The sequence below is a fragment of the Sturnira hondurensis genome, unplaced genomic scaffold (genome assembly GCF_014824575.4).
Source record: "Sturnira hondurensis isolate 20B ecotype Veracruz unplaced genomic scaffold, ASM1482457v3 Scaffold0011256, whole genome shotgun sequence".
In the NCBI taxonomy this organism is placed as follows: domain Eukaryota; kingdom Metazoa; phylum Chordata; class Mammalia; order Chiroptera; family Phyllostomidae; genus Sturnira; species Sturnira hondurensis.
The window spans coordinates 6,208-78,296 of record NW_028083887.1 but is presented as its reverse complement, the minus strand read 5'-3'; the positions used below and the strand labels follow the sequence as shown (position 1 = coordinate 78,296).

General features: G+C 38.7%; 3 protein-coding genes across 3 annotated transcripts in view; 1 reads left to right on the top strand and 2 right to left on the bottom strand.

Moving 5' to 3' along the window:
- The window catches only part of LOC118996338 (40-kDa huntingtin-associated protein-like), a 1,351-nt gene extending 342 nt beyond the window's left edge, over window positions 1-1,009 (bottom strand). Inside the window, exon 1 of the mRNA XM_037059692.1 lies at window positions 1-1,009. This exon is cut by the window's left edge and continues 342 nt beyond it. Coding sequence (XP_036915587.1) covers window positions 1-862 — 862 coding nt within the window. The 5' untranslated portion in view covers window positions 863-1,009.
- A 727-nt stretch (window positions 1,010-1,736) lies between these two features.
- LOC118996332 (histone H2A-Bbd type 2/3-like) lies at window positions 1,737-2,172 on the bottom strand. Its single transcript, XM_037059686.1, has one exon. The coding sequence runs from the start codon at window positions 2,088-2,090 to the stop codon at window positions 1,737-1,739; it is 354 nt and encodes a 117-aa protein (XP_036915581.1). The 5' UTR covers window positions 2,091-2,172.
- Window positions 2,173-35,182: 33,010 nt separating this feature from the next.
- CLIC2 (chloride intracellular channel 2) lies at window positions 35,183-67,834 on the top strand. Its single transcript, XM_037059691.1, has 6 exons — window positions 35,183-35,478; window positions 49,178-49,287; window positions 49,413-49,538; window positions 65,285-65,391; window positions 66,368-66,549; window positions 67,291-67,834. Exons 1-6 carry the CDS (start codon window positions 35,422-35,424, stop codon window positions 67,444-67,446), a joined length of 738 nt encoding a protein of 245 aa, XP_036915586.1. The 5' UTR covers window positions 35,183-35,421; the 3' UTR covers window positions 67,447-67,834.
- Window positions 67,835-72,089: the final 4,255 nt, after the last annotated feature.

Genomic DNA, 72,089 nt, shown 5'->3' with positions numbered 1-72,089 from the left:
GCAGCAGCAGCAGCACGCGGGATACCTCACAGGGTACCAGGATGTCCGAGAAGGCACCCAGTACTGCGGGAGAGGGAGCGGCCGCAGAGCTAGCATTTGGAGGGAGCAGAGCGGCCTGCAGGGCTGGGGACGCACCGAGTCCACGCTGGAGGCCTAATGGCTGCGGCTGTACCTGAGGCTGTGGCTGCAGCGGGACCGGCGGCAGCGGCTGCACCGGGTGGCTGCCGTACTCCCGCGCCAGGCGTTGCATTCGCGTGAAGAGCGCCAAGGCGCCATTGTAGTCGCGCGCCAAGAGCTGGCAGGAGGCCGCATCGCCGAGCGCCTGCAGCGCGGCCAGGGGCAGCTGGGGCAGCTGCAGTTGGGCGGCGCGCTGGAAGTGGACAGCGGCAGCGCCCGGCTGACCCAGGTCGCGCAGGGCGGCGGCCAGCTCCAGGCACAGGGCGGCGGCTGCGGCCGGCTGGCCCAACTCAAGGTGCAGACGCACAGCAGCACCCAGGGCGCTGGCTGCTGCCTGCAGCGGCTCCCCATAGGCGGCGGGGCAGACGAGGCGCTGGCGCGCGTCGCGCTCCTGCCGCAGGAAGAGGCGGGCGGCCTCGGTGAGGGCAAGAGCTTCCCCGGGCCCGTGGAAGAGCGCCTGATGGCAGCGGGCAACCGCCAGCTGGCACCAGGCCGCGTAAGGCAGGCACTCCTGGGCACGCAGCTCTCGGCCCAGTTGTCCGAACTGCTCGCCAGCCTCCGCCACATTAGGCTTCCGCAGGAACCGCTTTTTCAGCTTGTTCGACACCTGACGATACCTGGCCAGAAAATCCCCGGCATCTGGTCCCGGGCCCGCACCTCCCAACCCGCTCGCGGATGCCGCCATGTTCCCAGGCCGAGCGCTTCCGGGCGCGCCTACGCAGCTGGTGGACGTGCGAGTGCTGGCGGTTGGCCGCGACGTGCCCTGCGTCCAGCTCAGGCTAGCGGCGCGACCTCGCCTGCACCTAAGCCTGGAGCCCCCCTCGTTGCCCTAGTGATATGCAAAATATCGGGTTCCTGAGGCGGGGCCTGGCCCTGCGCCTCTGTTGCTAGGTGACAGCTTGTTTACCCAGGTTGCTAAGGGTGTTTCCTAGCATCTATAAGGGACCAGGAGTCAAACTAAACTCCTGATCCCAGGTGACCACCATTCCGATTTTGGATTTTCTTGATTGCCCTCCACCCCCCCTCCTCAATCTCCCCGTCCATCCACTACCCCGTTGGAGTCCACGCCAACCCCTTTGTCCCCTCCTCCATCGCACATCCGAGTTAGCATGACACATTCACCATATCACGATGCCTTAGTCATGGTCTAAGTACTCCACCCCCATGAACACCATCCTTCAGGGAACTTTGATGGGCTTCGACTTGCTCAGAGGCCGTGGGGGAGTCTTCCACACCCCATCCTCAAAGCCATCGCAGGCAGCCTCTCCCACCCAGGGCCACGCCCTGCACTGTCACCTCCAGAGGCTGCTCCTCTCACCATCCCTGATTCCACCCTCACCCACTGGCAGACACCCTGCCCCGATCCCTCCAATGAGTTCCATCCCCCAGTCCCCCCGCAGACACAGTGACCAAAGCAGGCACATGGGTTTCTTTCAAGAATAAACAGTTTATTTTCAATGGCTTTGCCCAAGGTACCAGCCAGGCTTGGGCTGCTTGGGCTGCAAAGAGGCCTGGCGCCCTGGGGTTGAGGCCCAGAGAACCCATGTCCTGTTGGGCAGCTACTGCCAACCCGGGGCCACTAGGGAAATGGTGGTGCTTGCAAAGAAGACACTGAGCAAGGCATTGTTGTGCATGGCCATGTCCACGAGCTGTGGGGTGATGAACCTGCAGCCACTTCTCTGGGCCTCGTTCCCGGCCAGCTGCAGGACCGTGGCGGTCAGATATTGTATAATGGCCGCAAGAAACACGGGTGCAGATGAGGTCAGATGCTGGGCGTAGTGGCCTTCACGCAGGAGGCGCTCCAGGTGGCTGACAGAAAAGAGTAGCTCAGCTCTAGCCGTGCGGGTGCGGATCCGCCTCTGGCGACGGTGACCGGTACCGGACGACCCCCTACGGCTCCTTCGACCAGGCATGCTGGGCTTTGGGTGCTCTTGTTCCCACCGGCGTAGCTCTGCAGTGTGCTGCGGGGTGCTGCGGGGTGTCTCCGTGCGGCAAGGTGCGGTCAGGTGCGGCCAGGTGCGGTCAGGTGCGATCAGGTGCGGTCAGGTGCGGTCAGGTGAGATTGGGCAGTTGGTCCCAACCTCTCTGGATGGCCAGTACACAGGCCCTTACTGCGTATCCTAGCGACCACGGGCCGGCCCCTGATTGGTGGAGGCACACGCTGTGTGACACCGAAGTTCCATGAGGTCACTGCTTTCCCATTGGGCCTTGCGGGCCTGGGCCTGCCAAGCAAGGGCGCTGGTGGCACCCTGCGCACGCGGCCCACTGGACCCTCTCTTCGACGGAGCTCTCTGTTTCCTCTGGACAGGAATGTTGTACGGAAACAGCAACAAACGTGTGTGATCCCGTGGCACCAGGTCAACACTCGTGGTGTCGGATGGCCATCACAACGGTCTACTTCCACGATGTTGGGACCACTCCAAAAGAAACCCCTGCACCCATCAGGCAGTCATTCCCCACTGCCCGCCCCCTGCCCCGCTCCCCCTGGCCAACAACCTCTCCTCTCCCCGAGAACTCAGGCAAATAGGAGCCTGCTTCCTGTACATAGAGGTGTGTCCACTCTAGAGACTTCTAGAGATGCAACCATACAATAAATAGGTGGCCTTTTGTGTCTGGCTGCCTTCACTTAGCATAATGTTCTCCTTATGGTTCACTCACATGCCAGCATGCGTCAGCACTTGAGTCTTCCATTGTGTGGATGGACGACGGGTTGTGCACCCGTTCATCAGCTGATGGCCTTTTGGGTGATTTTCACCTTCTGGCTGTTGTGACTAGCGCTGCGGCGAACATTCCTGTACAGGGTTCTGTTTGAACATCTGTTTTCAGTTCTTCTGGGTATATATCTAGGAGTGGAATTGCCAGGCCATAAGGTAATTAATTCTGTGTTTAACTTGCTGAGGAACCGCCCGACTGGTTTCCACGGTGGCTGTGCCATTTTGCACTCCGAATGACAGTGTATGAAGGTCCCACTTTCTCCACATCCTCACCAAAACTTGTTATTTTCCTGTTGCCTGGCTGATAATAGCCATCGTAGTGGGTGGAAAGTGGTATCTCGTGGTTTTGATCTGAATTTCCCTAATGGCTAATAATGTCGAGCCTCTTTCCATGCGTCTCTTGGCCATTTGTACATCTGCCTTGGAGGAAACAGATGAACTTTCAAGTCCTTCGTCTGTTTCCTAAAACTGGGTTGCTTGCCTTTCTGTTGCAAGAGTTCTTTATGTACGCTGGAAAATAGGCCCATTATCAGATATACGATTTGCAAATGTTTCTCCCATCTTATAGGTTGTCCTTTCACTTCCTAGATAGAGTCCTTTGAGTCACCAAAGTTTTTAATTGGGATGGCATACCATTTCCTCTTTTTTTCTCTGTCTTTTATGGCCATGCTTTTGCTCTCATGTTTTGTAACTGTTGCCCACTCCCAGGTCATGGGGGCGTGCATCTATGTTTTATTCCAAGAGTTTTATAGTTTCTGTCTTTACCTTTTGGTCTGTGACCCATCAGAATTAATATCTGTACATGCTGTGAGATTGGGGTCCATATTCATCCTTACATGTGTGGCTATCCAGTTGGCCTGTCAGTTTTTGTTGAAGAGATTTTTCATTCAGCCATTGAATAGTGTCGGCACCATTATTGCAAATCAACTATTTATTGACATATGGGCTTATTTCTGACTCCAAATTCTGAAACATTGGCCTATAATCATTATTCCAGTGCCACACTTTTTAGGCTAGCTTTTCAGTAAGCATTGAAATTGGGAAGTGAGAGTCCTCCAACTTTGTTCTTCATTTTTGAGATTGTTTTGGCCGTCTGCATCCCTTGCATTTCCATGTGAATTTCAGGATCACCTTGCCAATTTTTACAAAGATGCCAGGTTAGATTGTAACAGGCATGGCACCGAATCTGTATATTGCCTTGGGGATTATGGTCATCTTAACGATATTAAATGTTCAGTCTACTAACATGGGATGACTGTCCATTTATTTCCATCCTTTTTAAAATTTCCTTCAGCAATGTGTTGTGTGTTGCAGTTTTCAGGGTACAAGTCTTACATGTCTTTAGTTAAATTTATCCCTCAGTATTTTATTCTTTTGGATGATACTGTAGAAGGAATTATTTTCTTAACCTCATTTTTTGGATTGTTCCATGCTAGTGTATAGAAATACAACTGATGGTTGCACATTGATCTGGGATCCTGCAACTCTGCTGAACACTTACTGCATATTTGAGTAGGTTGCTGTGTTTCCGGTGTGTTCTTTAGTGTTGTATATGTGCACACACACATTTATATATACGAACGTGTCGTCTACGAACAGAGATAGTTTTACTTGTTCCTTTCCAACTGGGATGCCTTTTATTTATTTGCTCTGCCTATTTGGCTTGACTAGAACGTTGAATACAATGTTGCATAGAAATGTCAAGAAGAATGTTCTTATCTTCTTCCTGATGCTAGGGGCAAAGCACCCAACCTTTCATCATTATGAATGATGTCGTTTGTGTGTTTTTCATAGATGCCTTTCATCAGGTTGAGGAACCCAGTCTTTTATCATTATGAATGATGTCGTCTGTGTGTTTTTCATAGATGCCCTTCATCAGGTTGAGGAAGTTCCCTTCTGTTCCTATTTTGTTGAATTTGTTTTCATGAAACGGTGTTGGATTTTGTCAGATGCTTCCCTTTCCCCTACATCTATGAGTTGATCACGAGGCCCTCCATCTCTGTGCATTCTATTAATATAGTGTATTACATTAATTGATTTAGATATGTTACACTCATGGTCACAGTGTATAGTGAGTGGTCCATAAATTTTTTTTGTTGAAAGCATAGGTTGGGTCAGGGAAGCTGCTTGAGGGTAAGTGTGAGTGTGTGAGTGTGTGAGAGTGTGTGTGTGTGTGTGTGTGTGTGTGTAGGGATCTGTAGCCTGATGAAAGGCTGAGGCATTGGGGGGAACCTGCAATTATTTTACTGAGGCTTGACAGCAGGGTGCCTATGGGGGACTGGTGGTTGATGTGGCTGGAGAAGGGGCTGGCAGGAGCCAAGACTTGGAGGTTCTGGTAAGCTATGCTCAGGTTTTGGAATACCTTCTAGGGTATTGTGAGCCCACTAAAGTCATTAAGCTTTGGAGTGTTATGGCCTGATTTCTTTCCATTGGGATTGTTCTGGCAGCTGTGTGGAGATAGAATAGAGAGGATTGAGACCGAAGTTAGAAATTTGCTACAGTAACTTAATCAACAAATTATAGATATTTTCATTAATATGGTAGCATTGGTAAATAATACCAGGGGGCAAATTGAAAAACAATTTCAGTAGTAAAATGGTATACAATAGTTGTGTGGTACATATTTCTGATACTGGTGACCCTTGCTGGAGATTTGGTGGTTCATTTATACATTCCTTCAACAAATTCTTTTTTTAAAGATTTTATTTATTTATTTTTAGAGAGAGGGGAAGAAGGGGAGAAAGAGAGGGAGAGAAACATTAATGTGTGGTTGCCTGTCACATGGCTCTTACTGGGGAACTGGCCTGCAACCCAGGCATGTGCCCTGACTGGGAATTGAACCGGTGATCCTTTGGTTCACAGCCCATGCTCAGTTCACTGAGCTATACCAGCCAGGGCTCAACAAATTCTTTTTAAAATTTATTTATTTATTTATTGTTGTTCTAGTGCAGTTGTCTCCATTTTCATCCCACCACACCTCCCATTCCCTTTGAACCTACCCCCTTTGGCTTTGTTCATGTGTCCTTTATACATGTTCCTTGATGGCCCATCCCCTATTATTCTTCTCCCCACCCCTCTCCTGTCTTGTTACTATGTGTTTGTTCTCTATTTGAATGTCTCTGGTTGTATTTTGCTTACTTGTTTGTTTTGTCCTTCAAGAAATCTTTACTGAGTGCCGAGTATATGTCTTGGACTGTGGTACGCATTGATGAAATACCAATAAGCAATATAGATGAGGCTCCTATATGTAGTCTGATGGAAGATATAGGCAATGAACCTGAGAATGATTTCACTCATATATGGAATCTAATGAACAACTGAGCTAACAAGCAAAATAGGGACAAACTCCTAGAGAGCAGGCTGACAGCTCCGCAGGGTGGGTCTGGGGGTGGTGAAGGGATTGAGTAAAAAAAGAAGAAAAACAAGAAATCATGGACATGGACGACAGTGTGATGATTGTGGGGTCAGGGTGAAGGTGGAAGCAGGTATGAGGGAATAAATGGCAATGGAAGAAAAATAAACTATATAGAAATCCACTATACTGTGATAATTGCTATTAGAAGGAATGTTGAACTGACACAGAGTTTTGTGTTTGGGACATATTTCTGGAGAAATTGGTGTCCAAGCTGAAACCTGAAGAACAAATATAAGTTAGCCATCTGTAAAAGTAGATCATTAGAGGTGAAGGGTGAGGAAAGCTCTGGATCACTCCTTGAGTGCAGAGTGAGACAACTATTGGAGATATGGGCTGAAGGAGAAGGTTTAGATACTGGTGGGAACACGAGTTCAGTTTGGAGTATGTGAGATTTGAGATGCCCATGGGATATTCAGATGGAGATTAAGGACAAATAGTGTGGAAGTTCAAGAGCAAGGTCTGGGCTGGACATGTAGATTTGGGATCATTAGGATAATTCTTGAGTACATGGATGTAGTGAGATCATGCAGGGAGAATGTATAGAGAACAAAGAAGGAGATCAAGGACAACTTCTTTTAAGGGGCAGGCAAAAGAAGAAAATTCTTAGAAGAAAACTGGAGGAGTGTCTGCACAGAAAATGAGAGAGTGTTGCAAGAGAATCAAAACAGAAAGAGAAAAGAGTGATGGGTCAGAAAAAGACAGATTTCCCTTAGATTCTTTCTTACATTTTCCATCTGGTTTTTCATTTTGTATAATCATAGTTAAGTTTCCTGACTGATAATTTCAACACCTGTGTCATATGTGAGTTCTAATGGTGCTTTGTCTGTTCAAATTGTGTTATTTCTTGCCTTTTAGAATGGTTTTAAATTTTGTTGTTGTCGAAGGCCAGACATATATAGAACTTTAGGGTGAATATTTATATCAGCCGGGACAAGAGATGGGCTGTGTCTGATGTTTGTCTCTGTGTGTCCTAGAGGCAGGAATTTTCTCTAGTGTTCTTGTTTTTGTCTCTCCTCTTGGTCTTGGACCTTCCCTTTGTGCTGCACCTCAGAGACAGTCCACTTCTTGCAGCTTTCCCAGGTGTAATCCACTTTTATTTTCACTGAAGGCTTATTAGGTGGTTGTAATGTGTGTGGGAGGAGGGCATTATCTAATTTTTTATTAAGTTTTAGTCTTTGGACTACACAGTGGGTCTATGCCTTGGGAGTGTGGCCTTCACAATTGTTTGTGTCCTTTTTAGGGTGTCGTGGTTTGAACTGTATGTCCCTAAAAGACATATTGAAATCCTAACTGCTAGTACCTGTGAGTAAGACCTTATTTAGAAATAGGGTTTTTGAAGGTAACCAAAATGAGATCATATTGAATTAGGGTGGCCCTAAATCCAACAATTGATGTCCTTATAAGAAAAGAGAGATTTGTAGACACAGGAAGAAGGTGGGTGATAATGGAGACAGAGTGGAGTGATGTTGCCACAGGCCAAGAAACACAAAGGATTGTCGGCAATCACCAGAATCTGGGAGAGGCAAGGAAGAATTCTCTCCTAGAGTTTTTGGAGGGAGCATTGCCCTGCCAATGCCTTTATTTCCGACTTCTAGCCTCCACAACTGTGAAAGAATAAATTTATGTATTTTAAGCCAACTAGTTTGTGATAATTTTTATGGCAGTGTTATAAAATTAATATACAGGTATAAAGCTTTTTTCCCCTCTGCCACCTAATACCTTTCCTGGCTGAAGCATTTTCGGTCTATGCCTTTGAAATGTTCTCCCTTGTACAACGAGGCTTTCTTTTCTTATTTTTTTCTTACACAAGGCACAGAGAGAGAGAGTGGGGGTGGAGCAGAGCAGTGTTCCTTTCCCTAGCTGGGATGACATTTTACTGTTGCCCTAATTATTTTAATCTTTCTTGTAACCTGTAGGATAACCTTATAAATAAATGACTAGAGGTCCTCACAACTCCATAGAAAGTATTTTCAGTCCACATAAAAGAATCTGTTATTGCAAAACAATGTGAATGTATTTAATACTACTGAAGTATACATTTAAAATGGCTAAGATGTTAAATTTCATGTTGTTTGTTAATCCCAATTAAAAATAAAGTATTAGTCTCCACACATCTTACCAAAATGATCTTCATGTTGTTGCCAAGCACTATTCAGAGAGTTTAAGGTTGTATGGTGTCAATGGATGGTTAATGGGAATAAACTTTTGAAGCTGTCTGTTGAGGAGCCCAATGTATGACTCTTCCCCTCAGCAGGCCCTGGATCTTGGTTTGTAGGTAGGACGATCTGTGGCACAGTCTAAGAAATTCAATAATAATAAGAGAGAGTTAGTAACAATATAAAATAACTTTGATAAGGCAAATGAAATAACACTACATAAAAATCTATGTAAAAGGATAGATTTAATTAACTATTATATGATTAAATAAAGAAGTTCTGGAGAGCAAAGCACAAGTAGTCTATAACCATTGCTTCTTTTTTTCATTGTTAGTCAGTTACAGTTGTTCTACCTTTTCCTCCATTTATCTCCCCTACCCTGGGCCCTCCCACTCCCACAGTAAATCCTCCCCATTGTCAGTGCTCATGAGTCCTCTATTCGTGTTCCTTTGCTTGCCTCTTCCCCTTCTTTACCCCGTTATCCCCCTCCCCTTTAGTCACTGTCAGTTTGTTCTTTATTTCCAAGTCTCTGGTTCTATTTTGCTCATTTGTTTGTTTTATTGATTAGGTTCCTTATAGGTGCAATCATATGGTATTTGTCTGTCATGCCTAGCTTATTTCACTTAGCGTAATGCTCTCCAGATCCATCCATGATGTCATAAAGAGTCAGAGTTCCTTATTTCTTTCAGCTGCATAATATTCTATTGTGTAAATATACCACTGCTTTTTGATCCACTCATTTACTGATATACACTTAGGCTGTTTCTAGCACTTGGCTGTTGTAAATAACTCTGCTATGAGCATTGGGATGCATAGGTTCTTTTGAATTGGTGATTCAGGATTTTTAGGGTAGAGTCACAGCAGTGGGATTACTAAATAGAAAGACAGTTCCATCTTTAGTGTTTTGAGGAAATTACAGTTTCCCACAGTGGCTGCGCCAGTCTGCATTCTCACCAACAGTGCACTGAGGTTCCCTTTTCTCCACAACCTCTCTAACACTTGTTGTTTGTTGCTTTGTTAATGATGGCCATTCTGACTCATGTGAAGTGATATCTCATTGTGGTTTTAATTTGCATCTCTCTGATGGCTAGTGATGCTGAGCATCCTTTCATATGTCTCTGGGCCCTCTATATGCCCTCCTTGGCTCCTTGGAGAGGTGTCTGTTCAGGTCCTTTGCCCATTTTTTTTCTTATTTTTAATTTTTTTAGTTGATTTTTTATTGCTGTTCAAGTACAGTTGTCTCCATTCCCCCCACCCCCAACCATCCCTACCTCCCGCCCTCAATCCTACCCTCCTTTGGCTTTGTCCATGTATCTTTTATACATGCTCCTTGATGACCTTTCTCTTTTTGCTCCCTGTTATTTCCTCCTCCCTTCCCCCTAGTTATTGTTAGTTTGTTCTCTATTTCAATGTCTCTGGTTCTGTTTTTCTCACTTGTTTGTTTTGTTGATTAGGTTCCACTTTTAGGTGATATCATATGGTGTCTGTCTTTCACTACCTCCTTTATTTCATGTAAAATAATGCTCTCAAGATCCACCCATATTGTTGCAAAGGGTAGGAGCTCCTTTCTTTCAAATGTGTAGTATTCCATTGTGTAAATGTATCATAGTTTTTTTATGCATACATTTACTGATGGGCACTTAGATTGCTTCCAGAACTTGGCTATGGTAAATTGTGCTGCTATCAACATTGGGGTGCATAGGTTCTTTTAGATTGGTGTTTCAGAGTTCTTAGGATATAATCCTAGTGGTGGAATTGCTGGGTCAAAAGGTAGATCCATTTTTAGTTTTCTGAAGAAATCCCATACTGTTTTCCACAGTGGCTGCACCAGTCTGCATTCTCACCAACAGTATATTAGGGTTCCCTTTTCTCCATATCCTCTCCAACACTTGTTGTTTGTTGATTTGTTTATTTATTTTTTAAAAGAATTTTTAAAAGATTTTATTTATTATTTATATTTAGAGGGAAGGAGAGAAGGAGAGAAATATCAATGTATGGTTGCCTCTCACGAGTCCCTTGCTGGGAACTGGCCTGCAACCCAGGCATGTGCCCTGACTGGGAATCGAACAACGATCATGTGGTTTGCAGGTCCGTGCTCAGTCCACTGAGCTACACCAACCAGGGTTGTTTGTTGATTTGTTTATGATGGCCATTCTGACTGTGTGAAGTGGTATCTCATAGTGGTTTTTATTTGCATCTTTCTAATGGCTAGCGATGCTGAGCATCCTTTCATACATCTTTAGGCCCTGTGTATGTCCTCCTTGGAGAAGTGTCTCTTCAAGTCCTTTGCCCATTTTTTTATTGAGTTGTTTGTCTTCCTGGAGTGGAGTCATGTGAGTTCTTATATATTTTGGAGATCACATCCTTGTTGAAGGTCTCAATGGCCAATATGTTTTCCCATGCCATTGGTTCCCTTTCCATTTTGTTGATGTTTTTTTTTAGCTGTGCTGAAGCTTTTTAGTTTGATGTAGTCCACTTGTTTATTCTTTCCTTTATATCCCTTGCCTTAGAGGATGAATCACTGAAAATATTGCTGCATGGGATATCTGAAATTTTCCCCTAGGACTTTCATAGTGTTATGACTTATATTTAAGTCTTTTATCTATCTTGAGTTTATTTTTGTGTATGCTGTAAGTTGATAATCATTATTTCTATTATATTTACAAGCCATTCTTATTTTATGCCTTGCAATATTGCTTCTACCCCACTAACTGAAGGTATTCTTTTAACTAATTAATTAGATTTTAAATTTTTATTGAATTTATCAATATTTGGGTGAAGTTTGTTAATAAAATTATATAGGTTTCAGGTGTACAATTGTATAATACATCATCTGTATATTGTATTGTGTGTTCATTACTCAAAGTCAAGTCTCCTCCCATCAGCATTTATACCCCCTTTACCTTCTTCTGCCTGGCCCCACTCCCCTTCCCCTCTGGTAATCACCACACTGTTGTCCGTGCCTATGAAGTAAACAAAGTAAATAAACAAAGAAAACTGGAGTAGTTCTTTTAAAATTTACTAATTTTAACCTTTTCACCACACAGAAGCATTGGTTTTCAGGTTTCATCCTTCAGTGCCCCTTCACTTGGAACAATATTGATTGCCCTCACCCTGATTCCTTGGAACTTTCTTTTCCACTGATTATGTATAGTTGTGGGCAAAATACTTAAACTTCTAGTGACTCCATTTCATGTTTTGTAAAATGAGGATAATAGTAATGCTTATCTCATGGGTTTAATATTAAGACTAAAGTACTTAGAAGTGTTTCTGTCTCTTAGTCTTATATATGTCAGCTGCTATATTATCATTATCATAATTATTATGGTTATTGTTAGAAATAAACTATATCTGTTGGTAAAAGCATCTTGAAAAACCCGCTTGAAGTTGGTGGCTCCCTGAGAGTTATGGTTTCAGAAAAACTAATAAAACAATTTCATTTGTATAAGGCCTTAAAAGGAATTAATTTATCCTGTGGGACAAGAGAAGAAAAGACATGCAACTGCAGAGAAGCTGAATGGTGCTTGATATGAATCTTCTCAATAAGCCCTTAAGGTCACTAGACCCACAAAATGCTTCCATTGAGCAGATGTGGGCATGTGTGTGTGGTATAAACTGATGTGGGATGAAACCAATCACATACCAAAGGCCATAACTGAAGACAACAATATTTGCTGATGGGTAAAGGAAGGTTCTAAAATAACAAGGCAAATCAAGAGGTAAAGTCAAATTTAATGAGATTTTATGGGTGGTGGCAAGGAGCTTAGAGAGGCCTCTGCTGATATCTGAGTTACAATTATTTTCTCCACAGACTCTTGTTTTCCAAACTTCTACCTGTAGGTATTGTTTAAGACAGTGGCTATCAAACTATGACCCATGTCTATTTTTATATGGTCCACATGCTAACAGTGGATTTTATATTTTTAAAGGGTTATAAAAAATAAAGAAAAATTTGAGACCAAGACCATATATGGCCTCCAAAGTCTACAATATTTGCTATCTGGCCCTTTGAAGAAAAAAAAATCCAACCCTTGGTCTAATGCTCAATTCTTAATCAAATACTTTTCTCCCTTTACATGAGATTACTCCCCCCACCCTGAAGCCACTGTTAAGCAAGTATATTAATTAATTTTTTCATTATTTCACTGAACAAATAATATGTGAGCATGTGTATAATAGGTACTTTCTTAAGTACTGGGAATAGAGACATAAATAAGTCAGCAGTCCCAGCTACCATTCAAGCAGCTCACAATTTAGTGGGGAAAAGAAAAATATAGGGTGATAACCAATACTATCTATGATAGTTATAAGCACAGAGTACAGTGAAAAGGTGCAAGGGAAAAAGCAGTTTACTCTGCCTGGGAAAACAGTGGACTCCATACTGTTTTGGTGGTGATGAGCTCCTTTAGCTTTTTTTTTTTCTATCCAGGAAGCTCTTTATTTGCCCTTAACTTCTAAATGATCTTTGCTAGGTAATCTTGGTTATAGGTACTTGCTTTTCATCATTTGGAATATTTCTTGCCAATCCCTCTGGCCTGCAATATTTTGTTGAGAAATAAGCTGACAGTCTTATGGGAGCTCTCCTATAGATAATTAACTGTCTTTCTCTTCCTGCTTTTAAGATCCCCTCTCTGTTTTTAATCATTTGCATTTTAACTATTTTGTTTCTTGGTGTGGCACTCTTTGGGTTGATCTTGTTTGGAATTCTTTGCACTTCCTGGACTTGTATGTCTATTTCCTTCACCAGGTTAGGGAAGTTTTCCATCATTATTTTAAAAAAGATTTTATTTACTTATTTTTAGACAGAGGGAAAGGGAGGAAGAGAGGGAGAGAAACATCAATGCATGGTTGCCTCTAGCACCGCCCCCACCAAGGCCCTGGCCTGCAACCCAGGCATGTGCCCTGACTGGGAACTGAACCGGCAACCCTCTGGTTCTCTTCTTTTTTTAAAATCTTTATTTCTTCATTCTGTTCTGGTTAGATGTTTATTTCTTCCTTTTGTTCCAAATCGTTGATTTGATTCCCAGGTTCCCTCCCCTCACTGTTGGTTCCCTGTATATTTTCCTTTATTTCACTTTGTATAGCCTTCATTTCTACCTTCATTTTGTGACTGAGCTCAATCAATTCTGTGAGCATCCTGATTACCAGTGTTTTGGACTCTGCATCAGACAGGTTGTCTATCTCCTCATCACTTAGCTCCCTTTCTGTAGTTTTAATCTGGTTTTTTTTTAATTTGTGTCATATTTCTGTCTCAGTACACCTGTTACGTTGTAAGGGCAGAGCTTTATGTATTCACCAGAGTGGGGCAAACCTCTTTGCTGCATTGTGGTGCTGTCTGTGTGGGAGGGGTCAGAAGGAACACTAACGCTTGCTGGCTCTGCTCTAGCCCTGCTTTCCAACAAACTCTCCTTTGGGACTGGGAGTTTCTCCTGCCTTCTCAACCCCTACAGTATTTTATAGCTAGAGATTTTGAGTTTTTAGTGTCCTGGTCAGCCAGGCCTGCCTTGCCCACCCAGTCCAAAGCCTTGCCGTGGGTCCTCTTCACCTCACTGCTCATCTCTGCCCCTTGTACTGGTCTGGATGAATGTCTTCTTTAAGTCCTTGGTTCTTGGAGTTCCGTGCAGTTTGATTTTCTGGCAGTTCTGGTTGATTATTATTATTTTTTTAAATATATTTTATTGATTATACCATTACAGTTGTTCTATTCCCCCCCTTCATTCTCTTCCACCCGCACACTCCCTCCCCCACCATTCTCCCCTCCCTTAGTTTCTAACCACGTGTCTCAAGTTCTTTAGATTCTCTATTTCCCCCACTATTCTTGCCCTCTACCCTATCTATTTTCTACCTACTGTCTATGCTATTTTCTGTACCTTCTCCCCCCTTCTCCTCCTCCCTCTTCCCTGTGGCTAACCCTTCATATGTTCTTCATTTCTATGGTTCCACTCCTGATCTAGCTGTCCTCTTAGTTTGCTTTTGTTTTAGGCATGGTTGTTAATAACTCTGAGTTTGCTGTCCTTTCATTGTTAATGTTTTTCTTTTTTTTAAGATTTTATTTATTTATCTTTAGAGGGGAAGGAGAGGGAGAGAAACATCAATGTATAGTTGCCTTTCGTGCATCCCCTGCTGGGAGTTGGCCTGCAGGGAACTAGCCTGCAACCCAGGCATGTGCCCTGACTGGGAATCGAACCGTGATCCTCTGGTTCGCAGGCCCGCGCTCAATCCACTGAGCTACACCAGCTAGGGCCAACTGTTAATATTTTTCATCTTCTTTTTCTTATATAAGTCCCTTTAGCATTTCATATAATAAGGGCTTCGTGATGATGAACTCCTTGAACTTGACCTTATCTGAGAAGCACTTTATCTGTCCTTCCATTCTAAATGAAAGCTTTGCTGGATAATGCAATCTTGGCTGCAGGTCTTTGGATTTCATGACTTGGAATACTTCTTTCCAGCCCCTTCTTGCCTGGAAGGTCTCTTTTGAGAAATCTGCTGACAGTCTGATGGGTACTTCTTTGTAGGTGACTGTCCTCTTATCTCTTGCTGCTTCTAGGATTCTCTCCTTCATTTTAATCTTGGCTAATGTAATTATGATGTGCCTTGGTGTGTTCCTTCTTGGGTCCAACTTCTTTGGGACTCTCTGAGCTTCCTGGATTTCCTGGAAGTCTATTTCCTTTGCCAGACTGGGGAAGTTCTCCTTTATTATTTGTTCAAATAAGTTTTCCACTTGTGGCTGTTTCTTTCCCCCTTCTGATGCCCCTGTAATCTGGATGTTGGAACGTTTCAAGATGTCCTGGAGGTTCCTAAGCCTCTCCTCATTTTTTTGAATTCTCATTTCTTCATTCCTTTCTGGTTCGATGTTTCATTCTTCCTTTTGGTCCATTCCATTGATTTGAGTCCCAGTTTCCTTTCCATCGCTATTGGTTTCCTGGACATCTCCCTTCATTTCAATTAGTTTAGCCTTCATATGTTCCTCTAATTTGTGACTGTAATCCATCAGTTCTGTGAGCATCCTGATAAACAGTGTCTTGAACTGTGCTTCTGAGAGGCTGGCAATCTCTTGGTTGCTTAGAGTTATCAGCTCTGGGACTTTGAGTTCTTCCTGCGCCATCTTTTGGGCTGTTCGTGCCTGTTCCATAGCAGGATCAGAGCCCTAGGGGTTCACCAGAGCAGGGCAACTCAGTCGCTGGGTTGTGACGCTGTATGTGGGGGCGGGGTCAAAGAGGAGCAATGGCGTCCCATCTGCGGACTCCCGCTGCAGCCCCCACAGGTGCCGCAGCTGCTACCGTCACCAGGGCCCGCGCGTTTCATCCCACTGCACTCGAGTGCGCCACCGCTGTTAGCCCTCCACTGGGTCCACCCCCTGGGGCCTGCGTGGTTCGTCTCACTGTGCGCGAATGTGTGACTGAGGTCAGTCTGCCCCACACCCTGACTGGGTCCAGGCTACTTGCGTGCCTAGGTCTGGGGATCTTTTCTGCCCAACCTGCTCCGCTGCTGGCTCCGCCCCTCTTACCATCTCCATTGAGCAGTTAGTTGTTGTTGGACTTCCGTATAATTCAATTTTCTGTTCTTTGGCTGTGTCTTTATTCTCCAAACCTTTGTTGTATTCAAACTTGGTTGTGGGAGAAGGCACAGTGCTTCTACCTATGCCTCCATCTTGGTGGAAGTCCTGATTATTATTTTTAAGTTGGTCGTTATCCTTCTGTTGGTTGTGGAAGGAAGCAAAATGTTTGTACCTACACCTCCATCTTGGCCTGAACCTTCATAGCCTCTTTAAATCTGGTAAGATGTTTCTTCTGAATCTTTACTTCAGTAATAAAAATATTGATTGGGTCAAACTGAAAGTAAGATTTGAAACAGGTATCAAAAACTTTCTGTTTGCCTATGGTATGTTAATCATCACTCTTTGAGTATAATAACTTAATTAATATATAATTGTATTAATTATCTAACCCATCAATATGTGTTCATAATTCTTATTCATAAGTGTGTCATATAAGACTTGTCAAATCTTGATGAAATTTCAGTCATTCATTCATTCAACATACATCTTATGTCTCCCATATTTCCATAAACTACCGGTAATGATCTTGTCAGAAATAAAAATTAGATTTGTGTGGAATGTCTTTGTTTATAGCTTTGTAAAGTTCTAAGTACTCATTCAGAATTTCTTCATTCTTTTTCATTGTTATAAGTAGTAATGTATTTACATGAATCCAGTCTTTTTTTGGCTTTAAAACTTCTGTACCTTAGTTGTAAGCAATGATTTTATATCATGCCAAACTATCAATCAAGGTAAGGATAAACTAAAGACATTTCTTTTTTATTATTGAGGTGATCTTGACTTATAACATTATATGTTTCAAGTTTACAGTGTTATAATATGAAATGTGTAAACCCTATAGTGTGTTTACCACCAGAAGTATAATTTTCATCTGTCATCATATATTTGACTCCACTTACCCACTTTCCCTATTTACCCCTCTCCCCTTTGGTAGCTACCAATCCTATGTCCATATCTATGAGTTTGTTTTTATTTTGTTTTGATTGTTTATTTTTTTGTTGTTGTATATGCTACATATCAATGAAATCATTCAATTTTTGTCCTTTTCTGTCCGATTTATTTCACATAGCATAATACCCTCAAGGTCCATACTTGTTGTCCCAAATGATAATATTTCATCTTTTTAATTCCTTCAATCATTGAAATTAGTTTAACAATATCATAAATTATAAGCTATCTATGCCAGGACACATGTACCTTTTTTCTTTCTGAGAAGAGAGTTAAAATACTGATCGTAAAGATTTTATTTTTTATTTATTTTTAGGGAGGGAGAAAGAGAGGGAGAGAAACATCAGCGTGTGGATGCTCCTCATGCACCCCCTACTGGGGACCTGCTCCACAACCCAGGTATGTGTTCCCACTGGGAATTGAACCAGCGACCCTTTGGTTTGCAGGTCAGCACTAAATCCACTGAGCCATACCAGCCAGAGCCAAAATATTGTTCTTGTTGGCCTTGTACATAAGTATCTATACAAGGCAGAGGTAATCTGGGGCCTTACTTTTCTAAATACTAATACTTTATGGACATGCCACCTGTTATAGCCATCCTTCTTTTCCATATTTTATATGTTATCCTTTAAAAAAAGGGAACTCTGAGCTCACTGTAAAACTTTCTTTGTAGCTCCATGGTGTCCCTCATTTCTCCTTTAATAAAAATAATTTGTTGTTTCATAGTCAAAATTACATTTTTGAGAACTTCCCAAACATAAGGGTCTAAAGCCATCTTAATGCAAATTGAGGTCCAAACAAGTATCAATCAGAATAACAAACTTTTGGAAGCCAGCCATAGCTAGAAATTCTAGTCGGAGGAGGCCATTACATAATAGGTCCATCTGAATCTTTTCATGGTTATTACTAAGGAAGAAGCATTACCTCTTGAAAGGCTTAAAGCCAAGAGTCCATTTAGCTCCTGTCATTTTTTTCCTTCCAAATGTCTCTCAGATTTGTCCTTCTCTTTCCATTTCTATAGATGCCTTCATCACTTCACACCTGGACTACTGCCATAGACTAGATGGTTTCTTTGCCTCCAGCCCATCCATATTCTTATCCACTTTCCATACTATTGCCAGATTAATCTTCTTAAAACACTTTCATCATGTCACTCTCCTACCTGAGACCTAGCTCTAATGTCACCTTCTTTGTAAAATGCTTGTAACTCCCTTAAGAAGAGTTAGTAGCTGCCTACTCAGTGTTTTCTCAGCTGTTTGTGTGTACTCTTATTAGTGGACTTACAACACATATGATAATTAGCAGTTCATTTTTCTCTCCCTATTTCATGAGAGTTTCTTGAGGGCAGGCAAAATAATTAAGTCATTTCTTTACAATGGCACTCAAGGCTTTACATAATTAGCCTCACTGATCTTGCCCCATTGCATCAAGGCCTTCACATATGTGGTTTCCTCTGCCTACTACATTGTCCTTCTCATTCTTCCTATTCAGCCTTTGGAGCTCAGATTAAATATAAATTCATTGAAGAAACTTTCTCTGATAACTTTATTAACTACTTAGCTAGTTAATTAATTCATTTAAAAAATATTTGTTAGGTGCCAACTTTCTGCCTGAGCACTAATTTAGGCCCTTGGGGTATATCAGTGAATAAAACAAACAACAAGCCCTGGCTGGTGTAGCTCAGTGGATTGAGCTCGGGCCTGCGAACCACACGATCGCGGTTCGATTCCCAGTCAGGGCACATGCCTGGGTTGCAGGCCAATTCCCAGTTCCCGGCAGCGGATGCATGAGAGGCAACCATACATTGATATTTCTCTCCCTCTCTCCTTCCCTTCCCCTCTAAATATAAATAAATAAAATCTTTAAAAAATAAATAAAACAAACAACAATTCCTGTTTTCATGTTTATTTTCTAGTGGGAAAGAAGTAGGCAATTAAAGATAAACATAATAAAAACAAAATTATATACCATATGATCTCACCTCTAACAGGAAGCTAAACAACAAAACAAACAAGCAAGCAAAATATAACCAAAGACACTGAAATAGAGAACAGGCTGACAGTGACCAGAGGGGAGAGGGGAGGGAATTTCAGGGGAAATAAGGGAGGGATTTAGAGGAACCTATATAAAGGATACATGGACAACAACTGAGAAGGGTGGAAATGGGAGGGGGGGGAGGATGGGGGGAGGGATGGGATGGGATGGGAGTAATAGACAGAAAACTGTACTTGAAAAATAATTAAATAAAAAAAATTGAAAAAAAACACAAAATTATATAGTATATTAGAGGGCAATAAGAGCTGTGAAAAAACCAGCAAAATAAAGGGGTGTGCTGTAAGTAGCAGGGCTTTTAAGCATGGTGGTCAGGGTAGATTTCATTGAGAAATATAACATTTGAATAAAGAGGTACTTAGTCATGAAGATATCTGGTGTAAAGTAGGCCAGTGTAAAGATGCTAGGCTGAGCTTGTATTTGTTATGGCAAAAGAACAGCATAAAAGGCAGTGTAGCTGGAGCTGAGTAATCAAGGGGTAAACTAATAGGATATGATATCAGAAACGTGGAGGTGGGTAGAACAGATCACATAGGGCCTTCTATGCTAAAACACACACACACAAAAAAACCCTTAGGTTTTTACTCTACTAAAAATGACAAGCTGAGAACCAAGATGACAATAGAGTGGGTGGAAGTTACTCTCACCACCTCCGAGGACCAAATTGAAATTAAAACTAATATATAGAACAATCAACCTGAAACTAAAATATAAAACAGCCAATCTGTATACCTGAAGGCTAGCTGAACAGAAGTCTTATAAGCAATGATTTAAAGAAGCTACATTGAGACTAGTGGGAAGGATAGAGATGTTAAAAGGGTCCTGCACCCACATGTAGTAGCTGAGAATCCGAAGGGATAGTTCAGTTGCAAAGGTCCCTTTTGAGGAGCAGTGGGTCTCAACTCCACACTGGACTCCCCAGCCCGGAGTACCAGGACTGAGAAATGGAATCCATATAACATCTGGCTGTGAAAATCAGTGGGGAATCTGTCCCTCAGGGATAGGAGTCTTCTGGAAACCCAGGTGCCCTCTTAAAGGGCCAGCATACAAAATCTCATTCATAGCCACTCACCCTAGGCTTCAGTAGAGGGAAAGTGGCTCAGAGTGGAGGAGAGTTATGTGAGAAGAGGCTGGCTTTGTGGGGAGCTGAAGGGATAGCCACCAGGGTCACTGGGCTGAGTCCCTCACCCACACCAAAGATGCCATCTTTCTTGGGTCCAGCACTTCCCTCCAAATGGCATCAACCTGAGGGAACACAACCCCACCTTTCTGACTTGTTGTGGACCCACTCTGCAGAGCATACCCTGGAAAGGAGTCAGCTACCTGGGCTCAGGGTGTGGAGGTCTGGATTGACTTAGGGAGTGTCAGACACTGAGTTATGTGGCTATGGGAAGGGGACCATGCCCCCAACCTTCCACAAGCCTGGCCTGTACCACTCCTTTACAGGACATCTACTATCCCCACCCTCCCAACTTCCAGTGGCTCTGTCCTGCCAAGCTCCATCTTTCCAGGAGTTCTGGGCAGAATCTTAGAAAAACTGACTTGTGTGGTCCCAGGACAGGGGCCATTTTTCCTTTGCATGCTCGACCTGTGCAGAGCCCTCCCTTCACATGGCCAAATCTTGGTCTGTTTGGGCCTGATGAATGTTGCTGGCCCCATCCTGATAACTCCCTGAAACCCCACTCCATCACAAACAACTGTGTTCACCTTGGGGTAGCAGCTGACCTTTGTGTACTTGGGGACTTTTGCTGACTGGCCTCAGACCCAGCACTGGCAGCAAGTTTGAATGTGTATCATTCTGGTGAACACCACTTGCTCCTACCTGGTGACTTACTGAGAACCTACCTTACACAACTTGAGTACCCAGAGAGGCTCTTTCAGTGAATGAGCCTAACAGGCAGCTGGCAGGTGGAGGCAAGTGAAGGGAGATCTTGGGGTGCCTCAGGCCTTTTTCTGACCTGCCCCTGGACTCTGGACTGGTGCAAGCAGGACTTGGTATGGCACACGCCCTTCCTATGTACACCAAGGACCATCAGAGGCTGCCAAAAACTGTGGATCACTTTGTAGCTCCAAACAAGTTGCCCAGGGCCAGTCACAGACAGTGCATGGCCTGCACTGTAGTGCCTCCTAAGAGGCCCCAGAACCAACACACACAGTAGTGAGCTTCAGACATCAGAGCAGGATCCAATTAGCTCCAAAAGCAGCAAATCCAAAAGGAGATCTTGGTAGGCACCAGACCATGCTGAGGTGAATTCCTCTTCGTGTGGTCAGTACCTGCCAGCAGATTGTACACTGCAGTTGAATTCAGTCCTCAGTCAGCCAACCTGAAGGTTGACTCCACACATAAATGGGTCAATAGCAATTAAGATTCAACTACAATAGGAGAGCTCACATAACCAAATACAAGGGACATTCCTGGAGTACCCAGCTCAGCTTTCAAAAAGACTGTGCCTCTCAGTCCCACAGGACACCTACTATATAAGTCTACCCTACCAAGACTAGGAGACACAGAAGATCTACCTAATACAAAGAAACAAATGCAGAGAGGCTGCCAAAATAGGGAGGCAAAGAAACATGCCCTAAATGAAAGAACAAGAGAAATCTAAACAAAACAAAACCCCTAAATAAAATGGAGGCAAGCAAACTACTAGATATAGGGTTCAAAACAATGATCATAAGGATGATCAAGAAACTTAATGAGAAATTTTACAGCATAAAAAGGACATAGAAACCATAAAAAAGAAACACTCAGAAATGAAGAATGTAAACTGAGAAGGGTGGAAATGGGAGGGAGGGGGGAGCACAGGGGTGGGATGTGATGGGAGTAATAGACAGAAAACTGTACTTCAAAAATAATTAAATAAAAAAATTGGAAAAAAAGAAGAATGTAATATCTGAAATGAAAAATATACAAGAAGGAATAAACAGTAGGTTAGATGAAGCAGAGGACTGAATCAGTGATTAGGAAGACAAGATAGCAGGAAATACACAATCAAAAGAAAAAAATTAAAAATGAGGATAGTTTAAGGAATCTTTGGGACAATATGAAATGTAACAACATCTGCATTGTATGGGTACCAGGAGGAAAAGAGTAAGATAAAGGGATTTGGAACCTTTTTGAAGAAATAATGACCAAAAACTTCTCTAACCTGTTGAAGGAAGAAGACACACAAGTCCAAGAAGTGCAAAGTCCTACACAGGATGAACCCAAAGAGGCCCACACCAAGACACATTATAACTAGAATGGCAAAGTTTAAGGCCAAAGAGATAGTATTAAAAGAAGCAAGAGAAAGACAGCCAGTTACCAACAAGGGATCTCCCATAAGACTATTGACTGATTTCTCTATGCTGGAAGTGATTGGCACACAATATTCAAAGTAATGAAAACAAGGACATACAATCAAGACCACTTTACTCAGCATGGCTATCTTTTAAAACTGAAGGACAAATGAAGAACTTCCCAGACAAGACAAAGCTAAAGGAGTACATTTTCATGAAACCAGTATTTCAAAAAATGTTAAAGGGTCTTCTTTAAGAAAAAGAAAGAAAGAAAAGAGGAAATAGTTATGAAGAATAAAATTACAATAAATATGTACTCATCAAAAATCATTTTAAGTGTAAATGTCTTAAATGCTGTCATAAAAAGCATAAGGTCACTGAATGGATAAGAAAATGACACCCATATACATGCTGTCTACAAAAGATCCAATTCAGGAAGAAAGACACACAGAAACTAAAAGCAAAGGGGATGGAAAAATATTTCATGCAAATGAAAAAGAAAAAAATCTGGGCTAGCAATACTTACACAAAATAGACTTTAAAACAAAGGCTACAATAATAGAAAAAGGACACTATATAATGATAAAAGGATTAATCCAACAAGTGGATATAACTTTTGTAAACATTTATGTACCCAACATAGAAGCACCTAAATACACTGATGGACATGAATGGAAAGACTGACAGTAGCATAGGCATAGTTGGGAATTTTAACACTCCATTGACATCAATGGGCAGATCTTTTTTTAATATATAAATTTATTTTTTAATTTATTTTAATTTATTTTAATTTATTTATTTATCTTTAGAGGGGAAGGAGAAAGGGAGAGAAACATCAATGTATGGTTGCCTTTCGTGCGTTCCCTGCTGGGAGTTGGCCTGCAGGGAACCGGCCTGCAACCCGGGTATGTGCCCTGACTGGGAATCGAACCATGATCCTCTGGTTTGCAGGCCCGTGCTCAATCCACTGAGCTACACCAGCCAGGACTCAATGGGCAAATCTTACAGACAGAAAACAAGGAAACAGAAGCCTTATATTACACACTATATCAGGTGGATTTAATTGATATCTTCAGAGCATTTCACCCCAAAGTAGCAGAATGTACATTCTTTTCAAGTGCACATGGAACATTTTCTAAGATAGACTACATGTCAGAATACTATACAAGTCTCAGTATGTTTAGATTAAAATCATATGAAGCATCTTTGACCACAATAGTATGAAACTAGAAGCCAATTATAAAAAAGTGAAAATGATTGAAACACATGAGGGCTATTAATATGCTCCTAAACAATAATGGATTATGCCAAAAAATTGGACAATCTGGAAAAATGAATACATTCCTAGAAGCACACAATCTCCCAAAACTAAATCAAGGAGGAACAGAAAAATCTTAAAGACTGATTACAACAGGTGAGTTTTATGATATGTTCAAAGGAGAACTAACACCTATTTCTCAAACTATTCCAAAAAAAAAAAGAATTTAAGAGGAGAGATGACTTCCAAACTCATTTTATGAGGCCAGCATTATCTTAATTGAAAAACCAGATAAAGATACATTAAGTTGACCATACACTGTCATTAAGTGTGATTAGTTCCTGGGATGTGAGGTTAGTATAATATACACTAATCAATTAATATGATATATCACATAAACAAAATGAAGGATAAAAATCATATGATCATATCAATAGATGCAGAAATAGCAGTTGACAAATTCCATAATCCATTATGATAAAAACTGTCAGCAAAGTGGGAATAGAGTTAAGATATCTCAACATAATAAAGGCCATAGGACAAACCAAAAACTAACCTCATACTTGATGGGGAAAGACTAAAAGCATTTCCATTAAGATCAGGAAGAAGACAGGGCTGTCTACTTTCAGAACTCTTATTCCATAGTACTGGAAGTCCTAGCCACAGCAATTAGACAAGGTGAAGAAATAAAAGGCATCCAAATTGGGAAGGAAGAAGTAAAACTGTCATTATGTGTAGATGATGATATTGTATATAGAGAACCCTAAAGATTCTGCCATAAAACTGCTAGAACTGATAAATGCGTCAAGAACAGCATCAGAATACAAAATAAATATCCAGAAATGGGTTACATCTTATACACCAATAATGAACTATCAGAGAGAGAAACTAAGAAAACAATACCATTTACAATCTCATAAAAAATATCTAGGACTACATTTAACCAAGGAGGTAAAAGACCTGTCCTCATAAAATTATAAGACACTGAAGAAAGAAATTGAAGAAGATCCAAATAAATGGAACCATATATCATGCTTATGAATAGGAAGAATGAACATGGTTAAAATGTCCATACTACCCAAAGCAATGTATAGTTTAAGGCAATTACTATTAAAATACCCATGGCATATTTCAAGACCTAGAACAAATAATCCAAAAATTTATATAGAACCACACAATACCCTGAATACCACAGCATTCTTAAGCTAAAAGAACAAAGTTGCAGGTGTCATGCCACCTGATGTCAAACTATACCACAAGACAATAATAACCAAAACAGCATGGCGCTGGCATAAAAACAGACACAGAGAACAATGGAGCAGAAGAGAGAGCCCAGAATAAATCCATGGCTTTATACTCAATTAATATTTGACAGAGGAAACAACATACAGTGGGGGTAAAGGCAGCCCATTCAATAAATGATGTTGGGGAAATTGGACAAATATATGCAAAAAACAAAACTAGTCCATCTTACACCTTTACAAGATAAACTCAAAATGGATTAAAGACTTAAATGTTTAAGACTCAAAAGCATAAAACTCCTAGAAGAAAACATAGGCAGTAAGACCTCAGAAATTTCTCCTAATAATATCTTTTCTTCTGATATATCTCCTTGGAAAAGGGAAACAAACAAACAAAAAAACACAAATGGGACTATATCAAACTAAAATGTTTTTGCACAGTAAAGGAAATTATCAACAAAATGAAAAGACAGCCAACTTAATGGGAGAACATTTTTGCCAATGATATGTTTGAGAAGGGATTAATATAGAGAATTTATAAAGAACCCATACAACTCAACACCAACCCCCCCAAACAATATAATTTAAAAACAGGCAAAGGGCCTCGACAGATACCTCTAAAGAGGACATAGAGCCCTGGCTGGTGTGAGTCAGGAGAAACTAAGTGCCAGCCTGCGAACCAAAGTGTCACTGGTTTGATTCCCAGTCAGGGCACATGCCTGGGTTGCAGGTCAGGTCCCCACTTGCGGGGGTAAGAGGCAACCACACACTGATATTTCTCTCCCTCTCTTTCTCTCTCCCTCCCTTCCCCTCTAAAAATAAAATAAATTTAAAAAATATTTAGAAAAAAAGGACATACTGGTGGCCAGTAGACATGTGAAAAGATACTCAATGTCCCTAATTATCAAATAAATGCAAATTAAAGCCACAATGAGATATCACCTCACAAGTATCAGAATTTCTATCATCAATAAATCAACAAACAAGAAATGTTGGAGAAGATGTAAACAAGAAGAGAACCTTTGTTCACTCTTGGGAAGAATGCAGATTGGTGGCAACACTATGGAAAACAGTACGGAGGTTCCTCAAAAAATTGAAAATGAAACTGTCTTATGACTCAGCAATTTCAATTCTGGGCATATATCTAAGGCAACCCACAATGATTTGAAAGTATACACAAACCCCTATGCACAGTGAAGCATTATTTATAATACAATAGCCAAGCTATGGATCCAACCCAAGTACCTATCAATAGACGAGTGGATAAAAAGGCTGTGGTACATACAGTTGTTGGCAAAAGTAGGTTTATAGTTGTCTGTATGAAAAAAAAAGAAAAAATAATTAATAAGGAAATAATACAAGAATAAACTCTGTGTTTTGTGTACTCACAACTGTAAACCTACTTTTGCCCAATCCTGTGTATACAATGGAAATTAGCCATAAAAAAGAATGAAATCTTAACCTTTGAGACAGTGTGGATGGACCTAGAGGGTATTATGTGAAGTGAAATAAGTCAGTCAGGGAAAGACAAATACCAAAAGATTTCACTTACATGTGGAATCTAAAGAACAAAATAAATGAACAAACAAAATTGAAACAGGCTCATGGACAAAGTGAACAGACTGATGGTTGCCAGATGGGAGGGGGGTTGGGGGACTAGGTGAAAAAGGTGAAGGGATTTAAGGAGTTCGATTTTGTGCCCTAGTTGGCATGGCTCAGTGGTTGAGTGCCAGAATGCCAATCAAAGAGTAACTGGTTCGATTCCCAGTGTGGTGCCCATGCCTGGGTTACTGGCCAAGCCCCTAACAGGGGGTGCATGAGAGGCAACCACACATTGATGTTTCTCACCCTCTTTCCCTCCCTTCCCCTAACAAGTAAATGAATGAAATCTTTTTTAAAAAGTTCAAATTTGTAGTTACAAAATTTTCATGGTGAGGTAAAGTACAGCATAAGGAATAGAGTCAATAATACTGTAATAACGATGTATGGTGCCAGGTGGGTACTGGAAATATTGGGGCATACTTTATAAAGTATATGATTATCTAATCACCTTGCTGTCCACTTGAAACTGATACAAAATATTGAATGTAAACTATAATTGAAAAAATGAAAGCAGCAGTAAAAATTGACAGTTATAAAACAGTCATGTGTATGGGAATTATAGTCAATGATATTGTAAAACTATGTATGATGTTGGATAGGTACTAGCCTTATTGGGATTACCTTGTATGTTATATGTGTCTAACCACTATGCTGTACATGTGCACTAATATAATATTGCATCTTGACTGTAATTTTAAAATTAAAAAATAAAAATGTGTCATTAGGCAATTTCATTGTTGTGTGATCATCTTAGAGTGTATTTATAAAAACCTAGATGGTATAGCTTACTATACACCTAAGCTAAATGTTACAGTTTATTGCTCCTAAGCTACAAGCCTATACAGTATGTTACTGTACAAAATATCACAAGATTAAATAAAACACAAGACAAAATGATGCAATACAGAGGTGTGGTAAACATAAGATATATGAGGCTGCTGACAGTTTAACATGGTACACCAACTTACAGCAAACTTTCTTTTAAGTAGAAAAANAAAAAAATAATGCAAATATGCAGTGATTTGTTGTTTCTCTGCTACAGCAAAGTGAAATTTGCCTCTCTTTTTCTACTGTTGGGATGCCCCCTCTTTGGGTCCAACTCTGGTCTTTTTGTAGTTCCAAGTTTTTTGTCTCATTTGTGGGGGAAAGAAAAAACCAGAAAAACAAAAACAAAGGTAGCAGAAGGGAGGAAAAAGTGATAAGTTTGGAAGGAAAAGAAGAAGGAATAAAGCAAGAAAGAAGAAAAGAGAGGAAAAACGTATTGAAAGATAAAACAATCATAAAGTTAAAAAATAAAAGATTACTTGAAAAACAAACTAACAGATAAACAAACAAAAACACCTCTTGTTGGTTTCCATCTGGCCAAAGCAGTTTTTCTGGTCTCACTGGCTGCAGCACGCTGAGGGGAGATCGGTGTGGTCTTTCTTTCTTCTGGGTGTACTCAGCCTGTCTCACGAGCACTCTCCCAAGATACAGACATGTGCCTCTTCCCAGCACCCCACCGAGGGAATCCAGGTCCTTTTCCAGGGTGCTTCCCCCCGCCCCGTGGGAGTCACTGCCATGTGCTGGGGTGCCGGTGCACATGCCCGGCCAGGCTCCCCTGGTCCCGCATGCTTAGGCAGGAACCTTTCCCAGTGCTACAGGGGAACACAAGGGTGACTCTCAATTCTCCCAAGCCAGCAACCACTGACTCCACCATGGGTGATCACGGCCCCCTTGTTTGCTTCCTTGTGCCCATTTCTCTCTCTGACACTTCAAGCAAATAGGTCTCTCCTGGTATTTTTCAAACTGTGCCCAGCCGGGTAGGGAGGGAGCTGATGACCCTGCTCTCTCCCAAGGACCTTGCTGCCAGGCCTCAGCTCCCACAGCATCCGGGGCAGACCTGGCCTGGGCCCCTGGCTTCCGGCCTGGTGGAGGCAGCAGTGGTGGCCTGTGGCCTCTGTGCTGGTCCCTTTGGATCTTATTGACCTGCAGCCATCTCCTCACTGTCTGGTCCTTCAGTGTCCACTACAATTTCTGGACTCTGATTTTCCTATATGCTGGGTCACTGTTGGCTATTTGCCGTGTTCCTCTGCAGATGGGCCAGGTTTTTCTCCCATGCAGCACAATTGTCCTTTGTCCTACTCTGCCACCATCTTCTCTTCCCAGTCCCAGTTGAAGATTTCAAGTCCTTGGGTAATGTTTACTCTTCCTTGACATCCAGGAACTTAAATACAATGATTTAAAGTTAAAAATACTTAAATACTACGACATATAGTTAGTATATCTTATGTGATAGGATAAGAGAGGGAAGAAAGATTTTATACATAGAAACATTCACAAACATTGATAACAAAATAAAGAAGGAATACTCATGATAATTACATTCCGTTATTTCTGTAACTGGTCATGTGATCCTAGCTGATCTTCATAATTATCCTCTTTCGCTGTCTTTTCTATATTACATTTGACCTCAGCAAGTACCTCAACTGATTGTGGTCCTTTAGCTGGTGGGGTAACCCAAGCTGCATTCCTCTAGACTATGGAACATTAGTATAACACTCCTGCCTGAATTTGGTTATTATAGTTTTCCAGTGGCTTTAACCACAGAGCATGGTAAGTAATAGTAAGAGATACCCTAAGGGATCATCTATACTCCAGACATCGCAGTCCTTACCTCCATTACTTATTGTGGACCAGTAGTCCAACTTCGCCTTGGTAGTCGTAATTAATCACTCCAGTGAGCATAGCAACTCCCTTTTCTGCCTATAAATTCACAGGCATGAGAAGCACAGAGTAGCCAAGTATCAGTCTTAACTTCTAGTTCAATGTAATAATTCCTGTGTCTACTAATTGAAACATTTATCCTTCTGGAACTATTTTTAAGCCAGATGAACATAAGGTTTCAGGGACAGGAAACAAAAATTTTGCTACTGGGTCACTAAAAGTAAGGTCTGGTGTTAATCTCATTTATACCCCTTGATTCTTGGACCAAGAATCCTGGCTATTAGAAAAAACATCATTCTGGAGAAACTTTCTCTAGCCCTGCAAAGTATTGCCAACTAGTTGGTACTGTAAATGATTCTTCATAAGGCCATTCCACTGTTCTAGCAATCCAGTTGCTTCAGGATGTTGGGGAGAATGGTAAAACCAGTAAATTCTATGAATGTAGGCCCATTGCTGCACTTTATTTGCTGTTAAGTGAGTTCCTTCATAAGAAGTAGTGTTGGTGGAATACAATGACAGTGGATAAGGTATTTTGTAACTCCATGGATGGTAGTTTGGACAGAAGAATTATATACAGGAAAGAGAAGAGAAATATATATTCAGAATTAGGGTCTATTCCAGGGAGTAAAAGACAGAAAACTGTACTTGAACAAGAATTAAATAATAAAAAAAAGAATTAGGGTCTATTCCAGTGAGAAGAAACCACTGTCCCTTACCTGAAAGATGTGGTCCAATATAATCAACCTGTCACCAGGTAGCTGGCTAATCTGGCAATGCCAGAGAGTCTGGTAACACAAGAGAATCTGGCAGAGGGGAGAGGGAAAAGCAGCCATATCAGTAGAATGCTATTCAGTCTAGAATACAATATTACTGCAGATATCAAAAAAAGAGGACACACTAAGACACAAACAGACCTAGCTGGCTAAAGACAATTAATCTGGAGTTTTCCCAATATTTTTTAAAGAAAAGCAAAGAGAAAAAAGTGAAGCTTACATAAAAAATTAATGATGAACATGCAACAGCCCAAAACCTATGGGACACAGCGAAGGCAGTCCTGAGAGCAAAGTTCATAGCAATACAGGCCTACCTAAAAAAATAGAAACATTCCAAGTAATTAACCTAACCCTAAGCCTACAAGAACTTGAGGAACAACCACAAAGACATCCCGGAAGAAGTAGAAGGTAGAAAGTAAACAAGATCAGAGCAGAACTAAATGACACAGAGACTAAAAGAACAATTAAAAGGATCAATAAATCCAGGAGCTGATTCTTTGAAAACATAAACAAAACCAACAAGCCTTTAATCAGACTATTAAAAAAAGAGATACAGGATCTAAATTAATAAAATCAGAAATGAAAGAGGAGAAATTATAACTGATAACAAAAAAGTACAAAGGATTGTCAAAAATTACTACAAACAAATATGTGGCAAGAAATTTGACAACGTGGTTGAAGTGAACAATTTCTAGAGACATATAATCTTCCAAAACTGAATCAAGAAGAAACAGAAAGCCTGAAAAGACTGGTAAGAACTAGTGAAACTGAATCAGTAATCAAAACACTCCAGACACACAAAAGCTTTGAAACAGATGGCTTCAAAGGAGAATTTTACAAAATATCTAGGGAAGGGAACTCCCATCCTCCACAAACTATTCTAAAAATTCAAAAACAGGGAAGATTTCCAAATTCTTTTAATGAGGCCAGTGTTATGCTAATTCCAAAAGCAGATAAAGACACAACAAAGAAAGAAAACTAAAGACCAATATTGCTGATGAACATACATGCCAAAATCCTCCACAAAATATTGTCAAATCAAAGCCATCAATACATTAAAAAGGTCATACACCATGATCAAGTGGGATTCACTACAGGGAAGAAAGGATGGTACAATATTTGCAAATCAAAATGAAAGATAAAATCAAATGATCATATCAACAGATGCTGAAAAATGATTGGATAAAGTACAGAACACACAATTAAAAACACTCAGCAAATTGGGAATAGAGGGAGCATACCTCAATATAATAAAGGCCATATATGAGAAACCTACAACCAACATTATACTCAATGGGCAAACACTAAAATCCTTCCCACTAAGATTAAGAACAAGATAAGGATGTCCACTTTCACCACTTCTATTCAACATAGTATTGGAAGTCCTAGCCACAGCGATCAGACAAGGAAAGGAAATAAAAGGCATCCAAATTGGAAAGGAGAAAGTAAAATTGTAATTGTTTGCACATGACATGATAGTGTACATAGAAAACCCGAAAACTCCACCAAAAAACTATTTGACCTAACAAGTGGATTTGGCAAAGCAGCAGGGTAAGTCAATATTCAGATGTCAAAGGCATAATTGTACAACAAAAACAAAATATCAGAAATAGAAATTAGGGGTAAAAACCATTTACTATAGTAACAAGAAAAATAAAGTACTGAGAATAAAGCTAAACAAGGAGTTAGAAGACCTATACTCAGAAAACTACACAATGCCGAAGAAGAAAATTAAGGAAGACACAAATAAATGGAAGCATATACCATGTTCATGGACTAGAAGAACTATCATCATCAAAATGTCCATATTACCCAAAGCGATGTATAGATTCAATGCAATCCCCATTAAGGTACCAATGACATATTTCACAGATACAGAACAAACATTTCAAAAATTTATGTGGAACAATAAACAAACCCGAATAGCCTCAGCAATTTTGAGAAAGAAGAACAAAGTAGGAGGCATAACAATACCTGACATCAAACTATATTAGAAGGCCATTTTAACCAAACAGTCTGGCACTAGCATAAAAACAGACACTGGATCAATGGAACAGAATAGAGAGCCCAGAAATAAACCCAAGTGTCTATGATCAATTAATATTCAACAAACAGAGCTGAAGCATAGAATGGAATACAAATAGCATTTTCAACAAATGGAGTTGAGAGATCTGGACAGCTACATGCAAAAAAGAGAAACTCAACCAGCAACTCACACCATCCACAAAAATAAATTTAAAGTGGATAAAAGACTTAAATATAAGTCATGACACCATAAAAGTGCTAGAGGAGAACATAGGCAGGAAAATCTCAGATATTCCATGCAGCAATATTTTCACCAATATGTCCTCGAGAGCAAGGGACAAAAAGGAAAGAATAAACAAATGGGACTACATCAAATTAAAAAGCTTCTGTATGACTAAAGAAAACATCAACAAAATGTAAAGGGAACTGACAATATGAGAAAATATATTTCCAAATGATACTTCAGACAAAGGTTTGACCTCCAAGATATATAAAGAATTCACACAGCTACACTCCAGGGAGACCACCAATCCAATAAAAAAGGGGGGGGGGAATTACCTGAACAGACACTTCTCCAAGGAGGACATACAGAGGGCCCAGAGTCATAGGATAGGATGCTCAGCATCACTAGCCATCAGAGAGATGCAAATTAAAACCACAATAAGGCACCACTTCACACTTGTCAAAATGGCCATCATAAACAAATCAACAAACAACAAGTAATGGAGAGGTTTGGAGCAAAGGGAACCCTGGTACATTGTTGGTGAGAATGCACACTGTTGCAGCCACTGTGGAAAACAGTATGAAATTTCCTGAAAAAACCAAAGATGGAACTGCCTTTCCTACAGCAATCCCACTGCTGGGATTATACACTAGGATTCCTGAAACACTAGTTTAAAAGAACCTATGCACTCCAATGTTCATAGCAGCACAATTTTTAATAGCCAAGTGCTGGAAGCAACCTAGGTGCCATTAGTAAGTGAGTGGATCACAAAACTATGGTACATTTACAAAATGGAATACTATGTAGTAGAAAGAATGAAGGAGCTCCTACCCTTTGTGACAGCATAGATGGAACTGGAGAGCATTATGCTAAGTGAAGTAACCCAGGCGGTGAAAGACAAATACCATATGATCTCAACTATAAGTGGAACCTAATCAATAAAACAAATAAGCAAGTGAAATATAACCAGAGATATTGAAATAACAAACAAACTGACAGTAATCAGAGGAGAGAGAAGAGGGGGATAAAAAGGGGGAAAAGGAAACAGTCATCAAGGAACATGTGTAAAGGACCCATGGACAAAGCCAAAGGGAGAAACATTTGAGGGTAGGAGGTAGGGGTAGTTGAAGCAGGGGAAATTGGTGGCGGGAAATTGGAGACAACTGTACTTGAACGACAATAAAAAAGTACTGTTACATTCTACCACATGGATAAACTTTGAAAGCCTCATGAGTAAAAGAAGCAAGTTATAGAAGATCACATACTGTATGATTCAATTTATATGAAATGTCCAGGCTAGGCAAACCCATAGGAACAGAAAGCAGATTATTGGTTGCCAAGAGCTGGAGTTGGTAATGGGGATTAACTGTAGATGGTTAAGAAAGTGATGTAATTGAGGTGATTGTTGCACCACCCAACAAATTTACTAAAAGCCCTTGATGTGTACACTTAAAGTAAGTCAGTTTTATGGTATGTAAATTATATCTCAAAATAAAAATTTTAAAGCAACTTGGAAAGCAGAGATGAAAAGTTAATCTCTTAGACAGCATGCTAGGGATCATGCAAAGCTCATTAGGCTGTTGTATGTTGCTGCTGCTGCTGCTGCTGTGGTGTGGTAGGAGTGGTGGTTTTCCCATGAGGGTTGAGGGTCAAGCAAGGATTTGGGTCTTTTAAAATAAAAATTTAAAAATTACTAAAGAAGAATGATTTTATCTTGAAATCTAGAATAGCGGGGGAGGGCAAACAGAAGTGGATGGGTTTTAAAGATATGCAGGTTGCAGAAGGGACAACGTTTTGTACTGATTAGATACAGGGAGTGGGCAAGAGTGAGGATACCTCAGACTTAGCATACTTCAAGTTGAATTCCTGTTTTCCTCCCAAAGGTACCATCCCCTGTGCTGTCAATCTCAGCGAGTGGATCAGCATCCTGGCACAGAGTAAGTATTCATTGATTGTCTTTGGAGTAAAAGAGTGAATGAACAGAGTAAAATATGACCAAAGCACTCCCCAGGTCCTGCCAAACAGCCAGTCCGAAACTCACCCTCAAGGTTGGCTTAGCAGACGTCTATCACTATTTCCCTCTCATTTATCAGCCATTTGGAAAATCATCAGATCCTATGCCCTGAAGGACACCCACTTCCATGTCAGCCATTCCTTGCCTAGAACCTGCAGGTGTGGCACACATGAGGTTTTGCCAAAAGCCTCTTATTCTGTAAATTATTTACATGAAGTCAATGGCAGGTGCATGTACAGCCTTGTATGAGCATGGGGGATGTTTGGTGTTGCAGACAGAGGATCACAAAAGTACCCAACGGGTGGATCATTTTGGCTCCAACCAGAGAGACTCTTCCTACCAAAGAAGTTTATTAAATCAGCCTCCCCACCCTGCCCCTTCCTGAAAGTCAGAAAACACAACTTCCATAGAGACTGAAGTCACCAAGTGAAGTTTAGATATTTTACTGCTGTTCTTAGGTTTGACAAGCAGAGATACACAAATGCTTGTGATTCCTAACACAGATGCCAACAAAGGATATGATCCATCCCAGCCCACACTTCCCAGAAATAAAGAATGAGGTGGAGCACCCAAAAGATGCCCCCAGGCTTAGCCAACCCAGGGAATATTCTTTGGTTAAGAAGAGAAGTAAATTTGCAACCCAGAAAAGAAATCTCACTGTGTATGCAGTAGAATTGGGGGTGTAGACATTTGATGAAGTACACTTTTTTAAAACCCCTTTTAGTCAGTACCGTTAGATAAACATCCTTTTCAATGACAAAACCCAAGTCATTTCTGGCCCTTTTCCTGGAAGAGCTTTTTGTTGCTGTCAGGTTACAGGAACAGCAGTAAGAGGCCATATTCTGGGCATGGAGCCCAGGACTCAAAGGGAGGCTAGAGAACATCTGGTGTACTTGATATATAGAAGCCAGAACTGCATGTGTGTGTTTGTGTGTGTTTGTTTCCTTCTATGCTGACTCATAGCATTGAAACCTCTGTGGAAACACCCCCACCCTTTTAGCTAGCCAGTTTATGCACACCCCTTTGGCTCCGCCTTGATTCAAGAGGAGGAAGGAAAACGAATTCAAGAGTTGCTCTCAAGCATCTAGCATTCTTTGCCTCCCACCTCTTGAGAAGAAAAATTAGTCCCAGCCCTGACTCAGTCCATTAAAAACTGGACTGTCCTCTTAAAGCACCAACATTATTTGAGCTTTTGGATAAAATTTGAAGAAAAGAATTCACAAACATTGTGGACTGTGCAGGAGTCAGGACTGACAACTGGCAGTGAAAACAGAGAGATGGCAAACCTGAGGCCCAACATTCAAGCAGACCCTGAAATTGAGCTTTTCGTGAAGGTAAGTTTTCTAGCTATAATAATAAAATACAGAATATATTATTTCTTGACACTGGACTTCAGCTTTAAAAAAGTCAACATTTGTGCTAGCAATAAGAAATAACTTCTTAATTGTATTTCTATTCTGAGTTCTAGAATGATGCCTTGGTGTTTAGTTGTTCTTAGATAACAATAGACAAACATTTCACCTGCAGAAAGCAAGGAGATAGTGGAAAGAATACTAGACTAGTTGATAGAGCAACTAAATTGTATTCTTAGTGGCTGGCCTCGACAAATCCTTCCCCCTATCTCGACTTTCATTTCTCCATCTATATAATGAAGCATGCTGACTAAATGATCCTTGAGGGTTTTCCATCTCTCACAATCTATGCTTTATGAAATAGGTTTTGAGAGGCCTGAATGGAGAAGTCCAACAATAGCCTGAGAGCCCTATTCACACACATAGCCCAGACAGAGCTTTCTAAAATTTTCCCACAATGGACAAACATCACAACAGGGCCAAACAGACACAAATAGGAGGAAAAGCCAACAGTCTGTGTGCCTGTTCTGTGAAGAGACGACATTTTAGAATGCTGTGCTTCCTCTTTATGGTTTGTCTTGGTATTTTTTTTTTTGGTCTTAACTTTTCAGAAAAGTCCTTTGGAAAACCCCTAAAGCAGGAGAAAGAAACATGTGTTTCTAAATTAGCTCACCAAGAAAAATAATTATGTAGGGGATATTCCAAGTAGAAATTACAGTTTCTTAAACCCCTGATTATATTAACTATTTTTTCTCTATATTTCATCAACTATTGAAAGTATTCAGGATGATAATAACAACAAACTCTTTCTTATTGTTGCTGAATTACTGTTGTCCTCATTTACCCCAATTACTCTCCCTTTCCATACCCACAGCACCTCCCATATTTAATCCTCCCCTCCCCATTGTCTTTGTCCCCGTTGAAAGTCCCCAGGTACTTTCAGGGATCATTTCTATAGTTTTTAAAAATATTTTATTTATTTATTTTCAGAAAGAGGGGAAAGGAAGGAGAGAGGGAAAGAAATATCAATGTGTGGTTGCCTCTCATGTTTCCCTCACTGGGAACTGGCCTGCAACCCAGGCATGTGCCCTGACTGGGAATCGAACCACAATCCTTTGCTTCACAGACCCGCACTCAATCCACTGAGCTACACCAGCCAGGTCTCTATAGTTTGTTAATAACAACAAACTCTTATATAATGCCTGTTGGTTTTTAAACTATTTACATATATTGTCTCATTTAGTGCTAACAACAACTTAGAGGATATAGTAGTAGTGGTAATAGCAGATCAGTAGTAATAGTGGTAGTAGTACTCATCATTGTAGTGATATTGTCTTCATCATCTCTAGATAAGTAAGCTAAGACAACAGATTTTAAGTAATTTGCCTCTAAAAGTACATCTCTTCTCGATGGCACACAAAGACATAAAATAAGGTATGCTTATCAAATATTAGCTTAAACTTCAGTTAGCCAAAGTAATATTTTTACAATTGATAAAATGTTTAACAACTGGTCACATATACACACCAAGGACATAATCAATCAGCCTTTTCAAAATTATAGGACAGAGACCTTGAATTCTTACATCGCAAAGTAATTCAAATAAGTGTTTGAATTGCTGTGCCACGGGGCATAGGAACTACTTTTCCTATCTCTGGATTCTAGCAAAACATGTGGCTTCTCAGACATGATACAAATAAGCCTTAACTTTCTAACTGGCCTTTTACATGTAGCAATCCAAACTAGGGGTAACTCAGGTTTTTCTTTCATATAGACTGCAACTTTGTCCAATGTCACATAGCTAGTGAATGGCAGAGTTAGAATTTCCAACACTTTAAAATAGCCATGTCAAATTTTATGCAATTGTTTTAAATTTGGAAGGATTTTTTGAAAAACTTTTCAGAATTGCATAAGATGCAATCTTTAAATGTAAGCTTATATAATGATACTGATACAAATTAAAGATTTTCTGGAAAAATCTTGAGTATTATCCTGTTCAGGTCTTTGTTTTGCCTTCATTTGCTTTAAGATGTGTTACACAGATCTCTAGAAGTTTAATAGAAGATAATGAAAGAGATGCAGAAATTGAGAGAGATGGAAAATGTTAATGAGTAACTTAAAAGCACTGCTCTTTACCAATGCTATCTCATTTATAAATAATGTGGTATTGTTCTAAATGGGTCTGTGATTTCCCCAATTACCTCTGGCTATAGCTTAAAACCCTACTACAACTTCTTCCCCATACCCTGATGGCATTCCTATAAGAGATTAAACACTTTTCTATCATAATTAAGAAGTTACATCACACCACCTATGTGTTCCATGTAGTCTGTGAAACATTGCCTTCCAGCTCTGCATGATATGGGCAAGATTTATATGTATGTAATAAATCAACAAACAACAAGTGTTGGAGAGATTGTGGAGAAAAGGGAACCCTAGTGCACTGTTGGTGGGATTGCAGACTGGTGCAACCACTGTGGAAAACAGTATGGAATTTTCTTAAAAAAACTATAATCAAAAGATTTTCTAACACATTTTATTTTCTCTAAATGCAGAGTTTTTCTTATTGGTTTGTTGCTCATTGTTAAATGAAGGCTTTGTGTTTTCTACCAAATAGTCTAAAATTAAATTATAGTAGGTTTGTACATAACATTATAGCATCTAACATTTGGACCAAAATTCTGAATGTAATATTTTGTCAAAACATTTTGTCTATGTGGGAAAGAAGAAAGAAATGATACTCTCCTCCAAATGTCCATACTATTTTCAAACCCTCTTAGAAATATTATAACAACTGATTAATAAAATATTCCAATGTTCACAGCAGCATTATTTACAATAGCCAAGTGCTGGAAACAGCCTAAGTGCCCATTAGTAAATGAGTGGATCAAAAAACCTCTCCCCCGTGGTTCATTTACACAATGGAATACTATGCAGCAGAAAGAAAGAAGGAACTCTTACCCTTTGTGACAGCATGGTTGGAACTGGAGAGCATTATGCTAAATGAAATATGCCAGGTAGTAAAAGACAAATACCATATGATCTCATGTATAAGTGGGCCCTAATCAACAAACAAACAAGTGAGCAAAATAGAACCAGGCACATGGAAATAAAGAACAAAGTGACAGTGACCAGAGGGGAGGGGTGAGGGGAGAAACAGGGGCAAGCAAAGGAATAGGAATAGAAGATTCATGGGCACAGACAATGGGGGGATTGACTGTGGGATTTGGGGGGACAGGGTTGGGGTGAGCAAGGGGGAGAAAGGTGGGACAAGTGTAACTGAACAATAAAATAAGATAAGATAAAATAAAATAAAATATAACAATTGTTTTTAAAAATCAAAATAAACAAACCAAAGAGAAACAGACTCACAGATACAGAGAACATTTTGATGGTTGCCAGATGAGAGTTGGGATTGGAGGATGGATGAAAAATGTGAAGGGATTAAGAAATACAATTGTTTGTTACAGAACAGTCAACAGATCCAACAAAACTATTAGATGAGAGAAAACAGTGTTAAAGATTGTGGGTTCTGGAATGAACAGTACTGGATTTACTACGTGAAAAGAGTATATAATGTTATCAATTTTCTAGATGAGTGTACTTGAGCAAGTCAGCTTCTGTGAGTCTCAATTTCCTCATCTCTAAAACACAAGTAATAACACAACCTGCCTCACAGGATCATCTTTAATGTGAGGATTAAATGGAACAAATATTTAAAATACAGAAGTTGTTAACATAGTTAACAATAAATGTAAAATATTGTGGCTATTATTTTTTATGTTTAGAAACTTAGATAAAAACACAAAGAGAAGTAAGTTATTTTGCTAAAGGACCCATCCTGTCTTTGCCAGCTACAGACACTTATGAGAGAGATGATTAATCAATCAGGCTGGGAAATTCACATCCTAAAATTTTATGTGATGGCAGTTTATTATTTTTTTTTCTGAAGATTTTATTTATTTTATTTTTAGACAGAGGGGAAGGCAGGAAGAAAGACAGGGAGAGAAACATCAACATGTGGCTGCCTCTCATACACGCTGTACTGGGGACCTGGCCTGCCACCCAGGCATGTGCTCCAACTGGGAATCGAACCAGTGACCCTTTAGTTCACAGATTGGCCCTCAATCCACTGAGCCACACCAACCAGAGCAATCTGATGGCACTTTAAATCAGCATATTATAAACAGAAAAAAAGTTTTACAGTTTTTCCTGTAAAACTTTACTGCATTTCCTCTGTACCTCACTGTTTCGCCTTTCTTTTTGCCAAAAGTGATCCACCCTTCCTGCTGTATCTATTATCAGTCCATTTTCTTCCTGCCCCCCCCCGCCCAATCACAGTTCTTTCCACTTACTAATTCCAATTCTGATTGCATCCTTAGTCTGGTTTCTGTTACAAAAGAAATGCAGCTGCCAAGGTTGGTTGCCATTTCACATACCCCTTCACTCCATGACATCACAAAAAGCAGTAATAGGCATGATTTTCTGCTGCACCCAGTGCCAGGGAAAGGAAAATTTACCTAAAAATTAGAATTATGATTCTTGCACCATAACATTACCAGTAGAAATCACAGATCAAAACAGCTGTAAGGTGAAGTACCTTTTATTTCCTTCTACAAACTTATGCAAAAGTTGAAAAATAGATTCAAGGGATGAGAGATGCTAATGGCTTGGACTTAAAAAAACAAAACCTAACAGTATTGGACAGAGAGTAAGCATCAAATCAACATTGAATGAATGAATGATTGAATGATGTAATAGTCATGGAAAATGAAAAACTTGAACTTATTTGGAGATATTTATTAGTAAAACTGACAAGAATTAGTAGTTGGATTTAATATTCAGAGTGAAGCAAAAGGATTATTCCCAAATTTCTAGTTTGGTTAACTGGGTGGATGGTGTCTATCTAGTCTGCTCAGGCTGCCATAACAAAATACCATAGACTGTGTGGCTATAACAGCAAATATTTATTCCTCACAGTTGTAGAGTCTGTATGTCCAAGATCAAGGTACCAGCATGGTCAGTTTCTGGTGAGAACTCTTTTCCTGGCTTATAGGTGCCTGGCTTCTGGCTGTATCCTTGAATAACAGAGAGGGAAGGAGAGAAAGAGTTTTGGTCTCTTCTTTTTAAAATATATTTTATTGATTATCCTATAACAGTTGTCCCATTCCCTCCCCCCTTTATTCCCCTCTGCCCTGCACACTTTCTCCCACCTACATTCCTTCCCCCGCCTATAGTTCATGTCCATGGGTCTTACTATAAGTTCTTCGGATTCTCCATTTCCTATACCATTCTTAACCTCTCACTGTCTATTTTCTACCTACCATTTATAACACTTCTTCCCTGTACCTTTTCTCCCACTCCCCCTTCCCCAACTCCACTGATAATCCTCCATGAGATCTTCATTTCTGTGATTCTGTTCCTGTCTAGTTCTTTGCTTAGTTTGTTTCCCCCCCCTTAGGTTCAGTTGTTGATAGTTGTGAGTTTGTTATCATTTTACTGTTCATGTATTTAATCTTCTTTTTCTTAGATAAGTCCCTTTAACATTTCATATAGTAAGGGTTTAGTGATGATGAACTTCTTGAACTTGACCTTATCGGGGAATCACTTTATCTGCCCTTACATTCTAAATGAAAGCTTTGCGGGATAGAGCAATCTTGGATGTAGGTTCTTGCTTTTCATGACTTTGAATACTTCTTCCCAGCCCCTTCTTGCATGTAAGGTTTCTTTGAAAAATCAGCTGACAAAGGAACTCCTTTGTACGTAATTGTCTCTTTTTCTCTTGCTGCTTTTAAGTTTCTCTCTTTATCTTTAATCTTGGGCAATGTAATTATGATGTGCTTTTGTGTGTGCTTCCTTGGGTCCAACTTCTTTGGGACTCTCTGAGCTTTCTGGACTTTCTGGAAGTCTATTTCCTTTGCCAGATTAGGGAAGTTCTCCTTCATTATTTTTTCAAATAAGTTATTCATTTCTTGCTCCTCCCCCTCTCCTTCTGGCTCCCCTATGATTCAGATGTTGGAATGTTTAAAGTTGTCCTGGAGGTTTTTAAGCCTTTCCTCATTTAAAAAAAATTCTTGTTTCTCCATTCTGTTATGGGTGAATGTTAATTTTTTCTTCTACTCCAAACCATTGATTTCAGTACCAGTTTCTTTCCCCTCACTGTTGGTTCCCTGTACATTTTAATTTTTTTCTTTTTCAATAAGATTTTATTTACATTTATTTATTTATTTATTTACTTACTTATTTAATATACTTTATTGATTATGCTATTACAATTGTCCCATTTTCGGCCCTTCATTCCCCTCCACCCTGCCCACCCTCTCACACCCACATTCCCTGCTTTAGTTCACGTCCATGTGTCATAAGTTCTTTAGCTTCTTCATTTCCTGTACTGTTCTTGTCCTCCCCCTGTCTATCCTCTGTACCTTTCCCCCCTCTCCTCCTCCCACTCCCTTGTTGCTAACCCTCTTTGTGATCTCCATTTCTGTGGTTCTGTTGCTGTTTTAGTTGTTTGCTTAGTTTGCTTTTGCTTTTGTTTTAGGTGTGGTTGTTAATAATGGTGAGTTTGCTGTCATTTTACTGTTAATATTTTTATCATCTTTTTCTTAGATAAGTCCTTTTAACATTTCTTATAATAAGGGCTTGGTGATGATGAACTCCTTTTACTTGACCTTATCTGGGAAGCACTTTATCTGTCCTTCCATTCTAAATGAAAGCTTTGCTGGATAGAGCAATCTTGGATGTAGGTCCTTGTCTTTCATGACTTGGAATACTTCTTTCCAGCCCCTTCTTGCCTGTAAGGTCTCTTTGGAGAAATCAGCTGACAGTCTGATGGGAGTTCTTTTGTTGGTAACTGTCTCCTTATCTCTTGCTGCTTCTAGGATTCTCTTCTTCATTTTCATCTTGGCTAATGTAATTATGATGTGCCTTGGTGTGTTCCTACTCGGGTTCACCTTCTTTGGGACTCTCTGAGCTTCCTGGATTTCCTGGAAGTCTATTTCCTTTGCCAGCTTGGGAAAGTTCTCCTTAATTATTTGTTCAAATAAGTTTTCCACTTGTTGCTCTTCCTCTTCCCCTTCTGGTACCCCTATAATTCGGATGTTGGAAAATTTAAAGATGTCCTGGAGGTTCCTAAGCCTCTCTTCATTTTTTTAAGTTCTTGTTTCTTCATTCTTTTCTGTTTGGTCATTTCTTTCTTCCTTCTGGTCCACTCCATTGATTTGAGTCCCAGTTTCCTTCCCATCACTATTGGTTCCCTGTGCATTTTCCTTCATTTCACTTAGTGTAGCCTTCATTTTTTAAAATCTAATTTGCAACCAAAATCAACCGGTTCTGTGAGCATCCTGATTAGCAGTGTTTTGAACTGTGCATCTGATAGACTGGCTATCTCTTCGTCGGTTAGTTGTATTTGTTCTGGATCTTTGATCTGTTCTTCTGTTTGGGCCATTTTTTTTGTCTTGTGATGCCTGTTACATATGAGGGGTGGAGCCTTATGTGTTCACCAGAGTGGGGCAACCCAGTGGGTGGGTTGTGACACTATATGTGGGGGAGGGGCCAGAGAGGGAACAATGGTGCTGGCTCCTTTCTCTCTCGGATTTCAGTCTCATCCACCACTTTCCACAAGCAAACTGGGCCTTTCTGGTACTGATTTCCATGTGGGTGGGCTTGTGCATGTTCTAGGACCCTGTGGGTCTCTCCAACAAACTCTCCTCTGAGGCTGGGAGTCTCTCCCATCGCCTCAACCCCCAACAGGTGTTTTCAATCAGTGTTTTGAGGCTTTATTTCCCCGTGCTGAGGCCCTGGTTTTCGGGGTCTGTCTCACTCCCCAGTTACGCCTGGTTTTTGTGCATGGGAATGTGGGACTGCCTGGTCCACCAGCCTTCTTGTGCACTTCATTGGGTCTGCCAGCTGACACCTGCACACCCAGGGTCCATCAGGTGCTGCCTTGCACACCCGGGGTCCGCAAGCCACCGCTTTTTTTTCTCCTCAACCTCTCTCATCCTGGCTGCCTGACTCCGCCTTTCCTATGGGTCTGCATGAATGTGTCTATTTTAACTCCTTGGTTGTTGAACTTTTATACAGTTTGATTTTCTGTCAGTTCTTGCTGTCTCTTTGTTTCTAATTTTTTGTTGTCCTTATTTTGGTTGTGCAAGGTCTACCTATTCCTCCATCTTGGCTGGAAGTGCCATTTTTCTTTATTTTACTTTTCATAGCCTTCACCTTTTCCTCTATTTTGTGACCCTGTTCAACCAGTTCTGTGAGAATCCTGATTGCCAGTGTTCTGAACTGTGTATCTGGTAGATAGGCTATCTCTTCATCACTTAGTTGTATTTTTTCTGGAGTTTTGATCTATTCATTCATTCAGGCCACTTTTCTTTTGTCTGGGCATTCCTGTTATATACAAGGGGTGGAGCCTTAGGTATTCACCAGGGTGGAGCAAACCACATTGCTGTGTTGTGGTGCTCTATGTGGAAGAGGGGTCCAAGAAGGAACAACAATGCTTGCTTAGCTCTTTGTTGGCTTTCAGCCACTTCCACGGCTACCCACAAGCAAGTTGGGCTTTTTTGGTGCTGATTCCTGGGTGGGTGGGTTTGTGTATATTCTAGCACCCTGTGGGGCTCTCCAATGAACTCTCCTGTAAACCTGGGAGTTTCTCCCACTGCCTCAATACTCACAGGTTTTTTCAGTCAGAGGTTTTGATTCTTTATTTCCCTGCACTGGAACCCTGGGTTGTGTGGTCTGTCTCACTCCTCAGTTGTGCATCCCCGTTTATCTGCATACGAATGTGGGACCACCCATTCCACCAGCTGCTACCTTGCCCACTTCGCCACTTACCGGCTTGCCGTCCCTGATCCTCCAGCCACTGCCTTGCTGTGAGTCCTCTCCATCCAGCTGCCCACCTCTACCCCTCTTACCAGTCTGGATGAATGTCTCTTCTTTAACTCCTTGGTTGTTGGACTTCCATACAGTTTGATTTTCAGGCAGTTCTGGTTGTTTCTTGTTCTTAAATTTGTTGTCCTTCTTTTGGTTGTGTGAGGAGGAACAGTGTGTGCACCTATGCATACATCTTGGCCAGAAGTCTGGTCTCTTCTTATTAAGGCATAACCCCATCATGAGAATGCCATGCTCATGACTTCATCTAAACATAATTAGTTCCCAAAGTCCTTAACTCCAAATACCTTGGATGTTAGAGTTTCAACATATGAATTGAAGGAGGGTGGGGAAATCAGTCCATACCAGATGACAGTGATTTTCATGGGCTTGGAAGCCCTAAAGAAAAAGTAGGTCGGTGTATGAAGAACAGGGAAGAAATTTAGTGTGGGACATGTTTATGTTCAGGTGTCTGAAACCCAAATCTCCCATGAGGACACTGCATCAGCTATAACCCTCTGAAGAAGTGGCTGCCTTTTCTTCCTCATTCCTCTTACCACTGCACTTGGATATGGGGTAGGTGTTCTTTAGATATCTTTGCTCCTTATTCATATTTTCTGACCATTCTGCCACCCCCATCCAGAGAAATACCTAGGTTGAGTTTCAAAAAATCAGACTAAACCACCCACTTCCCCTCCTTGTTATAGTAGTCTTCCAAACTTCTGGTCACTCTCCCTTGTTTTTTGAATATTTTAGCTCTTGGATCACTCTCACTCTCTCCAAAAATATTCCTATCTTAATTATTAGTGAGCTTAATATCTACACAAGTGACCCTTTCAATACTGTTGTGTCAGATGTATAACTTTCTCTTTTCTGATGATCTCAGTTCTTCACCATCTCCCAGGCACTCCCTTCCATGTTCATACCGTTAACTTTGTCTTTGCAATGCCTGAAACTCCTTCACAATCATTTATTTAAGGGTTTTATGGTTCTGATTTTTTAACTTTTATATTTAAATATATTATATTGAGGTATAATTTGCATTAAATAAGGTGCACTCATTTTAAGTGCATCCAATGACTTTTGACAAAAAACATATACACACATGTAACCACTACCCCAATTAAAATATAGAATATTTCCATCACCCCATAAAGTTCTCTTCTCTCTCTTTGCAGTCAATCAATGAAGTCAATTTTCTTCACTTTATTCCATTACATCCCTGGTAGGCAATTACTGATCTGCTTTCTGTCAGGATAGATTGGTGTGTATTTTCTAAAACTTTCTATAGATTGAATCACACAGCATGTACTCTTTTTTGTGTCTGACTTCTTTTACTCAGCATAATTATTTTGACATTTTCCCATATTGTGTGTATCAGTAGTTCATTTGTTTTATTGCTGAAGTATTTTCTTGTATGGTCATATGGTAAATGTTTATCCATTAATGCACTGAAGGACCTTTGGGTAGTTTCCAGTTTTTGGCTATTGTGAATAAATTTGTTATAAACATTCATGGACAAGTCTTTCTATGTCCATATGCTTTCATTTCTCTAGGGTAAGTACCTAGGATTAAAATTATTGGATCATATAGTAGATAACATTTTTAACTTTCATAAGCTCTTTATAAAGCAGTTGGACTATTTTCCACTCACAACAACATAGTGTTAATTCCAGTTGCTCCACATTCCCACCAGTACTTGGTATGATCAGTCTTTTTAATTTCAGCTATTCTAATATATGTGTAATATTAACTCATTGTGTGTTTAATTTGCATTTTCCTGATGACTAATGACGTTGAGCATCTTTTCATGTTCTTATTTACCATCTGTATACATTTTGTAAAGTGTTTAAATCTCTTGCTCATTTTTAATTCAGTGACCCATCATTGAGTTATAAAATGTCTTTACTCATGTATTTTTGTACATTTACAAGGCAAGACATTTTCATTTTCTTAACAGTTCTTTTGAAAAAGATAAAATTTTGTCTTTGATGTAGCCTACTTTGTTGAATTTTTGTTTTTTAAAAAATTATTTATTTTAATTGTTGTTGAAGTACAGTTTTCTGTATTTTACTCCCATCCCAGCTCACCCCCCAGTGCTCCCCGCCTGCCTCCCATTTCCACCCCTCTTAGTTTTTGTCCATGTGTCCTTTATACTTGTTTCTGTAAACCCTTATTCCTCTTTTCCCCTGAAATTCCCTCCCCTCTCCCCTCTGGTCCCTGTCAGCCTGTCTTCTGTTTCAGTGACTTTGGTTATATTTTGCTTGCTTATTTGTTTTGTTGTTTAGGCTCCTGTTAAAGGTGAGATCATATGGCATTTGTCTTTCACTGCCTGGCTTATTTCACTCAGCATAATGCTTTGAAATTCCATCCATCCTATTGCAAAGTGTAGGAGCTCCTTCTTTCTTTCTGCTGCATAGAATTCCATTCTGTAAATGTACCATAGTTTTTGGATCCATTCATTTACTGATGCGCACCTAGGTTGCTTCCAGCACTAGGCTATTGTAAGTTGTGCTGCTATGAACATTGATGTGCATATGTTCTTTGGGATTGGTGTTTTAGGGTTCTTAGGATACAATCCCAGCAGTGGAATTGCTGGGTCAAAAGGCAGATCCATTTTTATTTTTCTGAGAAAATCCCATACTGTTTTTCCATAGTGGTTGTACCAGTCTGCAATCCCACCAACAGTGAACTAGGGTCCCCTTTTCTCCACAACTCTCCAATACTTTGTGTTTGTTGCTTTGTTTATGATGGCCATTCTGACCAGTGTAAAGTGGTATCTCATTGTGGTTTTAGTTTGCATCTCTCTGATAGCTAGCAATATTGAGCATCTTTTCATGTGACTCTGGATTCTCTGTATTTTTCTCTTCTCTCCTTTACTCTCTTAATCCCAGCCACACTGACCTTTTATTTCCTAGTATATGACTGCTCAAAGCTGTTGCAAGGCCTTTGGACATACAAATTCCTCTTTTAGAATATCCTCTTAATGACCATTCATCTACTTAATATTTACATATCCTTTAAAATCAGTTAAAATGCCACTTTCTCAGGAAAGGCCTCCCTGAAAGATCCCATATAAACCACATTTCTCTCTTACACATTCTCATAACATGCACGTCCTTCCTTCAAAGGATTTATCTCAGTTTAAAACTGACAGTAACCAGAGGGGAGGAGGGAGAGGGCTAGTGAGAGAAAATAGAGAAAGGGCCATTAAGGAACATGTATAAAGGACACATGGGTAGAGCCAAAGGGGGTAAATTCAAGGGTGTGAGTAAGGGCTGGGTGGGGTTGGCATGTAGTGGGAGGAAAATGAAGATAACTATACTTGAACAGCAATAAAAATAAATAACTAATAAAAGAAGAAAACTAGCCCTGGCTGGTGTGGCTCAGTGGATTGAGTACCAGCCCATGAACCAGAGGATTGTTCAATTCCCAGTCAAAGCACATGCCTGGGTTGTGGGCCAAAGACCCTGGTTGGGGGCACATGAAAGGCAAACACATACTGATGTTTCTCTCGCTCTCTTTCCCTCTCTCTAAAAATAAATAAATAAAGTCTTTAAAATTTTTTTAAAAATCTGAACATTAATTTTGGAAACTATTTTTATTTTAATATCTATTTTTTACATATATAATGTCTGGTCTCTGCTAAACACATAATTATTTGTTCAGTGGATATTTATTGGGAGAATAAATGAATGGATGAAGAATAGAGAGTCCACAGATAAACTCAAGTATATATAAAATTTCAAAGCCAAAAAGCATGTTGTTTTCAATCAGTGGGAGAAGAATGGTTTTTTTAATGAAAGATATTAAGACAACTATTAATTATTTGTAAAAAAATTTAAAAATTAAAGCTAGAGTCTCAATATACTTCTTACACCAACATAAATTCCACATAGGTGAAACAAGTACAAAAATTAAATCATAGAGGTACTAGAAAAAAATGACAGAAGTTCTTTATAGGAAAACCAAGTAACAAAGGAATTTTTGTAATCTTGATAGATACATAATGGTTATATAAGCATATCAGAAAAACTAGACTGCACAGAGGAAAAAAATCATGTATTTTTACATAAAATTTAAATTTACATGAGACATGCTTCCTAAAAATTATATGTAATGTGTATCAAAAAGAGTTAGTATTTTTATAATACAAATAATTTTTCCAAATCAGTAAGGGAAAAGTCATCATCTTAATAGAAAAATGTAAAATTTTCATGAACGAACACTTCATAAAATAAGGAAATCAAATAGGCAATAAACATATGGAAAATTCCTTTCAGGAAGAAAATTTGGGAGGATCAATCAAAATGGAAAATGCACATACATTTTACTTAGCATTTTCATTTTAAATATTAACTCTAGAAATATAATCTCAGAGATGGAACAACTTATATACCAAAAAATATTTGTTACTGAAATAGAGCAGCAAAAATTTTGGAATATCTGAAATGTCCATCATAGGAAATGGTTATATATATATCCTGGTAATATGTACTTATATAAGATTATAACATAATATATTATTATATATTATATAAACATATATTGCCAGGATATATATCATATTAGTATATGCTGTATAATTATATACTATATAGAATTTATTATTATTATATAGTCATCACATTTGTAATTTTACATAGAATGAGATTATTTGATTCATTATCTCTCTCTTCTCACAAATCGTAGAATCCATGAGATTAAGGACTTTTAACTTTGTGTCTAGCAACTAGCTCATTTTTCAGGAGGCACTCAATACATACTTGTTGAGAAAATGAATGAATGAGGCCTTTCTTTATCTTAATAGGCTGGAAGTGATGGGGAGAGTATTGGAAACTGTCCTTTTTGCCAACGCCTTTTCATGATCCTCTGGCTTAAAGGAGTTAAATTCAATGTGACTACTGTTGACATGACCAGGTAAGAGAAATCAGGACAGATTTCATTCTAAGGATTGAAATCAATAGATACCAATACAATGTTTGTGTTTGTATGACATGTGCTTTATCTAGAGGCCTAACTCTGCTTATTTTTTAAAATCATAGAAAGCCTGAAGAGTTGAAGGACTTAGCCCCAGGTGCCAATCCTCCCTTCCTATTGTATAACAAGGAATTGAAAACAGACTTCATTAAAATTGAGGAATTCCTAGAGCAGACACTGGCTCCTCCAAGGTATGCATTTTACAGGATATTATTGTTCTTGATACAATTTATTTTATCGGCCTATTTATTGCACATCGAGGATTCTTACTTCTACACCTCTAGTTCCTTTTCAATGTCAGACCTCTCTTTTGTAATCTTTCTAGAAAAATTTGCATAAATGCCCCTTGATCACTCCATATATGATTAGAAAACTTTACTGCAGAATTATTTATTTAGTATATATAAAACATTGAAACTACATAAAATATAAGTAGTATATTAAGAAAAGACAAAGGACAGACTTGGAAACCTGGGAAAGGCAGGTAAATTTGGGCTCCATTTAATTTCAGCCTCATTATTTCATCTATAATGAAGTTTCAGGGCATTTATACTGATAAAAATCAGACTTCTTTTAAGATTTTTAATTTTTAAAATTTTATTTTTAGAAAGAGGGAGGGGAAGAGAGAGAGAACAAACATCAATGTGTGGTTGCCTCTCACGCTCCCTACTAGGGACCCAGGCATGTACCCTGACTGTGAATCGACCAGGTAACTGTTTGGTTCACAGGCCAGCACTCAATCCACTGAGTCACAGCAGCCAGGGCAAAATCAAACATTTTTCTTGTAGAGCCCTCAGAAGATCTTCAGCTAAAGGTCTTTTTAAAAAATATTTTACTTATTTATTTTTAGAATGAGGGGAAGGGAGGGAGAAAGAGTGAGAAACATCAATGAAAGAGAGAAAAATCATTTGGCTGCCTCTCATCTACACCCTGACCAGGGACCGAACAGGCAACCCAGACGTGAGCTCTGACTGGGAATTGAACTGACCTTTCACTTTGTAGGATGACACCCAACCAACTGAGCCACCCTTGTCAGGGCAAAAGGTTTTCTTTAATTCAGTCTGATCTTTTAATTCTACAGATTGAAAAATATTATGTCTATTATGCATAAACTTCGCCCCTTAACATTAAATATACAAAGATGATAGATATAACATTTCAAATTATTTTTAAATGCATAGCATACTTAAAATAAGAAAGTAAATTCTCTTTGGTCTAGAAATAGAAAAGTAACTCATGGTGGAGTAAGAATGAGGGCATGTGGTAATAATGCTGTATACCCCATGAGGACTGATCATGACTAGGCTTTCACATCACTGATGGCATGAGGGAAGAACATATATACCCAATACAAGGGCCAGAGACAGGAAACAGGCCTCACATAGTTAACCAAAGGCCAGAACTGCACTGTCTATGCATGAATGACAGTTATACATAAAAATGCTTGTATAGGATAGTGTCTGGAAACAGAGTCTGCTGTACTTATTTTTTATTGCTGTATAACAAATTACTACAAACTCACTGTCTTAAACTGAAACTCAGTTATTACCTCACAGTTTTCATTGGTAAGAGTCTGGCTGTGACCTTAAAGCTGCTCTTAAAAAATGAAGCATAAATCAGCCCTGGCTGGCGTAGCTCAGTGGATTGAGTGCGGGCCTGCGAACTAGAGTATCGAGGTTTGATTCCCAGTCAGGGCACATGCCTGGGTTGCAGGCCAGTTCCCAGCAGGGGACACACAAGAGGCAACCATACATTGATATTTCTCTCCCTCTCTCCTTCCCTTCCCCTCTAAAGATAAATAAATAAAATCTTTAAAAAAATATATATATATAAAATGAAGCATCAATCAATCATAAATAAATATATGTAGTAAACAAAAGTTCTATCAGTCCATAATTCTTACATAAGAAACAAGGGATACTATTCTAGATTCTCTTCTGTGTGACTATATCAGGTCTCTCTCATCCATTATTGATGGCTTCTTAGATTTTAAGTACCTGCTCCAAGTTTATTTTATAAGTATTGAGTCTTATTTTGTTCTTTTCTCTTTCCCTTATGCTCCTCTACTACTTCCTCTACTCACATTATCTGTTCCCTAATTTTCTCTTGCTCCCAAAGGCAGCTAGTGAAAAATCTATTGTGTATCTTTCCATACCTTTTTTCTAGGTTCATATCAGCATAATAATAATAAGTATAATTTACTTTATAAATATTGCTCTTATTTATCTCACTTCAAAGAATTTTATGACATCCTTTAACTGTACTGGTGTAGATTAATTTCATTTTAATGTCTATATAATAGTGCATGCCACAGATGTGATACAAGTTGCTTCTATTCCTTTACTGATGGACATTCCCTTTTTTTTACAGTTTTTTACCATTACAAACAGTGGTATAAATAGCATCCTTGTTCATATGTCCTTAGGTACTGCTGCTTTTATTCCAATGTAATAGATTCCCTGGAGCAAAATTTAAATGGTATATATATTTTAAAATTTTTACTCATTTACTCATCAGTGTATGAGAGTACACTGTTCCTAAATATCTCTATTACTATGTATTATCATTCTTTTTAAATTTGTGATAATCTGATGGGTATATTGATATCTCATTGATACTTTAATTTGCCATTTCCCTGAATAATAGGTGAGTTTGAGCATCTTTACATCTTTGGCTTTGTTCTGTGAATAACCTTGTTATATCCTTCTGATTTTTCTATTGGCTTATATATCAAACACTGCATTCAATTCTAACAACTAGAGACCCAAAAAGTAGTGGCTTAAATAAATATAGATTTTATTTTTCTCAATAAGAAGCCAAGAATGAGGCCTTGTAGGGCTGGAATGACCTCCATAATTAATGACCTGCATACTGGGGACCTAGGCTCTTTCTAATCTTGCTGCTCTGCCATCCTTCAGGTGAGGCCTACAGTCTCAAAGTTAATTCATGGTGATAATATGTCCGCTGGGATTCCAGGTAACAGATCTAACTTCCACACAGGAAGAAGAAGAATGGCCTAACACAAAAGATGCAAGCCAGCTTTAAGGAGTTTTCACAGAAGTCACACTCAACAATTTTCATATACATCTCATTATCCAAAAGTAATTCACGTGGTCATATCTAATGTAAATGAAGCTTAGAAATGTTTTTTATCAAGGGTATGTTGCTACCCTTAACAGAAAAAATGTCCAGTTGAAAGAAAGAGAAAAGGAAAGAAAAAGAAAAGAGAGGACATGATCTGGACCTTATTCTCAAATAACTGTGGTTGTATGAACCTTATTTTCAAATAACTGGTGGTACTCTGGATGACTCACTCAAGGGTTTGCCTTTTTTACCTACTTTGGAGTTTCCCCGGGGCTGAGGCAACTTCCCTGGTAGTATTCGTGGAAGGCATTTAAAGGCAAATGTATTAGCCACTGCCAAGTGGGGCAAAGAATAACAATTCAGAAAAGCAATAGACAAACTGAAAAGCCGGGAAAGAACAAGTCTATGGTACTCATGAGATATTTAAGAAAATACAGGTTTAAAAAGCTTCATGTATTCTAGGGAATCTAGAAGTCCATGCACATGCCCAGGTCTAGACCTATGCTTAAAAAATACCTGAGAAGGTCCTAACCTCTCACTTCTGGCTAAACTTCAGGCACTATGCAGCAGAAAGTGAAGGCAAAGACAGAGTTGCAAATCCGATATTTGCCTCATGGAGGGTGCCAAAATATGAAGAGAGAAAGTGAGCAAGGAATTGAAAACACATGTAACAGAAAACTTCCCTAACCTGATGAAGGCAATAGACATAGAAGCCCAGGAAGCACAGAGTCCCAAACAAGATGAACCCAAAGAGGCTTACAAAAAGACACCTCATAATTAAAGTGTGAGACATTAAACACTAAGAGAAAATCTTAAAAGCAGCAAGAGAAAACCAGTTAGTTAATACACAAGGGAGCTCTAATAAACTGTCAGCTGATTTCTCAACAGAAACTTTGCAGGCCACAGAGATTGGCATGAAATATTCAAAGTGATGAAAAGCAAGGGCCTACAACCAAGATTACCCAGCAAAGCTATCATTTACAATTGAAGAACAGGTCACTAGCTTCCTAGACAAGAAAAATCTGAGGGAGTTCATCACCACCAAACCCATATTACAAATATATTAAAGGGTCTTTTTTAAAGAGAAGAAGAAAAAGTATAAATATGAACAATAGAGTGGCAATAAATTCATATTTACCAACAAATACTTTAAATGTAAATTGATTAAATGCTCCAATAAAAAATCATATGGAGGCTGGATGGACAACAAAACAAAATCCTTACATAAACTGTCTATAAGAGACTCACTTCACATCAAAAGACACACAGACTGAAAGTAAAGGATGGAAAAGATGTTTCAGGAAAATTTAAACAAACAAACAAAAATCTAGGCTAGCAATACTCATACCAAAAAAATAGACTCTAAAACAAAGACTATATGATAAGAAACAAAGCAAGACCCAGCAATTCTACTTCTGGATATTTATTCTAAGAAACCCAAAAGACTAAATTGAAAAGACATACACAACTGTATGTTCATTGCATCATTATTTACAATTGCCAAGGTATAGAAGCAACCTAAGTATTCATCAATGGATCAGTGGATAAGAAGTGGTGCATATATACAATAAAATATGACTCAGCCATAAAAAAATGAAATTTTGCCATCTGCAATCACATGGATGGAGAGAACGTATTGTGCTGAATCAAATAAGTTAGACAAAGAAAAACAAAAAATGTATTATTTCACTTATATTTGGAATCTAAAAAACAAAATAAATGAACAAACAGAAAAGAAACAGACTCACAGACACAGAACATTTTTGACAGTTGACAGATGGGAGGAGGATTGGGGTATGGGTGTAAAAGGTGAAGGTATAAAGAAGTAAAAAATGGTAGTTACAGAATACTCACAGGAATGTAAAGCACAGCCTAAGGTATGTAGTCAATAATATTGTGATAATTCTGTACAAGGGGGGACCTCACCAAAAAACAAAATTCATTTACAAAAATTATGTATTTATTCTTATACGTTTAAACTTCAGTCATCTTCAAAGTACTCTCCATTTGATGCAATACTCCCATTGAGACATTTTTTTTCCACTGTTCAAAACAGTTTTTGGTATCGTCAATTTTGATGCCTTCTAGTGCTTATGCCACTTTTTTGTTTCAGCTCTTCCTCATCATGAAATGTTTCCCTTTGGGGAATTTTTTCATCCAAGGAAACAAAAAGCAGTTGCTCAAGGAGACATTGGATGAACAGGGAGGGTGGGGCATGGGGGTCATGCTGTTTTTTACCAAAAACTACTGAACACTCAGCATGGTGTGGGCAAGGTATGCTCGCAAGTTACCCATCATGAAATGGGCAAATACATTGAAAGAATCTTTACTTATAGCTGAGATCATATAGTATTTGTCTTTCATTGCCTGCCTTATTTCACTTAGCAGTGAGGGGGGACAATGGAGGGGGAAATAAGGACAAATATAATTAAACAAAAATAAATAAAATAAAATAATAAAATAAAAGTCATGACTGAAAAAATCTTCAAAAAAATTCACTGAAGCCAAATGCAGCCTCTCATAACAATGCCAGCTGATACACTGATACAGATGGGCTCCTAGAACACTTACTCAATGCGAGAAGCCTGTACTATAAGAAACCAGCCTATCCTCCAGAAAATAATTTCATCTGGGGGGGATTCCCCCCTCTATGGTGTCACATGGGTACTAGATTTATTGAGATTATCACTTAGTAAGTTATATAATGTCTAATTACTGGGTTGTACACATGAAACTAGTATTGTATGAAACTGTAACTAAAAAAATAAAGAATTATTTAAAATAAAAAAGCAGATGATGATTTGTAATGAGGCATGCACAGCCAATATGCACTGCACATTCCACAAGCATTGCCTTCTTATTTTACTTATTATTTTTTTAAAGATTTTATTTATTTATCTTAGAGAGAAAGGGAAGGAGAGAAGGAGAGAAATATCAATGTTTGGTTGCCTCTTGTGAGTCCCCTGCTGGGAACTGGCCTGCAACCCAGGCATGTGCTCTGACTGGGAATCGAACTGTGATTGTGTGGTTCGCAGGCCTGCACTCAATCCACTGAGCTACGCCAGCCAGGGCTTATTTTACTTATTTTTGATGTTTGTCTTTATAAGATGCAAAGAGGTTGGATCAGTTTAAATGTTCTTATATCAGAGAACTACTGACAATGAAAATCATGAAAAATTACTTTAGAACATTTACTAAACAAGTGAACAATAACCACAACTAGTAGCAACAATAAAACCTGGCGAAAGGAAGAATCTGATTTCCAGAGTTTCCACATTATAATATTCAAGTGTCCAGTTTTTGAGAAAAAATACATGGCATGTCAAGAAACCACCAAGTATGGCCTATTCACAGGGAAAAAGGAAATTTATAGAAACTGTCTGAGAAAACCCAGACATTTAATTTATTAGACAAAGACTTCAAATCAATGGTCTTAAATATGTTTCAGAGCTAAACAAAACCATGGACAAAGAGCTAAAGGAAACCAAGAAAACAGTATTTCAACAAGGAGAGATTATCAATTAAAAGCTAAAAAATTATAAAAAGGAACCAAATAGAAATTCAGGACTTGAAAAGCATAATAACTAAAATGAACAATTGACTAGAGGGTTTCAACAGCAGGTTTCAACAGATCAAAGAAAGAAAACAAAAGTAAGCATAAGTCAATTGTGATTGTCCAGTCTGAAGAAAAGAAAAAAAATGAACAGAACATAACTGACTGTGGAATACCATTAAATGTACCAAGATACATATAACGGGAGTCTGAGAAAGAGAGGAGACAGAGAAAGGCAGAAAGAATATTTGAAAAAATACTGGCTGAAAACTTCCTAAATTTAGTGAAATACATAAATCTACACATCCAAAAAGGTCAATGAACTCCAAGTGGAATAATCTCTAAGACATGCATCATAATCAAATTGTCTAAAGCCAAAGCCAAAGATAAAAAATTTTTAAATATTCTATTTATTTATCTTTAGAGGGTGAGGGAAGGAAAGAGGGAGAGAAATATCAATGTATGGTTGCTTGTCATGCGTCCCCTGCTGGGAACTGGCCTGCAACCCAGGCATGTGCCCTGACTGGGAATAAAACCATGATCCTCTGGTTCGCGGGCCTGCACTCAATCCACTGAGCTACACCAGCCAGGGCCAAAGATAAAATTTTGAAAGCAGTAAGAGCAAAATGATTCATTGTGTAGAAGAAATCTACAGTAAGATTAACAGATGACTTTTTTTCATCAGGAACCATGGAGACCTTGAGTCAGAGAGATGACATATTTAAAATGCTGAAAGAAGAAAGTTAACTAAGAATTCAGTATCTGGCAAAACCATCCTTCAAACATTAAAGAGAAGTTAAGACATCCTACATGAACAAAAACTGAGGAATGTTGTTGCTAGTAGACCCGCTCTATAAGGAATGTTATAAGGAATCATTCAGGCAAAAATAAGAGACCACTAGATTTGAAGTAACTTAAAGTCATCTGAAGAAATAAAGAGCACCACTAAAGGGTTAAAAAAGCACATGATCATCTCAATTGATGTAGAAAAAAGCATTTGACTAAACCCAATACCATTTCATGATAATACTCATGATAAACTAGGAATAGAAGGGAGCTTCCTCAACCTGACAAAGAGCAACTATGAAAAACTCACAAATAACATCATACTTAATGGTGAAGAACTAAAAACTTTTCCTCTAAGATAAGAAGCAAGACAATGCTGTTTTTCCCACTTATATTCAACATTGTTCTGGAAGTTCTAGCTAGAACAATTGTGCAAAAAAATACATCCAAATTAGAAAAGAAGAAGTAAAACTATCTGCATTTGAAGATGCCATATTGCTTATGTAGAAAATCCTTACAGGGGTGTCCGACCCATAGTCCATTAGCCACATGTGGCCCAGAATGGCTATGAATGTGGCTCAACACAAAATTGTAAATTTACTTAAGACATTATCAGATTTTTTTGTGATTATGTGTCCCAATAAATTTAATGTATTGGCCCAAGACAATTCTTCTTCCAGTGTGGCCCAGAGATTTCAAAAGATTGGAAACCACTTAAAACATAATAAAATACTATTAGAACTAATAAGCAAATTCAGCACAGTGGCAGGGTATAGATCAACATAGAAAAATGAATTCTATTTCTGTACACAGTCAATAAATAATCCAAGAAGTAAAGTAAGAAACAATTTTATTTTAATAGTATAAATAATACAATACTTAGGAAAATTTAACTAAGGAAAAGAAAGACTTGTGCACTGAAAATCATTGTTGAAATAATTTAAAGAAGACATAAATGAAAAGACATTCATATTAGTTTCTAGGGCTGTCACAATAAAGTGCCACAAACTAAGTGGCTTAAAACAAGAGAAATTTGCCTCATAGTTCTGGAGGCTACAAATCTGAAGTCAAGGTATTAGCAGGGCCATGCTCCTTCTGAAACCTGTTAGAAAAGGATCCTTTATGCTTCCTAGATTCTGGTGGTTTTGCAGCAATCATTAGTGTTCCTTGGCTTGTAGATGCATACTATCAATCTTCTGTCTTCACATGTCATTCTCCTCTGTCTTTGTCTCCTCTTAAGGTGTTCTTTTTTTAAGGACACCTACATTGGATTAATGGGCCTACCACACTCCAGTATGGCATCATCTTAGCTAATTACATCTGTAACAATCCTATTTCAAAGTAAGGTCATTATAAAGTACTCAGAGTTTATGACTTCAACATATCTTTTCTGGAAGGACACAATTCAACCCATAAAAATATCCCATGTTCATGGATTAGAAGACAATATTATTAAGGTAGAAAATACTTCTCTAAAGAAAGCTACTTATTAATTCAATCTCAACCCAAATCCTGAGAGTCCTTTAGCAAAAATGTAAAAGGCAATCTTCAAATTCATGTGGAATTGCAAGAAACCACAAATAGCCAAACTGTCTTGATAAAGGCAAAGTTGACTCACATTTCCTGATTTCAAAACTTACTACAAAGCTACAGTAATCAAAACTGTGCAGTTCTTGAATAAGGACAGACTTATAGATCAGTGAAATAGAATTTAGAATCCAGAAATAAACTCATACATCTGTGGTCAACTGATTTTCAACAAGAGTGCCAAAGCCATTCCATGAGAAATTAATAGTCTCCCACAAAAATGGTGTTGGGACAACTTGATATTCATATGACAAAGAATAAAGTTAGACCCTTACCTCACACCAGATACAAAAGTTCCTCAAAGTATATCAAAGACTTAGACATATGGGCTAAAACTATAAAACTCTTAGAAGAAAGTATAGGGATAAATCTTCAGGACCTTGTATTTGGCAATGGATTCTTAGATATGACATCAAAACACAAGCAACAAAAATGAATAAATAAATTAGACTTTATCACATTAAAACCTTTTGTGCACCAAATAATGTTTCAAAATGAAAAAAAAACACACAGCATAGGAGACAATATTTGTAAATCATGTATCTGATAAGGAATCAGTATCCATAATACACAAAGGCCTCTTACAATTCAGCAACAGAAATACAAACAATGTAATTTTAAAATGAGCAAAGGGCTTTAGTAAACACTTCTCCAGAGAATATATACAAATGGCTAATAAGTACATGTAAAGATGCTTAATGTCATTAGTCATTAGGGAAACGAAAATCAAAGCCACAATGCAATACTACTTCACACCCACTAAGACTGCTATCATCAGTAGACAAGTGGATAAAACAACTATGGTACATTTACACAATGCAATACTACTCAGCCATGTAAAGAAGAAAATTCTACCTATCCTTTGCAACAGCATGGATGGACCTGGAGAACATTATGCTAAGTGAAATAAGCCAGGCAGTGAAAGACAAATACCACATGATTTCACTCATATGTGGACTCTAATAACAAACTGAACTAACAGGCCAAATAGAGACACTCATAGATAGAGAGCAGGCTGACAGCTCTGGATTGGGGGGGACTAGCGGGTAAAGGGATCAAGCAAAAAAGAAAAAGGACTCACAGACATGGAGAACAATGTGGTGATTGTGGGTTTGGGGGGCTAGGAGAGGGCGTAAGGGAGATAAATAGTAATGGAAAAAATACAATAAAAATAAAATGTATAACCATAAAAAAGAAAGCAGAAAATAACAAGCACCAACAAGGATGTAGAAAATTAGAATTCTCATACACTACTGGCATGAATGCAGCCACTGTGTAAAAGATTTTTATAGTTATTCAAAATATTCAACATAGAATTACCATATGGCCCAGCAATTCCACTCCTATGTATATGCTGAAAATAACTGAAAACAAGTATTTAAACAAAATAAAAAACATGAACACAAATATTCATAACAGCACTATTCACACTATCCAAAAGGTGAAAACAACACAAATGTCCAGCAACTGGTTATTGGCTAGATTTGATTACTGGATTTTTGAACAAAAAAAATGTGGTACATCCACATAGTGAAATATTATTCAGCCAAACAAAGAATAAAGTAGTGATACATACTAGAATATGGATGAACCTTAGATTAGTGAAAGAAACCAAATACAAAAAAATGCATATTGTATGATTCCATCTATGTGAAATGTCCAGAATAAACAATCCAGTCAAGACAGAAAGATTAGTCATTCCAGAGGCTAGGAGAAGGAGAGAATGGGAAGTAACTGCTTAATGGGAATACAGTTTTGTTTTTGTGTGATAAAAAAGTCCTGGAACTAAATAGAGGTGATGGTTGCACAATATTGTGGCTATACTAAAAGCCACTAAATTGTACACTTTAAAATAGTTTAGATGATGAGTTTTACGTTATGTCAATTTTACCTCAATTTAAAAAACTATCCTGGCTGCTGTGGTTCAGTGGATTGAGTGCCACCCTGCAAACCAAAGGGTCACTTGTTCGATTCCCAGTCAGGGCACATGCCTAGGTTGTGGGTGAGGTCCCCACTAGGGAGTGCATGAGAGGCAACCACACACTGATGTTTCTCTCCCTCTCTTTCTCCCTCCCTTACCCTCTTTCTAAACAATAAATAAATAAAATCTTTAAACAAACTAGTAGGCCTTTAATTAAAATTACATTAAAGTTATATTACTGCTTGATTAAATTTCATTTTTATCAGAAAACATGGTTTGTGTGTTTGTTTGGGTACCACCTTATATTCTCTTTTAAGTTAAGATATATTTGTCACTGCCCTGCCTGATGTAGCTCAGTGAATTGAGGGCGGACCTGCGAACCAAAGGATCGCGGTTCGATTCCCAGTCAGGGCACATGCCTGGGTTGCAGGCCAGTTCCCAGCAGGGGACCCATGAGAGGCAATCATACATTGATGTTTCTCTCCCTCTCTCCTTCCCTTACCCTCTAAAGATAAATAAATAAAATCTTTTTTAAAGATATACTTGTCACATAACATTGTGTAAGTTTAAGGTGTACAACATGGTGATTTGATACATTTATATGTTACAATATGATTATCACCATAGCATTACCTGACACCTGTATCACGTCATATAATTATCACATTTTGGGGTGGAGACAGTTAAGACCTAGCCTCTTAGCAGGCTGAAGTTTATGATACCATATTGTTCACTATAATCATTATGCTGTTGATTAGATTTTCAGGACTTATTTATCTACTGGTTGCAAGTTTTTGCCCTTAAACAAATCTCCCCAATCTCCACAACTTGTTAACTACCATTCTATTCTCTGTATTTTTAAGTTTGGCTTTTCTAGATTCCACAGATATGTGAGCTCAAACAATATTTTTCTTTTTTTTAAGATTTTATTTATTTATTTATCTTTAGAGGGGAAGGAGAGAGGGAGAGAAACATCAATGTATGGTTGCCTTTTGTGCGTCCCCTGCTGGGAGTTGGCCTGCAGGGAACCCGCCTGCAACCCAGGCATGTGCCCTGACTGGGAATCAAACCACGATCCTCTGGTTCGCAGGCCCGTGCTCAATCCACTGAGCTACACCAGCCAGGGCTTCAAACAATATTTTTCTTTGTCTGACTTATCTCACCTAACATAATGCCCTCATGGTCTATCTATGCTGGCACAAATGACAGGATTTCCTTCTTTCTTGTGGCTGAATAAATTTATATTACATCTTCTTTGTCCATCTGTCTGCTGCTGGACACTTAGGAACCTAAGTGGCTGTCTTTGTTCTTCGATGAGATTTTATTTTATTTTTTTTCATATTGGTTCTATACCTTTTATATTAAATTATTTCTAAATATTTTATATTTTATCACTATTATAAATGGGATATACTACACATGCCCATCTCTATGTGGTTATTACTAACTTAGAAAGTTATTTTTTAAATGTTTGACTTGTATATAGTTAGTCACTTTACCAAAATAGGTCATTAATTCTAGTAATTTTTTTCCTATAGTTTCTTGGGTTTTCTAGGTATACAGTTATCTTGTTGCTTCTCTTCTAGTAATTATACTGTTTTAAAATAGTATCTTCCTCCACTTGCTAGAATCTCAAAAACAATATCAGCCATAATAGCAGTTTTAGTCTTTTCTGTCTTGTTCTTTAATGTGAAGGGTTTTAGAATCATTATTTAGAATGATTTTTTTTCTCTTGTCATAGTGGCTAGTACATTCAGTACAATGTTGAAGAACAGTAGTGATAATGACTATCCTTGTGCTTTACTGGTTTTAAAGAAAATAGTTCTGCCCTGGCTGGTGTGGCTCAGTGGATTGAGCACAGGCCTGTGAACCAAAGGGTCACTTGTTCAATTCCTAGTCAGGGCACATGCCTGGGTTCCTGGCCAGGTCCCCAGTAGGAGGTGTGCAAGTGGCAACCACACATTGATGTTTCTCTCCCTCTCCTTCTCCCTCTCTTGCCCTCTCTCTAAAAATAAATAAATAAAATCTTTAAAAAAAGAAAAGAAAATAGTTTGAACATCTCATCTTATTTTTTCTTTTTACTTTTTTTAATTTAAGGATAGTTGGTACAATCTTGTATTTGTTATATTACTTTACGGTTTATAATATAGTTATTTGGCATTTTTGTACTTTACAAGTGACCACCCTGATAATTCTAGTAATCATCTCTCACTGTGTAAAGTTATCATAATATTATTCACTATATTCCCTTCCTTTTTGTACCTATACCCCCATCTCATCTCTTCTGTTAACTGTCCCTCTGGTCTCTGTTTCTATGGGTATGTTTTTGTTTGATTGTTTGCTTTGTTTTTTTTAGATTTCACATATAAGTGAAACCATATGTTTTTTGGTATTTTGTTTTTCTCTGCCTGACTTATTTCACTTAACATAATACCCTTTAGATTCACCCATGTTGACACAAATGGCAAAACACTAATTCAAAAAGATATACAGAGTGGGGCAAAAGTAGTTTTACGGTTGTGAGTATGGGAAACACAGAGTTTATTCTTCTATTATTATTTAGTAATTATTATATAGTTTCCTATATGAACAACTGTAAACCTACTTTTGTTTCATCTTAAGTGCACCCTATGTTCATTACAGTATTATTTACAGTAGTCAAGATATGGAACCAACCTAGATGCCCATAGATAGATGAATGGATGAAGATGTGATATATATATGCAATGCAATATTATACAGAAATAAAAAGAATTAAATCTTGCCATTTGCAACAATATGGATGGATTGCCTTCTTTTTGAAATATTTGCTCTTGTTTATTGAGGTAATACTGGCTAATAACACTATATAAGTTTCACACAAACAATTGTAAACCTATTTTTCCCCACCCTATATGTACCACATCTTTTCTATCCAGTCATTCATCAAAAAACACTTAGGTTGTTTTCATGTTTTGGCTTTTGAGAATAATGCTGCAATGAACATAGGGGTACATATATCTTCATGAATAAGTGTCTTCAAATTATGGGGTTAGATACCCAGAAGAGGGATTCCTGGGTTATATGGTAATCTTATTCTTAAATTTTTAAAGGAACTTCCATACTCTTCCATAGTGGCTACACCAATTTATATTCCCACCAGCAGTGAATGAATGTTCCTTTTTCTCCACAACCTCTCCAACACTTGTTATTACATGTCTTATTAATATAGTCATTCTAACAGTGTAAGGTAATAATCTCGTGGTTTTGATTTGTCTTTCCCCAAAACATTTCACCATTTAATGTGATGCTTGCTGAAAGGTTTTGATGGATGACTTTTATGAAGTTTACAAAATTAATGAAGTCATTTAATCATTCAACAAATATTTACTGAATACTTACTAAGTATTAGGTACTACTCAAGGCACTTGGGACACATTAGTGAATAAAAAGAGCAAAAATTCTCGGCCTAGTAGACCTTATATTCTAGTTGGGGAAGACAATAAATAAGCAAGATAAAAAGCAGATGCAAACTATTTTAGATGATGATAAATACTAAGAAAAAATAAGGCAAGGAAGGGAAGAGGACAGGAGAGAGGTTGCAATGTTAGATGGGGTGGCCAGAGAAAGGCCTCACATAAAAGAAGCTATCAGAAGAAAAAGACCTGAAAGAAGAGAGGAAGCAGATCATGTGCATATTATAGAGGAAGGCACTCCATTTTAAGGGAAAACAAAGTGAAAGTGCCTTGGGGTAGGAGCTTGTTAGGCTTGTTTGAAAAACAGCAAAGTGGCCAGTGCTAAGTGAAGTATGTGAGTTAGAGAAAAGGAGGAGATGAGAACAGAGGGGTAAAGTGGGGTAAAATCACATTAGTCCATGTAGACTTCTGTGAGGACTTGAACTCTGAATCTGAATGAAATGGGGACATTGCAGGATACTGAGTAGGGGAGACACATATGGCTTATATTTTAACATGATTATTCTCAAAGCATGTGAAGAATAGTCTGGTAGTGAGGGAGACAAGCATAAGAAGGGAGAAAATAGTCATGAACTTGTTGCAGTAATATAGGCTTTGCACCCAAAAGGTGGCAGTGGAGGTGGTGAAAAGTGGACGGATTCTGGGTACATTATGAAAGGTAAACTGGCTGGAGTTGGTGATAGATCAAAGGTGGGGATGGAGAGAAAGAGAGGAATCAAGAAAGATAAGTGTTTGGCTTGACCATTTCTAGTCGCTAGTGAGGTATTTTATGATTAGGAACTGATTTTCATTGAATATATTTTTTTGCATCTATTTATGATCATATCATTTTTCTTATTTAATTTGTTAATATAATAAAATTAAATTATTAAATTATAGTTTTTAATTTTTTAAGATTTATTTATTTATTTTTAGACAGAGGGGAATGGAGGCAGAAAGAGAGGGAGAGAAATATCAATGTGTGGTTGCCTCTTGTACATCCCTACTGGGGACTTGGCCCACAACCTAGGCAAGTGCCCTGACTGGGTACATCGAACGAACAACTCTTTGGTTCACAGGCTGGCATTCAATCCACTGAGCCACTCTAGCCAGGACTACATTATTTTATTTCATGATGCTAAATGAACTTTGTATTACTTACAAGAGGACATCTTGGATGTTTATCCATCATTTCCATTCCACTTATTCCTTCATTTGTTTTGTAAGTTATAATTTGAAACTATATTTTTTCCTACTACTTATCTTCAAAAATGTATTACCACATTTTATCCCAGACTGTTAGGAGCAAGTATGGGGACCTAAGTACCATTATAATCACTGTCTCTACAGGTAAATGAGCTTTGAATTCTAAACAGCAGCTTTCCCACTGAACTTAAGAAACTAAATTATTCTGAAATTAGGAAAATACATATTCCCAATGAGAGATTTCTCGGGACCTTTGGTTTCCAGCACAATTTTCCAAAACCTTCATTCTCAGTATGATGCAAGCTATGACACCTGGTCTCTGTCTCCTTATGTGTGAATGATAATGCTGTGATGTTTCTTTTTAAGGTACCCTTGCTTGAGTCCCAAGAACAAGGAGTCCTTTGATGTGGGCTGTAACCTCTTTGCCAAGTTTTCTGCATACATAAAGAATACACAAAAGGAGGCAAATAAACGTAAGATAACTTTCTTTAAATCCCTGTCTTTCTCACTTGCTCACTCTCACATTCTCACTCAGCTAAAATAGGATTTTCCTGAATACCATATTTTGCCATGTATAATGCGCACTTTTTTGCACAAATGTTTTAGGAAAAAATAAGAATGCACATTATACATGGGTAGTACCTGAAATACCTTGTATTTGTTCTTGTGTTTAGTCATTATTTGTTACGTAAAGTTTCTTGTACCATAATATGTTCAAAAATAAATATTAAAATTCCTTTATAATATAAAAAACAAGTATGCAAATATAAATAAATAAAAAATTAATCAAAAATTAAAATGAAAGATTTTTTTCCTGACAGTTTGGACCAAAAACATGGGTATGCATTATACACAACAAAATATGGTATGCAGTATATGTTGGGGACTATCCTTCCTCTCCTTCTCTGCTCTCTTTTCTGAACTTCCTTTGCATGAAGTTTTATTAGATTTAGAACTCAAGATTCAATATAAAAATTACCAATTCAGCTCAATTATAGCATTGGCATGCCAGGTGTAAACTAACTGCAGGACTGGATTTGTTAGATGCCCCCTCCCAACTTTTCCAGTCCTGCGTGCCTTTAAGGTTTCTTAAACCATAGCACCTACAATTTCCCACAAACATTCTTGAAGTTTACTAATCTCAGGGTCATGACAGCTATTAGGCTCTGATTCCACTTTGTGATTCTTCTGTGTTGAGTGATAACATATCATTTTTTAAACTCTCCTGCCAATGCATCTCCTCAAGAAAAGTCCAAAGATATTTCCACTCATTTGATTAAACATCTGACTCTGTCTTATCAGCAGGTAGTTGACTATTTAGACTTTTAGTAGCTAGTGTAGGAATGTGTATAGAGATGTCTAATTGTGTGAAAAGTATATTGAGAAATGTATTTAATTATGAACATAATACATTTATTTATAAGTAACCCTATGACTTCATTGCCTCAGATTTTGAAAAATCACTCCTCAGAGAATTTAAGCGTCTGGACAACTACTTAAACACCCCAATTCTGGATGAAATTGATCCAGACAGTGCTGAGGAACTCACAGTTTCCAGAAGATTGTTCTTGGATGGGGATCAGCTGACACTGGCTGACTGCAGCTTGTTACCCAAGCTGAACATTATTAAAGTAAGTATTTATAGGGTAGCCTGAATGGTTTGGGCTGGGCTTGGGAGGTGCCAGCATGAATCATGGTGACCATTCTTTGTGAGGTTGTTATACAACTGCTTTCTCATCATTATGCATAGAGTATGCCTCCTTTCTCTCCTCAGAGGAGAAATCTATGATCTCCTCTGGGAAGCATAAATACTTCTTGCTTCTTTCTTCCTATATCAGGTAACCAGTTTCCACTGTCTTGTCTATAAAACAAGAATAATATTACCTATTTCAAAGAATTGTTTAAAAATTAAATAAATTAGGACATATAAAATGCTTAAAACAGTGGATAAATTGTGGGCTATTAATATTATTATGATAATGTAATGATGAACAAATTTTTATTGAACAGAGTTTATTTTTTTTCAGATCCTATGCCACATACAGAGAATATATCAAGAGATAAGACAAATTTGGGACCCTAAACACACTCTTAGTCTAACAGGGAGATACATGCTCTTTTTCTGTGCTTTGTTTTCCTGAACATTAATAATTAAATACAGCTTAATATAAATATGATTAAAAACATATAGCTTTGTCTACATTTGTACACAAAACATTAAAGTAGTAATTCCAAGATTCTTTAAGTTTCTTTTGTAGTACTGTTTATGTAGATAACATGTACACAATGATCTTGACTTTTGAGATATGTTTCTACACTCTAGGCATGTTAATGATGCCTTTTACTACCAACTGCTTTTTCCAAAACCCTAGGTTGCTGCCAAGAAATACCGTGACTTTGACATTCCAGCAGAATTCTCAGGAGTCTGGCGCTATCTCCACAATGCTTATGCCCGTGAAGAATTCTCCCATACGTGTCCTGAAGACAAAGAAATTGAAAATACTTATGCAAGTGTGGCTAAACAGTAGTTAAGACAATTCTTCCAATAGAGGAAGCTCTCATATTAGAAATATTTTTGGAAATAAGAATATGGAAAATACTGTCTTCTCTCTCCAACTCTCTTGTGAAAAAGAAAACAAACTGTATCTTCTGTATCTGACCACTGTATATTTTAAAGATCCTCATATTTTTGCTTAATTTTCTTATTTCCATGGCATAACCACTGCAACTATAGCCACTGAAATCTTAAATAATATAGAAACTACCAAGATCTTTTGCTATTTGATTTAATTCCTAGAATGCACCATGTGTAAGCTCAACAGATGGCTGAAGTTATGAAGGACACAAGTAGAGCCATAATTTCAAACTGCTGCTTAGAAGAAATTCCACCAAAATCATTAAAACAATTTAAAATTTTGTTAGATTAATATGTGTATGAGTTCATTTCTGATATGAATTATGAAATCAGAGACTGAGCATATTATAGAGGCAAATCTTGAAAGAATGATTTTTTTTTAAATCAGCTCTAGGAAGAGATCAAGACCAACCAGTCTTAGAATGGCATTCAACACTTAGAAATATGACTGCTTCTGTGTCAGGGGAGGGATAGGAGAGGGTCTAGTGCCACTGCCTGGCTTCTAGAGGTTTACCCAGCTCTTGCCCTGTTTCCAGTCACTTCACTCACTTCTCATATGCAACTGGTGCCCTTCCAGCTGTTGCCCTCATGCTGAATCACAGAGTGTGTGGGTTTGCATACATTCTAAGTCTGTGTGAGCCCTTTAAACAGAGTCTCCTGAACATCCAGCAGTTTCTTCCACTGCCCCAACCTCTACTGGTTTTTATAGCTAGAAGTTATGGGAATTTATCTTCCTGGTGCTGGAACCATGGGCTGTGCGGTGTGGCCAAGGGTTGCAATTGCTCACCCCCAAAGTATCCCTCCTGATTTTTATGCACCATACATTAATAGGGGACTGCCTGTTCCACTGGCACCACCACTGCCACCTGTCAAAAAAGACCACACCAATACATATCATAATTAAAATGCCAAAGGCTAAAGATAAAGAGAGAATCTTAAAAGCAGCAAGAGAAAAGGAGAGAGTTACCTACAAAGGAGTTCCCATAAGACTATCAGGTGGTTTCTCGAAAGAAACCTTGTAGGCAAGAAGGGGCTGGAAAGAAATATTCCAAGTCATGAAAGTCAAGGACCTACATCCAAGATTGCTCTACCCAGCAGAGCTTTCATTTAGAATGGAAGGGCAGATAAAGTGCTTCCCAGACAAGGTAAAGCTAAAGGAGTTCATCATCACCAAGCCATTATTACATGAAATGCTAAAGGGTCTTACTTAAGAAAAAGAAGATCAAAACTATGAACATTAAAAGGGAAACAAATTCAAAACTATAAGCAACTGAATCTAAAAAAACAAGCAAACAAACAACAACAAAAAAAACACAACAGAGCGAGTACAGAATCATAAAATAGAGATCATTCGTAGGGTTATCAACTTGGTGGGGTAAGGGGTAGAGTGGGGAAAAGGTGCAGGGATTAAGAAATGCAAATTAGTAGGTACAGAATAGACAGGGATATGTTAAGAACAGTATAGGAAATGGAGAAGCCAAAAAATTTACATGCACAAACCATGGTCATGAACTAAGGGAACAGGGAAGAAAGGTACCAGATGGACAGAGGGAAAGGGGGAAAAACGGGACAACTGTAATAGCATAAGCAATAAAATGTATTTTTAAATATATAACTACCTCACAGTCAGGGATGAGAATAAATCTTTCTGACTAGATTATATTGTTGTTAAATGAAGAAGCATTCATTATATAAAGCATAATATTTTTAAAAGATTGGAAGCAAATATATGGCAAAGTTGCAAAGTAAACTGATTTTTTATTCAATAGATATAAAAAGTAAACTAGGAAATCTGACTTACCAAAGGTTTCGTTGTTGTCTTTAAAAGGATAAGGCACACTGTCCTTAGAGGATAGTCACACAGTTTTCTATGGAATTGAAAATGTTCCATTACTATATGTACTCAAGTTTACATGTTAAAATACAATCAAATCCCTCAGATCTGGAAACAAAATCTGAACATATCTCTTGGTCCTTCAAAGGAGAAACAAAGTTTAGTCTCAAAAAAGTAAGGCACAGTCTTATTATTGGCTTTGGGGGAAGGGTAAAGTTTAGGTAAAATTTAAGTGAGGCAATGTTTGATAGGTTTAAAGAAAAATAAGGCAGTGAATAAAGTGTAAATAGTCTTGGGCATAGGAAGGATTCATGTCCTTGGAAACTACAGAGTCAAGGTAAATGTGTAATGTGGTATCTGCTGTTTGCTGTAAGACCCCTGATCTGAGAAATTGCACCTGAACTAGATGGTGGAGTTGTGTCTTCTCTGAATATCTCAGTTTATTCTGTTCTCACTGGTATAATTTCAAAGACTAATTTTTAAGGCCTATGATTTTTTAGTGAACTTTGACCTTGAAGCTGTATTTTATTGTCCATACCATAACTCTGATCTTTGCATTAAAACAATTTGTTTTATTAAATTTATTGGGGTGATATTTGTTAATAAGATTATATAGGTTTCAAGTGTACATTTCTTTGTTTTTTTTCCAATTTTTAAATTTAATTATTTTTCAAGTACAGTTTTCTGTCTATTACTCCCATCCCATCCCACCCCCCGTGCTCCCCCCTCCCTCCCATTTCCACCCTTCTCAGTTGTTGTCCATGTATCCTTTATATAGGTTCCTCTAAATCCCTCCCCTATTTCCCCTGAAATTCCCTCCCCTCTCCCCTCTGGTCACTGTCAGTCTGTTCTCTATTTCAGTGTCTTTGGCTATATTTTGCTTGCTTGTTTGTTTTGTTGTTTAGCTTCCTGTTCAAGGTGAGATCATATGGTATTTGTCCTTCAACACCTGGCTTATTTCACTCAGCATAATGCTTTCCAGTTCCATCCATGTTGTTGCAAAAGGTAGGAGCTCCTTCTTTCTTTCTGCAGCATAAAATTCCATTGTGTATATGTACCATAGTTTTTTGATCCATTCATTTACTGACGGGCACCTAGGTTGCTTCCAACTCTTGGCTATTGTAAATTGTGCTGCTATGAACATTGGGGTGCATAGGTTCTTTGGGATTGGTGTTTTAGGGTTCTTAGGATACAATCCCAGCAGTGGAATTGCTGGGTCAAAAGGCAAGTCCAATTTTAGTTTTCTGAGAAAATTCCATACTGTTTTCCATAATGGTTGTACCAGTCTGCAATCCCACCAACAGTGGACCAGAGTCCCCTTTTCCCCACACCCTCTCCAACATTTGTTGTTTATTGCTTTGTTTATGATAGCCATTCTCACCGGTGTAAAGTGGTATCTCATTGTAGTTTTAATTTGCATCTCTCTGATAGCTAGTGATATTGAGCATCTTTTCATGTGTCTCTGGATCCTCTGTATGTCCTCCTTGCAGAAGTGTCTGTTCAAGTCCTTTCCCCATTTTTTAATTGGGTTAGTTGTCTTCTTAGAGTGAAGTCGTGTGAGTTCTTTGTATATTTTGGAGATTAAACCTTTGTCTGAGGTATCATTGGCAAATATGTTTTCCCATACAGTTGGTTGTCTTTTTATTTTAATGCTGTTTTCTTTAGCTGCGCAGAAGCTTTTTATTTTGATGAGATCCCATTTGTTTATTCTTTCCTTTATAGTCCTTGCTCTAGGGGACATATCAGTAAAAATGTTGCTGCGTGAAATATCTGAGATTTTCCTGCCAATGTTCTCCTCTAGGACTTTAATGGTGTCACGGCTTATATTTAAGTCTTTTATCCACCTTGAATTTATTTTGGTGTATGATGTAAGTTGGTGCTCGAGTTTCATTTTTTTTGCATGTAGCTGTCCAGTTCTCCCAACACCATTTGTTGAAGAGGCTATCTTTACCCCATTTTATGTTACTGCCCCCTTTGTCGAATATTAATTGACTGTAGAGAGTTGGGTTTATTTCTGGGTTCTCTACTCTGTTCTATTGGTCTATGTGCCTGTTTTTATGCCAGTACCAGGCTGTTTTGATTACAGTGGCCTTGTAATACAGTTTGATATCAGGTATTGTGATCCCTCCTACTTTGTTGTTCTTTCTCAACATTGCAGCTGCTATTCGGGGTCTTTTATGGTTCCATATAAATATTTGAAGTGTATGTTCTATGTCTGTGAAGTATGCCATTGGTACTTTAATAGGTATTGCATTGAATCTGTAAATTGCTTTGGGTAGTATGGACATTTTGATGATGTTAATTCTTCCAATCCATGAACACGGTATATGTTTCCATTTGTTTGTGCCTTCCTTGATTTCTTTCTTCAGTGTTGTGTAGTTTTCTGCATACAGGTCTTTAACCTCCTTGGCTAGATTTATTCCCAGATATTTTATTTTTGTTTTTGCTATATCGAATGGGATTTTTTTCTTGATTTCTGCTTCTGCTGATTCATTGTTAGTATACAAAAATGCCTTTCATTTCTGGATATTAACTTTGTACCCCCTGTTTTGCCAAATTCATTTATTAGTTTGAGCAGTTTTTTTTGGTAGAATCTATAGGATTTTCCAACAAGTGTACATTTCTTTCATACGGGGTCTGTATATTGCACTGTGTGCCCACCACCCAAAGTCAAATCATCTTCTTTTTAAAAATATTTTATT

Coding starts and splice junctions, on each gene's coding strand:
- LOC118996332 (XM_037059686.1), bottom strand. CDS start 2,090: ATGCCTGGTCGAAGGAGCCGTAGGGGGTCGTCCGGTACCGGTCACCGT.
- CLIC2 (XM_037059691.1), top strand. CDS start 35,422: ATGGCAAACCTGAGGCCCAACATTCAAGCAGACCCTGAAATTGAGCTT. Junction 49,288..49,412: donor ACTACTGTTGACATGACCAG/GTAAGAGAAATC, acceptor TTAAAATCATAG/AAAGCCTGAAGAGTTGAAGG. Junction 65,392..66,367: donor ACAAAAGGAGGCAAATAAAC/GTAAGATAACTT, acceptor TCATTGCCTCAG/ATTTTGAAAAATCACTCCTC.